At 38.8% G+C, this 72089-nt stretch overlaps 1 protein-coding gene, 1 long non-coding RNA gene and 2 pseudogenes across 2 annotated transcripts; 3 read left to right on the top strand and 1 right to left on the bottom strand.

Annotated features, from left to right (window-relative positions):
• Nucleotides 1-15289: 15289 nt before the first annotated feature.
• Nucleotides 15290-17345, bottom strand: LOC139780868 (uncharacterized; annotated as a pseudogene).
• A 20538-nt stretch (nt 17346-37883) lies between these two features.
• Nucleotides 37884-39696, top strand: LOC139780866 (uncharacterized; annotated as a pseudogene).
• Nucleotides 39697-41006: 1310 nt separating this feature from the next.
• LOC139780865 (uncharacterized) lies at nt 41007-56027 on the top strand. The gene is made up of 5 exons (XM_071719577.1): nt 41007-42227; nt 42318-44521; nt 52699-52789; nt 53021-53251; nt 55788-56027. Exons 1-5 carry the CDS (start codon nt 41007-41009, stop codon nt 56025-56027), a joined length of 3987 nt encoding a protein of 1328 aa, XP_071575678.1.
• A 55-nt stretch (nt 56028-56082) lies between these two features.
• On the top strand, nt 56083-56627 carry LOC139780875 (uncharacterized). The gene is made up of 2 exons (XR_011720364.1): nt 56083-56229; nt 56304-56627. It is a non-coding gene; the product is annotated as an uncharacterized lncRNA (long non-coding RNA).
• The last annotated feature ends 15462 nt before the right edge of the window (nt 56628-72089 follow it).

The following is a 72089-nucleotide window of genomic DNA, read 5'->3' as shown; positions in this document are numbered from 1 at the left end:
GCGCGTCGGACAAAACGGTAGGTCAGTGTGCGCGTCGTGAAGATGTTGCGGATACTCCAAGTCGACTTCGAGAATGTAGCCTATCGTGGAATCCAACGCAACATCCATAACATTAAAATCGGTTACGTCGTCGACCCATTGAAAATCTGCGTATGGCAATGGTTGACACATTGCCCAGCCGTATAAGTTGTTTACGTCAAAATACATTAGGTACGATGACGGTTTCGATGGATCGTACAACTGCATGTACTTGTTGTTGGCCAGCGCGTATCTGTTTGAACATTGACTCAAACCGCCGCGTATGCCACGTTCGATAAACATGACCATGTCAATGTCGGTGAGCAGTTCGAAATTGATACGCGTATGCTTCAACATAGCGTCCCACGTGAAACCCGGTAGAGTATAATGATACGCCGGATCGAGTCCATAACTCGCGACGCAACTATCGCGAAAACTTTCAAAGATATCGGCCAACAGCAAGACATCGGTTTTGAGATATAAATCGCTGTAGTCACCGAGCGTTCGAATAGAGAACCGCTGCCAGACGTTGACGGCGTGCGCGTAATCGCTCTCGGATACGGTGTCACCTGTCAATGAATTATAAAACGAGTCGTGCGGTGGTAAACACGAGTCCTCCAACTTTTCGACGCAGTCAATGTACTCATATGGAAATATGCCTTTTCGTGTCAGCAAATCAAAATTTTCTGCGGATATTTTACAAAATTTCCGTTGCAATATTCGCAGTTTATCCTTGCTGAGATAAGATGCCAATTTGTCAAGACTAGCGGTGAGAAACTTGTATGAATCGATAAATCGCAATTTGACGCAAGTTTTCTTATCTTTATCTTCGGTACTTTTAACGTTTTTTGTAAACGAAATGTATTTCTCTTTCGTGATTGGGAGTAAGTCTACATGTCCTTCGTACGCTGTTGCTATTTTCGTTATAATAAAATGCGCGTCGTAGCCCGATAAATTATGAAAAACTGTGGGAATGCAGTGTGAATCTTTGTAGTTCAGATTACAGTTTGAGTGCGCGGGACCTCTGTACTGACCGGTCAGATGACAATGATCGCGTACTCGCACGTCGTCTGGCTCGAACGGTTTTTCACACACGTGACAGTGCGTTGCGCTATTAAACTTTTCCCACTCGTCTCGCGCGTGAAATCCGCCATAGGTACATTAGTGGACAAGATTGTCTTTACGTCGTGAGCTAAACGTCTTAGCTCCTCGGCGAACCACGCGACGCAATCCTTATCGCGACGAAACCGATACATTGATAACGAGTCGTCATACGAGCAACGCACGTAGTACCCTATGCTAAACACGCGATGATGTTGATATGTGTACTTGGACGTTTCCGGATCCGCTTCCATCTTCTCCAGGGTACATTCAAGGTCGGCGTATACGATAAACGGAACTTGTTCCTTCCTGCCGTGATTCTTGAAAGCCAACCACTTGTCGTTATCGCTCGGTAATTTGATCGCGCAGTCGTTCATCTCCCGACAGTCGACGGTGTGGGCTTCAAATTTCTCGCTCGTGTAGAAATAGTGCAAACATCTGTAAATAATGAAATTTATATATATGTATATATATATATATCTTTTACGTAAAATTATTTTTATTTTTATTAGGATGTATACTCACCGATCGCAAAAGTATTTCCGACCATGGTGCGTGCTCAATTGCGAGCTCACGAGGCGGGATAGGTTCTTGATCCACGCAAAATGTCCAACATTGTCGTCATGCACGTACAGCAGATTTACATGCCTGTCCATCTTTCGACCAGTAACCCGTATTGGCAAGATAGCAAGTTCCTTATTTTTTTTCTCGATGCTGTACACGTTGATGGAGATGTCGTTGTGATCTTTAAACTGTTTAATTTGATCCAACGTCATTGGAAACTTAATGTTTGTAAGATTTAGCACCGACGTGTAATGTGGATACGACGATTCCAGATCTGCATTTCTTTGGGCTGGATGCAGAGCAGCCACCACTGACCATGCGAAACATGCATTGTCCATTGATCGCACGTTTATCATCGCTCTCTTCATTTTAATTTCTCGCGGTATTTCCACAAAACACCCCGCGTGCAATGGATTATATTTGTTTATGTTAACTGTCAAATTAAGTATACGCGACAACGCCCATCCGCTATCACGTTCCTGGAATTCCTCCAGCGATGCTAGGGTAGGCTCGATGACGTGTCGCTTGTACCACTCACACAGATCGGACTCACGAAAGAGTTCATAGTTTCTCGTAGCGATACTTTTATTCGCGCGTTTGTCGCCCGCAACAAATTCACCATTAAACATTGTGTTTATTTTTACATTGTCATGTCGTTGCATGACGTTCCGCACACGATCAAGTACAATGTCTCTCGCATCTTTGAGAAATTGATGAGGGTCGATGTGTTTGGAATTTATTACCACACCGGTCAGTATACGACTTTCAAAGGCCGTATCTATCTCGCGCCATCTGAGTCCTGTCTCACTCGCACTGTATCCTGCACCCACATGCACGAAACGTTGACGTACAGAGTCTTTCAGACCTTCGAGTCGTGCGATACAACGACTGTTTGAGACCGATCGATAATCGTGGCCGTTTAATTCGGCTTTGTTCTTCCAACAATTCGATAAACTCATCGCATCGTTGCTCCCACGCGGCAAAGTCTTCCCTCGAATTTAAAAGGGCGGATTGCTCCAACAACTCTTGCTCCATGTTATTACACGATCCTCTTTCTGACACACTTTGTTGTACTCGCGACTTTCAATTCTCGACTACTGAGCGTATCCCCCAGATTCGTCATTTTATATTCTACTAATGATGCATCGTTTACTTTTTTATCATATCTAATTTCATCTCAGCATCCGTACATTTGCGCTTTCCGAAAAAATGTACGATTTGCAGTTTTACACGTGTGCAATGAAGTCACCGCGAGGCACGTATGTTCTTGAAAACGATATCGCGCCATTGACTTTCGGTGATTTGATCTGTATCAATGCAGCAGCCGTACATCGGTGCTATTTGCAAAATTTGCAGTTTTGCACGTGTCCGATGAAATCATCGCGAGACATGTATGTTCTTGAAAACAATAACACCCCATTGACTTATGCGAAATTGCAAAATTTGCAGTTTTGCACGTGTTCGATAAAATCATCGCGAGACACGTCGCGACATGTTCTTGAAAACAATAACGCTCCATTGACTTATGCAAAATTGCAAAATTTGCAGTTTTGCACGTGTTCGATAAAATCATCGCGAGACACGTATGCTCTTGAAAAAAAAAAATCATATTTGATGCCCGATGAGGTGATCTCATTACGAATGTTCTTGACAAAGATATCACATTTAACATATATGTGGTGGTGGTCACCATGCAGCAGCCGTACATTGGCGCTATTTGCAAGATTTGCAGTTTATTGTATGTATAAATGGTCTGCGAGGATTCTAGCGCGCAGTCGAGAGTTTGAAACGGCTTGTTGACACTGTGTGAAAAAATATGGACAACGTGGGAACAGACAAACGTTATTGTTCATCGATTGTGTATAATCTTCGCGGGCGAGAACTAGGGTTTCGAAACGTGCTCACTCGCACTAACAAGTGGTGCACTAAACATCATACGTTGCAGAGATGTTATATCTCTGATTGGTATGCACATGACTATCGTCTATTAACTCTCTGATTATCGCATGTCGTGGCACAATTGACGATTATCTCAAATCGCGATACAAGCCTGACAATGATCGGTCATCGGTATAAAGTACACTTATGGGAATGAGATAGAGATAGAGGTGTGGTGGTGGGTGCGGATCTGCAATTGAAGTAGCGTGCTCGCAGCAGCAGCCTTACATCGGCGCAATTTGCAAGATTCGCATTTTCATATGTATAAATTGTCTACGAGGATTCTGGCGCGCGCAGTCAAGAGTTTGATACGGTTCGAGTACGTCGCAAACAGCCTCCAGTTACGATGAACACTTACGGTGTGAACTACTACGTTCCGATTCAGGATGAAACGTGCGAGAAGCAGCACAATGAGTAAGTACCGCTAATTTTCGTATATACTTGTGCAAAAAAAAACTTTTATAAACATAATTGTATTTTTTTTCAGTTTTGATAAACCCCGCTACACGCCTCGTATTTTGGGAAGGAGATTTGCCTTAACATTAGAGATGCGCACGAGACGAGATAAATCTCGATCTCGTCTCGATCTCGTCTCAAAATCGGGACGAGATTCAAGATCGAGATTACTTGTAACATTCGAGATTGATATCGAGATTCAGCATATCAAGATCTTGCCGAGATCAAGATTATTTAAAAATCTCGTCGAGATTTCGATAAAATATTTTATTATTTTACCGATCGACGACACACATAGCGCCGTGACTGCTGCGCTAGTAAACGACGCCACATACACATACACAGCACCCTCTGTCGGTACCTCTCTTCTCCCGATTGCCAATGCGCGATGCGCGGTTCAACCACGATGCGTGAATGTTTATGTTGAAAGAAAATGTAGACGACGGCAACAGAATAAATAAACGATCTTCGCGGTTCGCGGGTGATATTATATCATAATAACTCAATTTTACTATAACTTGTCCAGTACTTTATATTTTAATTCTTTTACTGTTCGTACTTCCGATTTATTTTGTTTTTTTAATAACAATTTTGTTAATATTAGAGGTGAAAGAAAAAGCTAACCTAGAAATACTCTGCAACTATGTCTAAACGTCAGCATTCTGCTGATTCTGCAAATCCATCAGGTAAGAAATAATACGATATAGTGAAAGTAAATATAATAGGAGCTTTTCTACAAGCGACACAAGTTGATACAAGTGTCGTTTTGTCTTTGTTACTCATTGCCAGAGAAGAAAGATAGAATGACGTTTGTGTCATTTTGTGTCGCTTGTAGAAAAGCTCCCATTATATGTATAATAAAGCTAGGAGCAGGTTTGTTTTTTCTTGTTTGGTTTTTTAATATATGGTATGTGGTAGGTGTTAAGGATCGAACACATCTGTAATCGCCAGTAATCGGGCCGCGAGGCTGACTGCTACGTGCCTGCTGTCAGTCTCGTGGCACGGATTCGATCCGCACGGGGTTGTCGATCACGCCGTCCCGCGTGGTCGATCACGCGTCGACGCCCTACGTACAGGTGCGCGCATGCCGGCATTGTCGAGAATCGGAGCACGGCGCAACTCCTGACACGCGCAGTGTCTTTGTTCGCGAAAATTGTGCTCACAGCGCAACTCCGTCAATCGTCTGATCAATCAGAGAGCGCCGCGTTCCGGATCTCGCCTTCGTTTCCGGCCCTCGAGAACCCTCGCAAACTTTGTGCGTGGTTTCGCCACTGATTCGTGCGCGGCATCGCCGCCCAACCCTCCTCGCAAAGTGCGTGAGTGTTAAAAGACTTTGCTCTCTCTACGAGAGTTATCATCGAGCTCACCAAGGAGCTCGGATATCTGTCGTCGTGTCGCGGTCGCGTTCGGAGTCTGCCTCGCGGACAAGTTTCCTCCGTTCGTCTGCAAGATTTCCGTCGTAAGAGCATTAAGTCGATGCTCGGCAAGATATCCGTTACGCGTTTGCGGCAGACGACTGACGCCTCAAGATTTCCGAGCAATCCGAACCACGACAGTGTCTGTGAAATTGACTAAGAGTTTCCGGTGCTTAATCACAGTAACGATTGTCGTTCTCTCATCCGCAGCCCTCCCCTCGTTTCGCACTCTTTCTGAATGATTCCGGCATTAATCGCGCTCTGCTAAATTCCGGACGACGGGACGAGCACGAAACAGTAGGAAAATTGCTAAATAAAATATACATGACTGACAAATTATAGCTCTTATTCTGCAATTTTTCTACACCTATAAAATACATTATTTGTTAAATTATAATTGTATTCAATAACGTAGCAATTTACATTATGTTTATAACATATAGATTTTTTTATTTTACATATAAAAATGTGAAATGATTAATAGTCCAAATATTTGCTTTTATATTTAATTTTTATATTTTTTACTACTTTTATATTTAATTTTTATCTCCTTTGAAGTGCAATTAAATGAACACCCTGTTTATTCTATGGTAGATACATAGTATAGAAGATATATCTGACTTTTAGAAAAATTATCTACTTAAATTGTATTTCTTTCATGTACACTGAAAAAAAAATTTAGATCCAAGAAAATATTTATTTACATAGTACCAATGACTTATTTACTTAATATAATCACATTGTTGGCGAATCTTCGATCCGGGCGTAACTCCGGTTCGCCAATTGGAGTAAGATGCCGAGTCGACCCCGACAGGGATCCGACGTGCAGGAAATGAACACACGGAACTTTTGTTATAGAGCAAGCACAACATATATTTGAGTAGTCAGTTTAATATTGTACAGTTATGGTGAACGCACTCGTAAAGTGTGAGCGCGACACTCGGCGCGCACGTGATGTGAGGATGGTTTGGCGCGCTGATCATCCGCGACGCGAATATGTTCGGCTGATCGCGGAGGCGATGGCAATTCGGAAGCGCACTTTTAGCTTGCACTTATCGAAACGCTCCTGAGGCGTTATGATGCAGTCGCACTAGTTCGTAACACCGGGCGCGAGACTGTTCACAATTTGTCGAAGCGATCGAGACGATCGAACGTACAATGGCGAGGCGCGGCGCGACTTATACGCGATGTTTCACCGCTCGCGGTAGCGAGGGTGGATTGCTGCGGACGCACGATCGGCGCGAGACACTCAGCGATGCTCGGAACGAGCAAGTGAGCCGTATGCACGACGGAATTTGCCCGCGTGAAACGGAAAATAGAACGGACGCACGGCGGTGTACCACCTCGTGTTCCGGAGTACGTGATACTACTACTCGTCCCGGAGCTCTCGCGTTTCGAGAGCTTTCGGGCCCGTGACGGGCATCGACCAATCAGCCGCGTTTTCGTGATCATGCGATCACGGCATGACGGATCGATACTCGTCGGGAAAACTTCGCGGTCAGGGTTGACGCGGGGAGCGGCGCGAAATCCCTTCGTTCTGAGGGCGTCTGACGGATGGCGTCACCGTACGGTATTGACCGCGATCGCGACAGAAATTACGGAACACACATATTTATTTAGAATTAGATATTTTTACTTAATTTAATTAAAGATATCTAATTCTAAATAAATATGTGTTTATATTAAGTAAATAAGTTATTGGTACTATGTAATAAATATTTTCTTGGATCTAAATTTTGACAGTGTATGTTATTCAAATTAAAAAACTAGTTATATTTGACAAATTAAATTAGACATTAACAGTGAAAGTAAAAGACTAGACGATTTCTAAATTTAAATAATATAGCGGTGAGTTATAATTACATATTTATTAAATCAATATTTCAGACTCTGACAGTGACGGTGGAGAGCCTTCTATATCCTCTTCTTCATCTACATCACAAAGAACAAAACTTTCCGTACATTATAATGTGGATGTAGATGATAAAAAAGAAAAGTTTGGAATATGCAAGTTATGCAAAGAGCAAAAAATAAAGAAAATCGTAAAAATGAAACATTCGAACACTACGGGATTGAAAAGGCATTTAAAAATTGCTCACAGAAAAGAATTTGATAAATTGTACGGACTCACTCCACAATCAAAAAATCAGCAACTTTTACATTTTCCGCAGGTAATTTTAGTAAAATATAAATAAATGTATATGCGCATGAGACGTGTTGTATATACAAATAATTAAAAAATCTTAAAACATATTAGGAAAATTGTTCTAAATTAACATGCATGATTTGGTAAAGTGAGTGACACGTGAAAAGAGTACAGTTATTGTTAGATATTTTTTTCCAAATATCATTTATGGTTAATTTTGTTAAAAAATGTTTTGTTTTTATGCAAATTATTGCACATTTGATTCAACAAAATTGTCATGTTTTTATCTCGTTTTCGCTTTACGAAATTTAATTTACACATAAAAAATTCTTATTTACACAAAAATTACTCATAAAGTTACTCTTTTTGAAAATCAACCAATTTAACTTAAGAGCATGTATATAAGAAAAATGTTTTTAGCTTTCAAAGTTGCATACTAAAACTCCCTTTACCGTATATAAACTTTTTATTTTTATTTTATTTACGTTAACCTTAATAACTATTTTATAATTAAATTAAAATTTCCTTGCAGACTTAATATATCATTTTATTGAGATTTATAGATTAGGTTGCTTAGGTTGCTTTCTTTTTAATATCTATAACATCAATAAATAACATTTATTTTTAATTTCAGGTTCAGGCTTCATATAGCAATATTAGCTTCACAGAAAAAATAGTACAGTGGTTGGCAATAAAATATTTGCCGTTTAGTTTTTTTGATGATACTGCCACACAGAATTTTTTTGCTGCACTAAATCCTAATCTTAAGTATCCCAAACGCGATACTATGAAAAGGAGAGTACTGGAAATATTTGAAAAGAAGAAAGATGCAGTAATCAATATATTGAAAACTAATGAATCCAAGATTTCCTTCACGGTCGATGGTTGGACGTCCATTGCTGGGAAATCCTATTACGGTATTACTGCACATTTTGTGGATGCTAGCTGGAAACTACAGTCCATAGTTCTAGACTTTGTACCATCCAACGGAGCCCACACTGGCAAGGACATAGCAATGTTGTTCTACAATTCTTTGAAAAACTTCAATATTGAGTCGAAGATTCAAGGTAATAACACGTACAGTTGCAAACAACAAAATTAGATTTGTAACTTCTTGATTTTACATGCATTGATGCGTTTTTTACTTTCTCGAAACAAAGTACTATTTATAGATAATGTAACCATAGGTATCGTCTTGGATAATGTTGCTAGCAATACTATATTTATTCGAGAGCTACAGTTAATTTTACAAAGTGAAGGTATCAACTTCGACTGTGAAGATTGTCATTTTCGATGCTTTGCGCATATCTTAAATTTGGGAGTCCAGGATATACTGCGTGAATTGCGATTAGATGATCCGGAAGAGTGTGAAGAAAGTGATTCCGATTATTCCAAAGATGAAGATGTAGTTGCAACAAATAATGATGCTCTCAATAATCCTATTAAAAAAATTAGGGCTCTCTTTTTAAAATTAAAAAGATCTGAGCAAAGTACAAATATGCTGAAAAGTGCATGCACTATGACTGGTACCAAGTTTTTGTCGCCAAAAATCGATGTGTGCACACGCTGGAACTCAACTCATGACATGCTTAAAGTTGCATTATTGTTGAAGCCTGCACTGATTAGTCTGTTTCAAAGTAATACTGCTTTTCACATGTATTTACTATCCGAAGAAGAATGGTGTTTGTACTCAGAAGTTCAGAAATTTTTAAAACAATTTAAAACTGTATCTACTGTTCTTGGCGGTGACAGCTACGTATCTTTACCGTACGTTATAGTAGCATTCAATATGCTTTTAGATAAAATCGAGAATAAGATGCAAACTTTGAACCGCACTGATAAATTGTTCAATGCATACCAAGGTCGAGATAAATTACTTAAACATTATCAGAAATCTAACTGGATTTACTGTATTTGCCTCGTGCTAGATCCGAGGCACAAAATTGAAAGTTTTAATGCTACAACCTGGGGAAAAGAAATGAAAGATCAGAGTGTTAAAAAATTTGAAGACTTATATAAGAACAAATATTTTATTCCTTCAGAAAGCTCCCTAAACAATAATTTGCGTAATTCTTCGACTGATGATGACGATGACATTGATATGAGTGCAATATATGAGAAATCTGTTAGCGATTCAGATTGGAGAAACGAATTAACGAAATATTATAATACAAGAAGAGCAGACAAGGATGTTGATATATTGGCATGGTGGTCAACTCATTCACAAGAATATCCATGTTTAGCAAAAATGGCTCGGGACTTCCTAGGAACGCCAGCCACGTCTGTTCCAGCAGAACGATTATTTTCGAAAGCTGGATTAATCATACGCAAACACCGTAACTAGCTAACTGCTGAATCTGCCAGGTCACTAATATGCCTGAATTCGTGGTACATGTCAAACTTGCACTTATCCGAATAAAAATAAAAAGAAGGCCGCGAAAAAAACTGTAAGTACGATGCAGATGTAAAAACTGACTTATTATGTATTTTGTGCAGTCCGATGTAATTATGCAACTAACTTATTGAACTTAATTGAATTTAGCATAAGCTGCTAGCGAAAGACAAACAGGTCCAGGTTTCTAAAATAATCGACGACACGAGACACGAACGAGAAAGAACCACAAATTTTGTTGGTAGGCGATCCTTTGCAAATCGCTGCATTGCAGGTTTACATAAGGTTTCTAAAATAATCGACGACACGAGACACGAACGAGAAAGAACCACAAATTTTGTTGGTAGGCGATCCTTTGCAAATCGCTGCATTACAGGTTTACATAAAAACTCGATACATTTTTTGTGCTAGATTTCTCTCTCTAGATGTCTAGATAATTACCATAAAAAAATTAATATTCCTGAAATTCATTTATGTGAAATTTTAAATATAGAAAATTGACCTGGATGAAAGTTTCGATGATCCTGGCATCGATACGTTCGAAGGATTGAATATCAAAATCGAGGACATAGAATTTGGATGGAAGTACTAGTGCGAAGAAGAAGGATCGCGTGACGTACGCGACTTTGTATGTGTGAGAAAAGTCTTGAGCATTAAATGTTAATAATTTTGTTAACATTCATTTATGGATGTGATTTTAATACCAGAGCAAAATCAAATAAGCAAATGCAAATTACAAAAAAAATAGTGTCGAACGACGTTTGATTGCGTAAGCAACGCGATAATAGCTGAGAGCTAAAATTTAAGTTTCTCGTCAATTTCATAAATTCATCAGAAAGAAATACAGGGCATCCCGTAATTACCATGCCATCTCTCCTGAGTAGGACGGATTAAACTGAATAGAAAAGTCTTTACCGTTTTGCGAGTTTCTCAATAAGTAAAGAGAAATTAATTAATGATTTACTAATGATTAATTAATGATGAGTAAGTGTTTATTCACGCGATTCAGCGACAAGCAACATCTTAGTGTTACGCATTATTTGTTGTTGCCGTGCGCGTAGCAACCACAACCGTTGTATGACGCTGAGCTGTCTCTTCTCGTCGAATTGCGCAGATACACTTTGGGTGATACCATTTACTGACACAAGTCGACGCAAGTGTCCTTCTGTCTTTGTTACTCATTGAACGCCAAGAAAGATAGAGCGACGTTTGTGTCAACTTGTGTTACTAAATGGAAAGCACCCACTGCCTCGCAGATCTATATTTATTGATTCTTTATTAATCATTAAGAAACTCGCAAAATAATACAGAACTTTTCTATTAAGTTCAACTCGTTTTACCTACGAGAGAGAGAGAGAGAGATAGATAGCACGGTAATTACCAGACTCTGTATATATAACGCATTAACGATTTTTGTAATAATGAATAATTTGTTGATGTACGACAGTTTCTATGGTCATTAACAAAGTAATAATTAATCCGGCTTAATGGATAAAATATCTGATACAATAGATATGCTAAGATATGCTGAAAAATATTCTTAAGAATACTGCACATTGTGGTACTTTATACTTTCACATCGAATGTAATGACCTCAGCGAAATTATATGATCATCAGTTCATACTCCGAACGTAAACGAGCAAAGTATAATTTACTTAACAAAAGTATACATGAGAGATTAACATTTACACGATATCTGATTACGTTCTTGAACTAAAGGCAGTGCCTTACCTGAAAGTGTGAATGTGAAGAAAAATATATATTATATATTACATTTTATCCATCTATAGTTATCGAGCGTGTAATATTTCTATGTAATATTCTAAATTCTTTTCTTTATACCCAAAATTATGTATTGGACTGAGTTATTCGTGTTTTTTTTAAAACTATTTTGTCTATTAATTTCTTTGAAACAAATGAAATAGATTAATATATATAGATTATTTTTTATTCAATTTTATTAAAAGAGTAGTTATCGAAAAATTATGATCTAATTAGCAATTTGTAAGTTGTTTTATCGTGTAATTTTATTTCATTTTCAGTTTGAGTGAATCCGAGGCATTTTAATTTTTGTAATACGTGCAAATGATTATTATTATTATTATTTTATTTCTTTTCTTATAATTCCCAGATAAACAAGTCTGTCGAAAACAGATTTTGCAAAGTATCTGCTACAAATTTTGTCAGCAAAATGTCAGCAGAATAGAATGGCAAATTGATTGCAGAATCTGCCATTTCATACAATTTAAATATATTCCATTTAAATTAAATGTATATTCCATTTGGAGTATCGTTAGATACTGTTAGATTCTGCTTGGTTTCTGCTAGAAATTTGTTGTCAAGTTATGTCAGCAGACTGCTGGTAGAACATGCGCTTACTGTCAACACAGTTGATGGCAATCTGCCTTAATATCCTGTTCGAGTCTACTGGCAAACTGCTGGCTCATTGCTAACATTTTGCTTATTAACAATGACTGTAAATTTATATTATTTTTTTGTCATTAAATAAAACAGTATGAACCACAGCTTAATTGAGTATGTGTAAAAAAAATGCTATACACATAAATAGTCTGACAAACAAAGAGTTCCGTTGTGATTAATACTACTTCATTATGAAATACAATATAAGAATATAACAGCTAAACTAAAATATGTGATGACATACTTTATAACGATAGATGGATATAATATTTGTATCGTGTACAAGTGTTTCAAGAAGGTCGAGAAAAATTGTATTATGTTTTGTACCTTCATTTTTTCGAGAATTAAATTGTTTTTTCGTAAGTACCACAAAACATATTTGTGTGAAGTTTAAACAAACCTGGGCGAAAATGAAAGATTTGGTATGACGTTTGATTTAAACCTTAAGAAAAATTTAATTAAAGCTTGGAAAATTAAATCTCTAGATTAATCTTTCGGAAATTATTAAAATAATAAATTATCGCTAATCTCGTCAAGATATCGTCGAGATCGAGATCAAGATCGAGATCATATATTCTAGATTCTCGAAAATTTGAGATCGATATGCATGTTTTGAGATTTTTCGAGATCAAGATCGAGATCGCAGAAATCTCGTCTCGTATCGTCTCGTGCGCATCTCTACTTAACATCGACAGCATATAAATTTTTGGATGTTGGAATCAACGCGGGACCTATGTCCTCTGTGGATATACTTATTGGCGATAATCGAGGCAATCGGATAATTCTGCCTCATGCAACGTGGGTGACATTCATCGAAAAACGTGCAGATATTCAGCGACTCGTGCAGTCATCGGCGCCATCATCGCTAGCGTTTCGAGATCTAGAGCTCGTTAAAATACGTGACGCAGATATTGTAAAATTGACGTCGTGCGACACCAGCTTGTACATAAAACCGTCAACCGTATTCTTCTTGTTTGAACTAGAACATTGCGTCGAAAATGTGTATTTTCAACTATGTCAAAATGTTCATAGCGTAAGTGAAAAATTTAAACAATTTGTAACAATTTTACGTCAAAATTGTATCACCGATAAATGTAATGCAGTTACAATCTTGCATGAAGTTTATGATGAAACTTCGATTATTGATTGCGAACTGTTGGTGTATGCTGCAGATACTATTGTGTATAATGCGCTACATGATAAATAAATGCATATAATATGGTTAAGAAAGTTTTAATTATTTTTCCTTTTCATTTACCGTTCCCTGTCATTAAGCTGTCTTCGTTTATCGTTTAATTAAATGTAATATTAAAAATTAAATATTAAGATCTAAACGATTAAATATCGTTGGCGAAGAAAAGATATGCGATCGTGAGTAAGAACACGAACGGGGCCGGGAGCGCGCTAACGAGAAGACGCGCGCGAATGGGGCCGCGAGCGAGAACGCGCGAGGGAGAGAGAAACCGCGCGAACGAGAAGACGCGTGCTAATAGAGGGGGGGGGGGGGCGAAAGAACATCTACGAGGGGGAGATAACGCGAGCGGGAGCGTGCCGTGTGACATCACGCGGACCGGCGCGGCCGTTGCACGCGGACTCCGCGGCGCGGCGAAAACGCAAACGCGGTCACCCCTCCCCGCGGCGCGGCGAAAACGCGAACGCGGTCGCCCCTCCCCCGCGGCGCCCGAAATCGCGAACGCAGGTCCCCTCACCCCGCGGACCCCTCCCCGCGGTGCCCAAAAACGCGGTACCCCCCTCCCCCTCCCGCCCGCGGCGCGGCAAAATTGTGGTACCCTTTCCCCCTCCCCGCGGCGCCCGAAAACGCGGTACTCCCTCCCCCTCCCCGCCCGCGGTACCCGAAAACGCGGTACCCCCCACCCCGCCCGCGGTAACCCCTCCTCCCCGCCCGCGGTAATCCTCCCCCGCGGTATACCCCCCGACCTCCCGCAGTAACCCCCCCGCCCCTCACCCCCCCTCGGAGCTTCCTAGTTAGAACGCCCATACCTTACCTACTCGCACGCACGCACACACAGATGAATAAACTTAGAAATTTTTAGTTAGCGCTAAAATTGTTACAATATTGTTTAAAGAATTATAAGTACATTCAGGATGAAAGTATTTTCATTTTACAATTTTATTAAATAACGCACTCAACAGATATTTTTTTAAATAAGAAATGCAAAAATAAATAAATTTTTGAAAAAATTATTCGTTGCGGTTAAATACACATAAATGTTCTTATTATAAAACTTTGCACACATATAGAAGGGGGGGGGGTAAAAAGATGAATTTAGAAATTTTTTGTTGCTGCCAAAAAATGGTTCTAAAGGGTGAAATCACCCTTCATATGTAGAGCGGCTTTTTGTTTTTCTCGATATATTTCGGAAAGTATTCAAGATATCAAAAAATGTTTCAAATAAAAGTTTTATGGTAAAAACATCTTTATTCAACCACATTAATAAAATTTAAAAAAAAAATTTTTTTTTAAATTTTAAATCAAAATTTTGTTTAAAAAATTATTTTTAAAAAATATTATTAATGTTGTCGAATAGAGGAGATTTTACTGTAAAACTTTTATAAGAAACATTTTTTGATATCTCAAATATTTTTCGAGATATATCGAGAAAAGCAAAAAACCGCTCTACATATGAGCAGTGGTTTCACCTCTTAAAACCGTTTTTGGGCGGCTACAAAAAATATCTAAATTCATCTTTTTACTCCCCCTACATACGTGGAAAGTTTCATTAAAATCAGAATTTTCCAGTTCGCGAGGTTCCCGTGTCAGTGTAAATCACTTAATTTTTCTGGCACGAGTGAAGCAACATCAATATCAAGAGATTCTACACCATCTCCTGCACCACAAACGCTACCCTTCAATATAAGAATGGATCGCTCAAGAATAAAGAACAAAAGTAACACATACTTAGGGCATTCACTTCCAGCTCTGAGCGATAGTCTTCAAAAGCGTGTGACTAATGCAGAACCATCTCAGCAAAGGGGTTGGAATCTTAATGATTTAACACCTGATATAAGTTTTGGTTTGTTAGTAGCAACGGAATTGGAAAGAATGTCTGAATCCGAAAAATCGAGACGAAAGCAAGCGATTATAGAAATCTTATGGAAACCGTTAGGTTAGGTTATAGCCACATAACTTTGTTTCTTATTTTATAATAATATAAGATCTTTTTTCTGATATTATAAAATATTTTTTTAAAATAATCTTATATTATTCTTATATTACTCTTATATTAATCTTACAATTAATCTTTTAGTTCATTTTTACCTGAAAAATACATGCCTGTATATTTTTTGTAATAACTAAAACATTTTATTCAGCAGAAAATGTTGTTTTCGTTCTGTGTTGCTGCCAAACGCTCCAACACAAAAAATTATTTTACTTTGTAGTCTTTGTACTGGCAGGAATGTATACAACAAATACAAATAAAAGTAATCAAATGCATTTTAATAACCTTATTTATTTATTAATGAATGACGGAGACCGAACTTATGTTAGCTGATATTTAACTCTATTTCTAGAATACACATTATTGTAACTCTTGAGCAAATCACTGTATTTTGATTTCTTTTCTTTAATAAGTACTAACAAACGTGTTGTAATTAATCAGAAATGCAAAATAAACATCATAGAAATGTATACAATAAAAAATTGCGAATAAAAGTAATTAATCTTTTAACAAATGCGAATAAAAGTAACTTCTTGGCACAATGAAAATCTGGACAGTTGAAACCTCTATTAATGTACTCGTATTGCCATAAAACTTCACCCTCAGGAGTTAGCAAATAATCTGCTATTTCATCTCGTTGCTTGTATGCCAGTGTGGTTGAACGATGAGCATTGGTTGCTCTAATACGTTCAATTTCTACTACGTTACTTGTAGAATATTCACTTCTCCAGGCTCCACTAATAATAGTGCCATCCTCTTGCTCAGTATCGACGAAATTGGGAGGACAATAAATTCTGTGTTCTGCTGGCCTCACATCGTTCACAGTTTTTAAAAAATTGTGGAGACATATCGTTGCTAATATGATCTTGTCGACATTTTCAGGATGTAGAGCAATAGATTTTCTTAAAATTCTTCAGCGTGAGACAAGAATCCCGAATGTATTCTCTATAACCCTCCTAGCTCGTGATAATCTATAATTAAAGATTTTCTTTTTTACATTTAAATTGCGACCTGGATATGGCCTCATCATATTTTGTGTTAGTTGAAATGCCTTATCTCCAACGAAGAAGCATGGCGTCCTTGTTCTACTTCCAGGCAAATTGGCTTCACCTTTTGGTAAATTCAGATTACCATTGTGTAGAGCTTTGCCAAACTCCGATCTTGAAAAAACTCCGCCATCACTGTTGCTGCCATATGCTCCAACATCTACTACTGTAAATTGTGATCACATGCCGCCATTAATATTATACTGAAAGTTTTCTTGTAGTTGAAGTACAAGCTCCCAGAATTTGGCGGAGCTTGTATTTGTACGTGCTTCCCGTCAACTGCACCACAACAGTTTGGTAGGTTCCAAGTTGTCCAAAATCCTTCACATATTTTGATCCAATCTTCTTCTGTAGGAGATGGCAAATATAAGGGCGCTAATACTCTTATAATTGCAGCACAAGTCTCCTTTATTACTTTTCGTGCCGTCGACTCCCCAATGCGATATGCTAAAGCGATTGAAAGGACTTGATCTCCTGTAACAAGGAATCTGATATAACACAAAAATACAAAAAAATTTAGTTGGTTAATTTAATACTTCCTTTACATAACATATTATCACTGAAATAAATACATACCTTAGAGTTAAAGCAAGGCGTTGTTCGGGTATCAATGCCAAAAATGGTGTCATCATTTCCAGCAGTTGATTAAAGATGCATGAAGACATTCTTGTGTAGCGGAAAAACATAAATGGATCATTTTTCATCTCTTGCAGTAAGTGATTAAAGTCTCCTTGATCAGGGCGTCTCACATTGATTGGTCGTACCCAATATTGTCGATTGACCCAACAAAAAGATATTCGTTTCTTTACAATGTATATACCAAGCATTAGAATTAGTAATGCATGTATGAATGTAAATTAGCTGCCGTCAGATTAAAAAGCAACTGCAATAAATTGCTAATGATAGAATTGATTATAATATTCGATATTGCAAACGTTCATTGGTATTACTGTCAAAACTTACCTGGCAAAGAGCTGAAAGAAGTGTCCTAATGTACGACCTTCTTTGACACTTGGTGATCTGTCAAGGGCTTTTTGTATTTCTTTTTGTATATCTGATTTTGAGATATGTATGATTCCTTATGCCAACTTCAAAATAGGCAACGATAGTCAGTATATCCGTACCATGTAGAAAGTTGTCTGCCAACGTTTTCTTGAAATACGACAGACGCTGCTCTTCTGCAGTTTATCTGTCTGTGCAATAATGTATTACATGAATTCATGTGATAGAATAAAAATTTGCAATACATTTCTAAACGTAAAAGGGATATGCTTACCAAGTTCCGTTAGCGCCAAAGCCGCCAAATAACCACTATGCGTACAGTACTGTGGCACGAGGGCACAAATTTTTACCCGATATCTCCGCCAAATAACCACTATGCGTACAGTACTGTGGCACGAGGGCATAAATTTTTACCCGATATCTTATTTTCAATGTTTCTTAAAAATAACCTCTGATCCCCTTGAAAGGGGGTCTGCGTAGAACATAACAAGTTTTCAGTCGCTTTTGATTAGTAGACGTAAAACGTAAAACGTAAGAATTTCATCCTTGTGGAATTTTTCGTCGTTATTAGAGATGCGCACGAGACGATACGAGACGAGATTTCTGCGATCTCGATCTTGATCTCGAAAAATCTCAAAACATGCATATCGATCTCAAATTTTCGAGAATCTAGAATATATGATCTCGATCTTGATCTCGATCTCGACGATATCTTGACGAGATTAGCGATAATTTATTATTTTAATAATTTCCGAAAGATTAATCTAGAGATTTAATTTTCCAAGCTTTAATTAAATTTTTCTTAAGGTTTAAATCAAACGTCATACCAAATCTTTCATTTTCGCCCAGGTTTGTTTAAACTTCACACAAATATGTTTTGTGGTACTTACGAAAAAACAATTTAATTCTCGAAAAAATGAAGGTACAAAACATAATACAATTTTTCTCGACCTTCTTGAAACACTTGTACACGATACAAATATTATATCCATCTATCGTTATAAAGTATGTCATCACATATTTTAGTTTAGCTGTTATATTCTTATATTGTATTTCATAATGAAGTAGTATTAATCACAACGGAACTCTTTGTTTGTCAGACTATTTATGTGTATAGCATTTTTTTTACACATACTCAATTAAGCTGTGGTTCATACTGTTTTATTTAATGACAAAAAAATAATATAAATTTACAGTCATTGTTAATAAGCAAAATGTTAGCAATGAGCCAGCAGTTTGCCAGTAGACTCGAACAGGATATTAAGGCAGATTGCCATCAACTGTGTTGACAGTAAGCGCATGTTCTACCAGCAGTCTGCTGACATAACTTGACAACAAATTTCTAGCAGAAACCAAGCAGAATCTAACAGTATCTAACGATACTCCAAATGGAATATACATTTAATTTAAATGGAATATATTTAAATTGTATGAAATGGCAGATTCTGCAATCAATTTGCCATTCTATTCTGCTGACATTTTGCTGACAAAATTTGTAGCAGATACTTTGCAAAATCTGTTTTCGACAGACTTGTTTATCTGGGAATTATAAGAAAAGAAATAAAATAATAATAATAATAATCATTTGCACGTATTACAAAAATTAAAATGCCTCGGATTCACTCAAACTGAAAATGAAATAAAATTACACGATAAAACAACTTACAAATTGCTAATTAGATCATAATTTTTCGATAACTACTCTTTTAATAAAATTGAATAAAAAATAATCTATATATATTAATCTATTTCATTTGTTTCAAAGAAATTAATAGACAAAATAGTTTTAAAAAAAACACGAATAACTCAGTCCAATACATAATTTTGGGTATAAAGAAAAGAATTTAGAATATTACATAGAAATATTACACGCTCGATAACTATAGATGGATAAAATGTAATATATAATATATATTTTTCTTCACATTCACACTTTCAGGTAAGGCACTGCCTTTAGTTCAAGAACGTAATCAGATATCGTGTAAATGTTAATCTCTCATGTATACTTTTGTTAAGTAAATTATACTTTGCTCGTTTACGTTCGGAGTATGAACTGATGATCATATAATTTCGCTGAGGTCATTACATTCGATGTGAAAGTATAAAGTACCACAATGTGCAGTATTCTTAAGAATATTTTTCAGCATATCTTAGCATATCTATTGTATCAGATATTTTATCCATTAAGCCGGATTAATTATTACTTTGTTAATGACCATAGAAACTGTCGTACATCAACAAATTATTCATTATTACAAAAATCGTTAATGCGTTATATATACAGAGTCTGGTAATTACCGTGCTATCTATCTCTCTCTCTCTCTCGTAGGTAAAACGAGTTGAACTTAATAGAAAAGTTCTGTATTATTTTGCGAGTTTCTTAATGATTAATAAAGAATCAATAAATATAGATCTGCGAGGCAGTGGGTGCTTTCCATTTAGTAACACAAGTTGACACAAACGTCGCTCTATCTTTCTTGGCGTTCAATGAGTAACAAAGACAGAAGGACACTTGCGTCGACTTGTGTCAGTAAATGGTATCACCCAAAGTGTATCTGCGCAATTCGACGAGAAGAGACAGCTCAGCGTCATACAACGGTTGTGGTTGCTACGCGCACGGCAACAACAAATAATGCGTAACACTAAGATGTTGCTTGTCGCTGAATCGCGTGAATAAACACTTACTCATCATTAATTAATCATTAGTAAATCATTAATTAATTTCTCTTTACTTATTGAGAAACTCGCAAAACGGTAAAGACTTTTCTATTCAGTTTAATCCGTCCTACTCAGGAGAGATGGCATGGTAATTACGGGATGCCCTGTATTTCTTTCTGATGAATTTATGAAATTGACGAGAAACTTAAATTTTAGCTCTCAGCTATTATCGCGTTGCTTACGCAATCAAACGTCGTTCGACACTATTTTTTTTGTAATTTGCATTTGCTTATTTGATTTTGCTCTGGTATTAAAATCACATCCATAAATGAATGTTAACAAAATTATTAACATTTAATGCTCAAGACTTTTCTCACACATACAAAGTCGCGTACGTCACGCGATCCTTCTTCTTCGCACTAGTACTTCCATCCAAATTCTATGTCCTCGATTTTGATATTCAATCCTTCGAACGTATCGATGCCAGGATCATCGAAACTTTCATCCAGGTCAATTTTCTATATTTAAAATTTCACATAAATGAATTTCAGGAATATTAATTTTTTTATGGTAATTATCTAGACATCTAGAGAGAGAAATCTAGCACAAAAAATGTATCGAGTTTTTATGTAAACCTGTAATGCAGCGATTTGCAAAGGATCGCCTACCAACAAAATTTGTGGTTCTTTCTCGTTCGTGTCTCGTGTCGTCGATTATTTTAGAAACCTTATGTAAACCTGCAATGCAGCGATTTGCAAAGGATCGCCTACCAACAAAATTTGTGGTTCTTTCTCGTTCGTGTCTCGTGTCGTCGATTATTTTAGAAACCTGGACCTGTTTGTCTTTCGCTAGCAGCTTATGCTAAATTCAATTAAGTTCAATAAGTTAGTTGCATAATTACATCGGACTGCACAAAATACATAATAAGTCAGTTTTTACATCTGCATCGTACTTACAGTTTCTTTCGCGGCCTTCTTTTTATTTTTATTCGGATAAGTGCAAGTTTGACATGTACCACGAATTCAGGCATATTAGTGACCTGGCAGATTCAGCAGTTAGCTAGTTACGGTGTTTGCGTATGATTAATCCAGCTTTCGAAAATAATCGTTCTGCTGGAACAGACGTGGCTGGCGTTCCTAGGAAGTCCCGAGCCATTTTTGCTAAACATGGATATTCTTGTGAATGAGTTGACCACCATGCCAATATATCAACATCCTTGTCTGCTCTTCTTGTATTATAATATTTCGTTAATTCGTTTCTCCAATCTGAATCGCTAACAGATTTCTCATATATTGCACTCATATCAATGTCATCGTCATCATCAGTCGAAGAATTACGCAAATTATTGTTTAGGGAGCTTTCTGAAGGAATAAAATATTTGTTCTTATATAAGTCTTCAAATTTTTTAACACTCTGATCTTTCATTTCTTTTCCCCAGGTTGTAGCATTAAAACTTTCAATTTTGTGCCTCGGATCTAGCACGAGGCAAATACAGTAAATCCAGTTAGATTTCTGATAATGTTTAAGTAATTTATCTCGACCTTGGTATGCATTGAACAATTTATCAGTGCGGTTCAAAGTTTGCATCTTATTCTCGATTTTATCTAAAAGCATATTGAATGCTACTATAACGTACGGTAAAGATACGTAGCTGTCACCGCCAAGAACAGTAGATACAGTTTTAAATTGTTTTAAAAATTTCTGAACTTCTGAGTACAAACACCATTCTTCTTCGGATAGTAAATACATGTGAAAAGCAGTATTACTTTGAAACAGACTAATCAGTGCAGGCTTCAACAATAATGCAACTTTAAGCATGTCATGAGTTGAGTTCCAGCGTGTGCACACATCGATTTTTGGCGACAAAAACTTGGTACCAGTCATAGTGCATGCACTTTTCAGCATATTTGTACTTTGCTCAGATCTTTTTAATTTTAAAAAGAGAGCCCTAATTTTTTTAATAGGATTATTGAGAGCATCATTATTTGTTGCAACTACATCTTCATCTTTGGAATAATCGGAATCACTTTCTTCACACTCTTCCGGATCATCTAATCGCAATTCACGCAGTATATCCTGGACTCCCAAATTTAAGATATGCGCAAAGCATCGAAAATGACAATCTTCACAGTCGAAGTTGATACCTTCACTTTGTAAAATTAACTGTAGCTCTCGAATAAATATAGTATTGCTAGCAACATTATCCAAGACGATACCTATGGTTACATTATCTATAAATAGTACTTTGTTTCGAGAAAGTAAAAAACGCATCAATGCATGTAAAATCAAGAAGTTACAAATCTAATTTTGTTGTTTGCAACTGTACGTGTTATTACCTTGAATCTTCGACTCAATATTGAAGTTTTTCAAAGAATTGTAGAACAACATTGCTATGTCCTTGCCAGTGTGGGCTCCGTTGGATGGTACAAAGTCTAGAACTATGGACTGTAGTTTCCAGCTAGCATCCACAAAATGTGCAGTAATACCGTAATAGGATTTCCCAGCAATGGACGTCCAACCATCGACCGTGAAGGAAATCTTGGATTCATTAGTTTTCAATATATTGATTACTGCATCTTTCTTCTTTTCAAATATTTCCAGTACTCTCCTTTTCATAGTATCGCGTTTGGGATACTTAAGATTAGGATTTAGTGCAGCAAAAAAATTCTGTGTGGCAGTATCATCAAAAAAACTAAACGGCAAATATTTTATTGCCAACCACTGTACTATTTTTTCTGTGAAGCTAATATTGCTATATGAAGCCTGAACCTGAAATTAAAAATAAATGTTATTTATTGATGTTATAGATATTAAAAAGAAAGCAACCTAAGCAACCTAATCTATAAATCTCAATAAAATGATATATTAAGTCTGCAAGGAAATTTTAATTTAATTATAAAATAGTTATTAAGGTTAACGTAAATAAAATAAAAATAAAAAGTTTATATACGGTAAAGGGAGTTTTAGTATGCAACTTTGAAAGCTAAAAACATTTTTCTTATATACATGCTCTTAAGTTAAATTGGTTGATTTTCAAAAAGAGTAACTTTATGAGTAATTTTTGTGTAAATGAGAAATTTTTATGTGTAAATTAAATTTCGTAAAGCGAAAACGAGATAAAAACATGACAATTTTGTTGAATCAAATGTGCAATAATTTGCATAAAAACAAAACATTTTTTAACAAAATTAACCATAAATGGTATTTGGAAAAAAATATCTAACAATAACTGTACTCTTTTCACGTGTCACTCACTTTACCAAATCATGCATGTTAATTTAGAACAATTTTCCTAATATGTTTTAAGATTTTTTAATTATTTGTATATACAACACGTCTCATGCGCATATACATTTATTTATATTTTACTAAAATTACCTGCGGAAAATGTAAAAGTTGCTGATTTTTTGATTGTGGAGTGAGTCCGTACAATTTATCAAATTCTTTTCTGTGAGCAATTTTTAAATGCCTTTTCAATCCCGTAGTGTTCGAATGTTTCATTTTTACGATTTTCTTTATTTTTTGCTCTTTGCATAACTTGCATATTCCAAACTTTTCTTTTTTATCATCTACATCCACATTATAATGTACGGAAAGTTTTGTTCTTTGTGATGTAGATGAAGAAGAGGATATAGAAGGCTCTCCACCGTCACTGTCAGAGTCTGAAATATTGATTTAATAAATATGTAATTATAACTCACCGCTATATTATTTAAATTTAGAAATCGTCTAGTCTTTTACTTTCACTGTTAATGTCTAATTTAATTTGTCAAATATAACTAGTTTTTTAATTTGAATAACATACACTGTCAAAATTTAGATCCAAGAAAATATTTATTACATAGTACCAATAACTTATTTACTTAATATAAACACATATTTATTTAGAATTAGATATCTTTAATTAAATTAAGTAAAAATATCTAATTCTAAATAAATATGTGTGTTCCGTAATTTCTGTCGCGATCGCGGTCAATACCGTACGGTGACGCCATCCGTCAGACGCCCTCAGAACGAAGGGATTTCGCGCCGCTCCCCGCGTCAACCCTGACCGCGAAGTTTTCCCGACGAGTATCGATCCGTCATGCCGTGATCGCATGATCACGAAAACGCGGCTGATTGGTCGATGCCCGTCACGGGCCCGAAAGCTCTCGAAACGCGAGAGCTCCGGGACGAGTAGTAGTATCACGTACTCCGGAACACGAGGTGGTACACCGCCGTGCGTCCGTTCTATTTTCCGTTTCACGCGGGCAAATTCCGTCGTGCATACGGCTCACTTGCTCGTTCCGAGCATCGCTGAGTGTCTCGCGCCGATCGTGCGTCCGCAGCAATCCACCCTCGCTACCGCGAGCGGTGAAACATCGCGTATAAGTCGCGCCGCGCCTCGCCATTGTACGTTCGATCGTCTCGATCGCTTCGACAAATTGTGAACAGTCTCGCGCCCGGTGTTACGAACTAGTGCGACTGCATCATAACGCCTCAGGAGCGTTTCGATAAGTGCAAGCTAAAAGTGCGCTTCCGAATTGCCATCGCCTCCGCGATCAGCCGAACATATTCGCGTCGCGGATGATCAGCGCGCCAAACCATCCTCACATCACGTGCGCGCCGAGTGTCGCGCTCACACTTTACGAGTGCGTTCACCATAACTGTACAATATTAAACTGACTACTCAAATATATGTTGTGCTTGCTCTATAACAAAAGTTCCGTGTGTTCATTTCCTGCACGTCGGATCCCTGTCGGGGTCGACTCGGCATCTTACTCCAATTGGCGAACCGGAGTTACGCCCGGATCGAAGATTCGCCAACAATGTGATTATATTAAGTAAATAAGTCATTGGTACTATGTAAATAAATATTTTCTTGGATCTAAATTTTTTTTTCAGTGTACATGAAAGAAATACAATTTAAGTAGATAATTTTTCTAAAAGTCAGATATATCTTCTATACTATGTATCTACCATAGAATAAACAGGGTGTTCATTTAATTGCACTTCAAAGGAGATAAAAATTAAATATAAAAGTAGTAAAAAATATAAAAATTAAATATAAAAGCAAATATTTGGACTATTAATCATTTCACATTTTTATATGTAAAATAAAAAAATCTATATGTTATAAACATAATGTAAATTGCTACGTTATTGAATACAATTATAATTTAACAAATAATGTATTTTATAGGTGTAGAAAAATTGCAGAATAAGAGCTATAATTTGTCAGTCATGTATATTTTATTTAGCAATTTTCCTACTGTTTCGTGCTCGTCCCGTCGTCCGGAATTTAGCAGAGCGCGATTAATGCCGGAATCATTCAGAAAGAGTGCGAAACGAGGGGAGGGCTGCGGATGAGAGAACGACAATCGTTACTGTGATTAAGCACCGGAAACTCTTAGTCAATTTCACAGACACTGTCGTGGTTCGGATTGCTCGGAAATCTTGAGGCGTCAGTCGTCTGCCGCAAACGCGTAACGGATATCTTGCCGAGCATCGACTTAATGCTCTTACGACGGAAATCTTGCAGACGAACGGAGGAAACTTGTCCGCGAGGCAGACTCCGAACGCGACCGCGACACGACGACAGATATCCGAGCTCCTTGGTGAGCTCGATGATAACTCTCGTAGAGAGAGCAAAGTCTTTTAACACTCACGCACTTTGCGAGGAGGGTTGGGCGGCGATGCCGCGCACGAATCAGTGGCGAAACCACGCACAAAGTTTGCGAGGGTTCTCGAGGGCCGGAAACGAAGGCGAGATCCGGAACGCGGCGCTCTCTGATTGATCAGACGATTGACGGAGTTGCGCTGTGAGCACAATTTTCGCGAACAAAGACACTGCGCGTGTCAGGAGTTGCGCCGTGCTCCGATTCTCGACAATGCCGGCATGCGCGCACCTGTACGTAGGGCGTCGACGCGTGATCGACCACGCGGGACGGCGTGATCGACAACCCCGTGCGGATCGAATCCGTGCCACGAGACTGACAGCAGGCACGTAGCAGTCAGCCTCGCGGCCCGATTACTGGCGATTACAGATGTGTTCGATCCTTAACACCTACCACATACCATATATTAAAAAACCAAACAAGAAAAAACAAACCTGCTCCTAGCTTTATTATACATATAATGGGAGCTTTTCTACAAGCGACACAAAATGACACAAACGTCATTCTATCTTTCTTCTCTGGCAATGAGTAACAAAGACAAAACGACACTTGTATCAACTTGTGTCGCTTGTAGAAAAGCTCCTATTATATTTACTTTCACTATATCGTATTATTTCTTACCTGATGGATTTGCAGAATCAGCAGAATGCTGACGTTTAGACATAGTTGCAGAGTATTTCTAGGTTAGCTTTTTCTTTCACCTCTAATATTAACAAAATTGTTATTAAAAAAACAAAATAAATCGGAAGTACGAACAGTAAAAGAATTAAAATATAAAGTACTGGACAAGTTATAGTAAAATTGAGTTATTATGATATAATATCACCCGCGAACCGCGAAGATCGTTTATTTATTCTGTTGCCGTCGTCTACATTTTCTTTCAACATAAACATTCACGCATCGTGGTTGAACCGCGCATCGCGCATTGGCAATCGGGAGAAGAGAGGTACCGACAGAGGGTGCTGTGTATGTGTATGTAGCGTCGTTTACTAGCGCAGCAGTCACGGCGCTATGTGTGTCGTCGATCGGTAAAATAATAAAATATTTTATCGAAATCTCGACGAGATTTTTAAATAATCTTGATCTCGGCAAGATCTTGATATGCTGAATCTCGATATCAATCTCGAATGTTACAAGTAATCTCGATCTTGAATCTCGTCCCGATTTTGAGACGAGATCGAGACGAGATCGAGATTTATCTCGTCTCGTGCGCATCTCTAGTCGTTATGTTTTAAGTCCTACGTTTTAATATGGCTGCCTTTCTCAACTGTGATTTGTCAATTTGTTCACTGCTTACGTCTTACTGCTCATGTATTTTTAGTGCCATGGCCTTAAGTTTTCTCTGTGCCTTGAGCTTACTGCTTACGGCTTACTTCTTACGTCTTATGCTTACGTATTTTTATGTGTCCGGGCCTTAATTACGCGAAAGGATACTGGCGATGTGCCGCGTAGCGGGCGCGAGCCGAACTCTCTCGCCGCGCGAGCCCGCGCTTAAAATATCAGTAAAATAATATACTATTCTGATAAATTTAGCATATCCTGAAAATATTCGATAAATAGACCGAATATTACTAATAAATTTCGAATATTCTTAAAATATCAGTAAAATAATATACCGCAAAATACATTGTAGAGATATTATCAGTAGGGGAGACCGGGTCTCCCCTATATCTTGTATATCTGAAAGTACATTGAGTATCAATTCAGTATATACGAATGATATCATGTGCTGTGTGGGTCGAAGCACAATATTAGAATAGATTTGGCACACAATTTCTAGATTTCTACATTTAAAATTTTTTAATTTTACAGCTAGAACATCCCGACAATCACGCTGTTCATCGCAATCGCAATCCGAAAAACAGGACCGTTCACTTCATTCCAATTATTCTCGGAATATTACATCGCCAATACAATCGCCAATAACAAAAAAAATTACCTATAATACTTACAATATAGTATGTTACATTTTTTTACATATTTAAATAATTTCAAGTTTACTGTTTGGAAAGTAGATGCTAATCGTTGTGGATAATTGAAATATTGAATTGTTTTTACCCTCTTTTTAACCATAATTGACTTACATCAAAATATTGATTGAGAGTTTTACTACATTTGTTATTTTTTTCAAGTACTTTACAATCGCAAGCAATTAAAAAGAATGTTAAAGATCTTTCACACTCAACCGATTTCAGTTACATACGGTGTAATAACGTTTGTTCAGATTGTCATTAATTGTCATTAATTTTACAGCTAAAGCATCATCCCGATAATCACGCTATTCATCGCAATCGCAATCCGAAGAACAGGACCGTTCACCTCATTCCAATCTTTCTCGGAATATTAAATCGCCAACTGAAAACGAGTCAAATTCTGAAAACGAACCTAGTAATTTGGCGCAATGTGCTAAGACCAATAAAGTAAAGGAAACTGCACATAAACTTCCACTATCCACTGCGCAATACGGTAAGCAAATGGAAAGTAGGTCATAATTTTTATAATACGCTCGTACGTATATATTGTATTATATATCAGTAATTAATAATTTTATATGATTGCAGACGATGCTTCATTTAAAAAGTTTATTATAAAAGCTTTGACGGATATAAAATATAAAATAAACATTATTATTGCAAATTAAAATAATGAACGAGATGTATGTATAACCTGTAAAAGGAATGAAGCAAACGAAAAAAATGAAGAGGAAGAGAATCCATTTACCTCTATGTTTCCTATAAAAAACGATGGAGAGTTACAAACATTAGAGAGATTCTTACTGGACGAACAAAATCAGGCAATGTTGGTAAGATATTTGTTAATTTTAATCCTATTTATGTTTTGGTGATGGACAAGTGTATTTTTAGTGACATTACAATTTTGCACAGGTAAAACAATTACGGAAACTAGGCGGCCAAAGTGTAAAACATACTGTACAAAACATCTTAAGAAAATGCTTTGTATTTGAATTAGCGCAAACATTCAGTTGGCTTGGAAGAAGAAACAAAAAAAGTTTTCCGAACTGCGCTTTTGTACAATTATAATAGGTAAATTCTAAACTCTATAATATACTTCTTATTATTGAAACAGAATAATTAGTTTATAAATATTAATTAACTGGTGATAAATTTAATGTTTTTTATCTGATAATGAAAAAAAACTTTTGTGTGATTGAATCTCTTTATTGAATAATATTTTGAGAGTGAGATACATTTATTCCCGAAGGATTGAAACAAAAACTCGACAAGCTACTTTGCGCATTTAAAAATTGGATTACTAAAATCGGCACACTAAGATCCAAAACTTGTTATTTTATTTTTCAGATGTAGTTCAAAAACATTATCCCGATGCTACAAATACATTTATTTGCACTTTCATTAAAGAGTGGCTGCGTCGCGCGCCTGAGAAATGTGGTAAAGAAGCAGCAGCTGGGCTTCGTGCAAATATCGAGGATGAAGGCTAGTCTTATCGTAAGCAATAAATATATTATATATATGGGACGATCCACGTCACTTTTACCCCCCATCTGTCCAAAATTGGTATGGACGGATTTTAATGACCAAGGGCGGAAAATGTTTGTCTTGAAAAGAGCTTTCGAAAGGCGTGTGGCATATATGCGCAATTCAACATGGCGTCATAGTTATGGCTGCTTAAAGGGATAAATTCAAAATTTCAGATCCAACATGGGCAGATAAAACGGTGAAAAGTAACTAAATTCATGTGAAACTCAGTATTTGGGAAATTTTGGGGTCGCTGATTACGAATCTGAACGTAAAATTGTGAAATTCAAAATGGCGGATCCAATATTGCGGATGCAAATATGAGAAACGGACGAAAATTCCAGTAAATGATCTGAAAACTCTTACTGGAAGGTTTTTTGGGTCGCTGATCACGAAATTGTAGCTAATTTGTTAAAAAACAACAGACAAACCGTGTTAATTGAAATTCTACTCTTAGCGTTACCCAGAGATGACGGCGTGGACGTGGTAGAAATTCATCTCCTTTGGAGTGCTTTATTTTCGTGAGTTCCCCTTGCCTCTCACGCTTCGGGGTGCTTTATTTTCGTGAGTTCCCCTGGCCTCTCACGCTTCGGGGTGCTTTATTTTCGTGAGTTCCCCTGGCCTCTCACGCTTCGGGGTGCTTTATTTTCGTGACTATCGAAAGGAGTGGAGAACATTCCTTCCGCATATGTATTTCTTGCAAATCTTACCATACGTTATATTTCACGAGTTTCACGAATACGTTAAACGTTATAGCACAAGTACAGAGCGAATAATAAAGAAATATAACGCAACGCAAAATAGGTTGTCAACATGTCACAAAGGACAAAATTCTCCATTGGAGAGAGTTCTTATTTCTGCCGCGACGGTACGTCGCCACCGTCAACGCAGAATTCTCGGCTTAGGGACCAGGAGCCTTAATAACAAGAAGTGTTATGAAAAAGAGCTTGAGGAAATGCTGGATGAACTAAAAGTAATTTGGGTAACGCTAAGAGTAGAATTTCAATTAACACGGTTTGTCTGTTGTTTTTTAACAAATTAGCTACAATTTCGTGATCAGCGACCCAAAAAACCTTCCAGTAAGAGTTTTCAGATCATTTACTGGAATTTTCGTCCGTTTCTCATATTTGCATCCGCAATATTGAATCCGCCATTTTGAATTTCACAATTTTACGTTCAGATTCCTAATTGGCGACCCCAAAATTTCCCAAATACTGAGTTTTACATGAATTTAGTTACTTTTCACCGTTTTATCTGCCCATGTTAGATCTGAAATTTTGAATTTATCCCTTTAAGCAGCCATAACTATGACGCCATGTTGAATTGCGCATATATGCTACACGCCTTTCGAAAGCTCTTTTCAAGACAAACATTTTTCGCCCTTGGTCATTAAAATCCGTCCATACCAATTTTGGACAGATGGGGGGTAAAAGTGACGTGGATCATCCCATATATATATATATATACATACACATATATATACATATATAAAAGAAAGATATTTAATTTGGTTAGTACTCAATAAGTTTTATTAGATAAATATATAGTTTCAATGGCCAGTGCTTTTGTTGTCTCACATCAAACCAATTTTGTTGGAATAACTTTGTACAATTAAAGGGATCCTATAGTGAAGGCCGAACTTCTTCGATGTCGATAATGTCGAACATTTTTAATTCCGTTCTAATTCGTTTTCTATCATTTTCTATATTACCGGCCTATATCTGCCCTTGTCTAACGAGAGGCATCTGTCCTTGTTTCGATTGCTGCGCCATCTCTCGCTACACGCCATACTGCTCTTCTTGTCATTCCGCATGTATATTTGCATGTATAAAAGTTAAAACAATGACACTTTTTTTCTAGATTTCTATCGTAGTTGTAATTGCACGATATTGTTCTTCAATGTTTTCCCTAGAGGGCTAGATTCTCATTTTGTATATATAAACTGCAGTATTTTTGTATAACCAAATATTGTCGTCAGTGACAGCTCTATGTGACAGCCCAAATTTTTAATTTTTTTTTGTTTTGGAAGTTAAAACCGATCTAGCCCTCTACATTTTTGTGCGTACTTTAATTCTGGACCAAATTTTTGCAATTCCGTAAAGCCAATTAAAAGTGGTTTTGTTTTAACTAAATGTCGGTAATTACTGCTACTATAGGATCCCCTTAAGGCCTCCTGAGCTCTTTCTGATATATTATGGCGAGAAATGACATGCTGAGAATTCTTGCGTGCCATTTCCAAATAAAAAGATTTGCATAAAATAACACTTTAGATAGATTTAGATAGATTATTTCAGCACACTTCAAAAATACTTTGAAAACTACCCTTTGACAGTTAATAAACAGCCGTAAAATAAATGTAATACGAAGTTTAGTCATGCGCCTGCGCATTCGTATTACATTCATTTTACGGCTGTTTATTTACTGTCAAGGGAATGGGGTAGTTTTCGAAGTATTTTTAAAGTGTGCAAGTGATCTAAAGTGTTATTTTATGCAAATATTTTTTTATTTGGAAATGGCACTCAAGAATTTTCAGAGTGTCGGTTATCACCTCTGACGACACGATCTCACAAGATGTCACAAAGAGCCCAGGAGTTTTAAACAGTATTATTTTATTACTTCATTAATGTATTAATTTTGTAGTTTTATTAATGTTCTTGGATCGATTCTCAACAAAAAGCATCGATATAACATACATATATGTTACTTTCTGATTTGCTGGGGTACTTTATTTTTTAGCGCATTTATTCATATTGATATGGTCAATTGTTGAAGTCTAATAATTTTTTTTTATTATATATTTAAATAATTATTTTATGTATCCTGTTAATTGCGTACTAGTATTAGAGTTTTGCGGTACAAAAGTGTATTACACATTATGCGTAACATATTATATATGTAATGTACGATATTATATACTGATGATAATACAAGCCAGTTTAAGAACAGCATTTGTATTTATTTAATTTGTTTAAACCTGCAGTTTAAGTCCGCTCAAAGATGAACTTTTTTAAAAGAAATTTGTAAATAAAATGTTAAAAGTTCAAAAATCGTCCTACATAGGCTGCATTCCGATATTCACTGCCAATACTGAAAATCTATAGTTTACGTTATGTAGACTATAGATTTTCAGTACTGGTGGTGAATATCGGAATGCAGCCATATTCTGATGCCACATGCCCTACGGATATCTTAAAGACTTGAGCAGAATGACTGACTTTTATAACTGTAAGACAATGTTTTATGCTTTAAATCTTTATCTTTAGTAACGTATAATATTGTTTTGTGTTTCAAGTCTTAAATGTGTGTACGAAGTGTCAACATTTGTAAGACTTGAGACGTAAGACAGTATTGTGCGTTATACTAAAGACAAAGACTTAAAGCATAAAACATTGTCTTAAAATTATAAGTCAGTCATTCTGCTCGGGCTCTAAGACGGACATCTATTATATATGTACTGTATTTTGTCCATTAGATGTCCATTGGACATCCGAAGGACATCCGAAGGACATCCAATTGATCTAACACGGATGTCCATGAGAGATTGGTATTTGTCTACCGGATGTTCGTAGGACGTCCTGTGAACGTAAATAGGTCGGACATTAGGACATAATATGCACGTCCCATGGACAGCCACGAATACGGACGAATACGGACATTCCACGGATATCCGTGTCGGACCAATCGGACGTCTTTCGGACGTTCAATCGACGTCCATGTGCTATGTGGGTTGTACTATTAAAAAAAATAAATTTTATAATTTGTACTTTAAAGAAAAATAAATTATAGAACATGCATCTGTAACAATTTAATGTAATATCTTTCACAAACTTATGTCAATGAATATTTCTATAACAAAGTGCCACTGCAAGCAAACACAAAGTAACAGTAATATAACTGTTTGTTATACATATCTATATAAAAGTCTTTATATATCTATATAAAGACTTATTTCTTACTCCTAAAAGGTGAGTAACGCAAGTAGTCCATTATTGATTTATCAATAATTCTTTCATTGGCATCTGGGTGTACGAATAACACTGCATCTGAGGGGAAAAAACAGGCAATATTGAATTTTTTTAACGTAGTCATAACATATTTTCAGCCCTGAATAAAAAATCTTCTAGTCGTTTTGTAAAAGAAAAGAAATATCTATATCAGGCTATTTCTATAGTACTTCAATAAATTAAAATTGTGAAGCAATCATACCTTTGACAGCTTTACACATGTTTGTAGGAGAAAAAGCAAGTTTTGGGTCGTTCCCCTTTTGTCTTCTCCCCATGTAACTATAGAGACTGCCAACTGCGCGTGTGAGCAATTTTTTCATAATACGGTCAACACATCCTTCAACTAATGTTCCACCTTTGGTAAAAAGTCTTTTAGTCTGCAAACATTCAACACTTTCTTCAATCCCAAAAATTTATTGTAAAAGAATATCTTATGTTCTGCTGTGTAAAAACCAATGAATGGACTTCAAATCTGTACTTACAAGGTATTCCATTTGTGCTGTAAATAAAGCTAAACATTCCTCCATTCTTTCTGCTTCATTGATATTTTCAAGGGGTATTTGTGGCATTCCTTCAGGATGAGATAAGGTTATTCCTTTATTCCTGAGTCGCTGCACTACTTCCTCCAATAATATTCCATGGTTATGTTGAGTTTCCTTCATAATCTTTACCATATAAACCAGATTTTTTACCATATCTGCAATGACAACAATAATTGAAAATTAGTATCCATACACTGCTTCTGTTGCAAATAAAAGAGACTAAAGTTTAGGATTTTACCCATGCCAGTGGCCTTTTTTGGTGTTACAACTTGATTATCATGATCAGAATCTGTATAATTGTTATCGCTGCTTCTACTATGAGCACATTCATCACCATGTTTATTCCTCTGTGAGTTCCCAACATTACTGTCTTCTATGTCAAATTCACTCATGCTAGAATCAGTAATATTACTATGGGTAAGAGATGGAGTTGAGACGTCTACATTTAAGTCACTAACAGATTGACTAGGGACTGGAGACTGAGATGCACTCATATGGGTTTCTGCAATAACATTATCTAAGAACAAACAAAACAGACGTACTGAATTATACAAACTATATAGTGCAAACACATAAAAAGGAATAGAGTATACAAATAAATGGAAAATAATATATTCGAAAAACTTTACAGATCTTTGAATAAAAAATAAATAATAGGTATTCACTTAAACATACAATTCTTACAAAACTTACTTTGTTCCAACAGTAAAGGTGAAGCAGTGTGTGCTCTAGAATTCTGGTCCAAGGGAGATTTCTCCCTAGCTTCATGACAAGAAGTACTCTGCTTTAAAGATGAAGCAGTGTGTGCTCTAGAATTCTGGTCCAAGGGAGATTTATCCCTAGCTTCATGACAAGAAGTACTGTGCTTTGAAGATAAAGCAGTGCGTGCTCTAGAATTCTGGTCCAAAATCCGCTGCTTTGAAGGTAAAAGTGGTGTAATAGAATAAGTTCTTGCTTTTTGATGTGTCAAAGGTGCAATAGCTGGAGATTTCTCTCTAGCTTCACGACAGGAAGTACTCTGCTTAGAAGGTGAAGCAGAAGGTGCTTTGACTGATTTACGAAATATCTCTGTGAAGATATGTTTTGGAGACTTGTTCAATTTCATGCTTGTATCGTATTCCTGAAGAAATAGCCCTGAAAAACGTAATTATTACAGCGGCATAATATGGATGCCATAAATATAATGTAATGAATTCATTAAAAACTTACTTTTCTTTAGTCTTGATGCAGAAGCAAGCTCTGCTCTAACTCCTTGTTTCTTGACTACCGTAAAGATATTTTTACATAACTTGTCTTTTTTAAGTGGTTGGATATTTTCTTTTCGTGAGTTGGATATTTTCTTTGACATCTTTTCTACACTTTCCCTCTTTTTTTCTACCGAGTATGCCTGGCTTTTGGTCTTGGAGCGCGCTTGGCCCATACTTGATTCGCTTTCACTGCTTGGAAATGAAATAACAGGAGGCGCCTTAACAGATGTCTTTTTTGGTTGAGAATCATCTTCATTGTCTTCATACAATTGAAATTTTCGTTTGATATGGCGACCCCTTGAGGATTTCAACGTTTGTTCGTTGTTTGATTCCAAGTCTGATGTGAGCTCAGATTTAGTGAGTCCTTCCCGAGCATCTTTGTATGTATCTGTACACAGAATGTTAATTGTTGGTTTATACTAAACAAAATACTTTAAAGAGCCAAAATACTCAAAGTATTAAACACAAACATTAGTTATACATACCGTACTCATGAAGAACTCGTAAAAAGGTATATGTCATATAACCTGCACCGGGCTCTTCCTTTGATATTAAAGCTTTCTGAATTGCGACATCGTTTTTTAGATGACAAGGCCACCAGCATTCGTTATCTGGCAAAAGCCATGTTTTCAATACAATGGCTGTTTGTGGTTTTTCACCTTTATGTTCAGGTGGAAATTCTGCCACAGCATACAAAAAATCTAAAAATGGACAATAAAAATTACAAGAAATTTAGTTTTAAAAAATCTAATTATATCGTTTGTGCACACAACTTAACTATTGCCGACAATAAAAACGGCAGATCAAAATCCAAAAATCTGCATCACAAAACGACACCTACCTAATGTACGAATCATGTCGACAGTACTTAATATTTTTGTCATTAATTAGAGATGCACGTTTTTTCATTCGAGATGGATATAATTTTAATAAGCAGATCTACGTAAATTAAAATCATGGCACTACTAACGTCATTCAATAATTCAATAAGAATTTCATAAATTAAAAATTATCCAATATCATTTTCTCAATTTATAGATACGTTCTGGAGTATAATTTATTTTAAATAATTTATGCTTTTTAATGTCAATAACAGAGAGCACTTAAATAATTATTAGGAACAGAAAACATCGCACAAATTAAAAGCAGTATAAATATAAAAATTACTTTTTTCAACTCTATTATTTATGCTCAGGATAGTTCAGGACGTAAAACTGGCCCACGCAAAAGTTTCAAAAATATCCCACAAGTGTCCTCAAGCAGAAACGACACCAAGAAGAAGTAAAAAAAAGAAGAACAAATAAAGAAGACCCAACATCTCTGCAAAGGACATTCTAAGCACCTTATAAGTAACCAAACAACGTAGAGTTGAAAAAACTCGTGTAATATTAACAGCATACTGCTTTTAAAACGTATGAAGCAATCTGAGAGCAATAAATTCATTTCCAAATGGAAGAACTATACACTTCCCACAAACTGTCTCCAGTGAAACAGGAACATTTTGATGACTGAAACTATCAAATTTCCAGATGCCCACCTTGCTAGATTTAATTGGATTCTCAAAGAAATCATGAATATCATTACATACGTCAGCAATCAAGACAATTCTGTTCTCAGATTTAAGAATTTTTTTCACTTGTGCAACATTCCCATTTGAGTAAAAAAATGAGTCTTTTAAATTGGTGGATAAAGTGAAATTTTTGTTAGACACGGTCTTATATTCATTTGTGGATGAATTGTAGCCTGAAGGCAACCATGGCGTGAGTGGAAGTTGTTGAAGATCATACAACCAGTCCATTTCAGCCAGTCGTCGAGCAAGCTGCTGGAGAACTTTTGCACCAGACCGAATTAAACGTTTGATCACTCCCAGATAATTCTCAAATGGAAACCCCGAAAAATTTTCTATTACACCATAACGACGAACATCTTCACATAAATGCAGAAGGCTGTGAATGTTGTACGACACAAATCCAGGTCCAAAAACCGTTCGATGCGCACAATGTTTAACAAAAGCTGCAAAAAGTTTTTCTGCAAAGTCAACATAAGCTTGCTTCTTCACAAGTTGTTCACAAGAAACTATCCTTACAGCCACATGCAACAAAAGAAAAAGATCATACAACTCCTGTGAAAGTACTTGTTTAAGAGCAACTACCTCTGTATATAGTAGGAACAATCGATGTTCAGTCGCTTTCCATCGGGCAGCATAGTGTAGAGAACGAGATTTGCCGAGCAAACTCTCTTGGGATAAAAGTATGAAACTCTTCCAGGAGACCAGAAATTTTGTTTGTGTCTGATGCTCTCAATTTTACTCCTGATTTAGCTTTTAGTGTAAGATAGCTAAGAAATCTTTTCGTCACTCTTTCCCACACCAAGTGCATAGAACACAAAGGAAATTGCGTAATAAACTTAATAGATAATTCAGTAAGTGGAGACACACCAGTATGATGGCTTTCGTCCGTTTTAAGATTAAAAGATTCATCTGTTCTCGCAGTTGAACATTTGGGATCATAACAAACTTTCACATCATCATGCTCATTGTCTTGTATGCATCTCTCACATCCATTATAGCCCGTGTTAGACTTGATACACTTTAAGTATGCACGAGCTGGTGCGTCACAAATAAAGCAATGAACAAAAACTTTGAACACTTGATTACTGTATTTAAGGGGGTAGCTTGGTGTAGCGGCTTCAAAAAATCGAATTTTTTTGCTTAAATCGATAGTATTCTATCTCTAGAATACGCTCTCTAAACCCTAAGCATGAATTTAGATTTTAGCGGGCTGAAATGAGTGTTTAATGTATATTCCGACTACCGACGCCGTTCGACTAGAAACACAGTTCGACCGTTAGCGTTTGCGCACGTGTTTTCTGTTTTTTGTGCCGAGTTTTTTCAATTCGAACATGTCTACGTATCCGAAAAGAACCAAAGAAGAGCAGTCTCGATCAAGGCCAAGGAAAAAAAAATTTCAAGGAAATCAGTTCTGGGCAAAGGGAAGCTGACAGAAAATATGATTAAAAAACTGACAAAATACTACGGCTTGGCGATAATGAGAAACAGATTCGGTAGAAAAAATGCAGCGAGACATGATGGCAACATATTTGCACAGCATATCCACAGACGAGAATCCAAAACACGACAACAGTCCCGCAGGAGAAGATAGCTGGTGTAAGTTTCGTCGTGCACAAAGCCTTGGACAACAGTATACCCACCCAGCACCTCTACACCCGGACGTAGCTAAAAGTATATTACCAATATACCAAGATTTGTCAAAGAAAGAGCTGCTCGAAAGGTGTTTGGGTGGGCATACCCAAAATGCGAACGAGAGTTTCAAATCTACTGTTTGGCGGTTTGCTCCAAAACACCTCCACTGCGGCCGGAAGATCATAGATATTGCTGCTTACATAGCAGCTGGAATATTTAACGAAGGCTATCTGTCAGTGCTAAACATAATGTCAGACTTGGAAATAGTTATTGGGACAGCATGCAGAGATTATGCCGACTAAATTAATAATAGCCGCACGACCTCGCAGAATCGTCGAAGTAAAAGCATTGCTCGCGAACTAAAAAATATACATAAACAACGGCTGTTGGAGCAAAACGAGCTGTATGAAAAAAAAAAATTTTTTCTGATCTGGGGGTCTGACCATGTTTACTATATGTTTTTGGGGTCGCTGAATCCGAATCCGAGATCTATTTAACCCCATCACATCAGGATTTTGCCATAACTTTAAAAAACCCATAATTTAAGCTATTAAACGCATATAACCCTAAGAATGAAGTTGTAATCTGAAAACCCAAGCTCTTAAACCCCTATAACCCCATAACCCTATAACCCACTTAACCAAAAATCTATCAACTCCAATAACCACGTTTGTCAGACATTTAACTTCATATGTACGCGTATCTGTCAGGTCTCCAAAAATGCTCTAATTCTATGCACATTCATTCATGAGTCTTTGTAAATATGAAAAATATATATCAGTGATAAATCTCCATATTTTGGTACGTGGTTCTAGAAGATATTTTCTGTTAAAGAATTCAAAGCTCAGGTTCTATGCAGAGCGATTATATCTTGCGTGCGTCTGCATCCAGGGCACCTCCACGTGGTGACGGTGGGCAACGGAGCAATCCGGCAAAGTCCCTGGATGCCCTGGATGCCGTCATGGCAGGCGCACTCAAGCGTATTACGAGACAGGGACTCGGAATCCCAGAATCGGCGGCTGGTCAGGGTGAGAAAGCGGGCCCGCAGTCGTCGTTATCCACCGACCGCAGCTCTACATTAGTTGGCGAACACTTGGTCAAGACAAGAAGCGTAAAAGAAATCTTTTGCATAGGTCTTTTGAAGAGAAAAGAACTCGATACAGCTCGAAAAAAGAGAACAATTAAAATAAATATAATCCTGATGTGATGGGGTTAAATAGACCTCGGATTCGGATTCAGCGACCCCAAAAACATAAAGTAAACATGGTCAGACCCCCAGATCAGAAAAAAAATTTTTTTGTGTGGTTGTGTAATAAATTCTTTTATTGGATGTCGGATCGTCGTACGACGAACATCGGACGCAGTGTGAATTCTCCATAAGAAGAAACACTAGACTTACCTGGCATAATGATGCAATATGTTTATTCTTACAACAATAAGTACCGAGCCTGATGCGTATGTGTCCAACATCTGTGCGGTAGTGAGTCCTAATCAGCTCACTTGGCTAACGGACTGACGCCATATTGAATTTTGGCTACGTAGTTCCACTTTAACGAAAGTGAATTATTAGATAGCGCTCGAAGTGTTGCAGCAAAATGTTCGTTCAACGTTTAAATCATAACTCTCTGATAGAATTTATTTTCAGATTGTTAGCTGACTGTTTGGAATCAAACAGCAAACATATTTAACACAAAACTAACATTCGGCGAACATAAGCATGCTGCCTGGGTATGAGCGTTCAAAAGTAAAAATAAGGTGTTATTTCAGTACTATTGTAGGACAGTGGAATACAATGTATTATTCTGCAGAATCATATAACTTATTCTTTTTATTAATACAAAATATATATTTATGTAAAAAAATATGTACATGTATGTACTGAAATAACACCTGCTACATACATGTACATATTTTTTCACATAAATACATATTTTGTATTATGTATTATTATTTTAATAATTGTATTTAACATGAATTATATTGGTCTCGGAAATTTTGTCACAATTAGTACAATTAGAACGTATGCGTGTTATCAGATAGTGTTAATCGTAAAAACATTTAAAACAAAATTTAAAAGAGGCATCTTCATAACTTTCATCTTCATCAATTTCATTGAAAGTAATGACATCTCTTCGTCTTTAATTATTTGTCTTCTTGCTATTACAAAATGTGAATAATTTTAATAAAGTAATTTAAATCGACCGTAACTGGCAATATATAACGTCTTTCCGATATGAACATAGAAAAACTGTGAGCCAACTTGGTTTGTCGGATTCACACAGCACTTTTTCGGATCAAATCGAGACATTATTAATTTCGACCACGGGTTTTGGTCAGTTGATGTAATTTCTAAATTAAATAGTTTAAATTTTTATTGCGAAAAAATATTACCCCAGCCAGGGCTTGAACCTGGAACCTCCCGTATACCGTGCGGGTGTCGTGCCAATTCGACCACTGGGGCTGTGGTAATATTTATCGCAATATTACCACAGCCCCAGTGGTCAAATTGGCACGACAATGTCGGAGTCCCTGGTTCAGCGGCTGCGCCTGCCGCGCTCGCGCACTCGGGTGTCCATCTTCGGCATCGGCGGCTCACAATCTGGGTCCACCCGGGGCAAAGTGTCGCTAAACGTCACTTCGGAGACCACCGGAGCCACGCTCACCGCCGTTGCGTTCGTGCTTCCGCGTCTCACGCTCTATCAAGGCTCCACGAACAAGTGCCGCACCACGTGGCCTCATCTACAAGGACTCCCGCTGGCCAATCCGCGTTACGCCGCCAACGACCCCGTCGAGTTGCTGTTGGGCGCTGAGGTGTGCTCGACCATCCTGGAAGATGGTCTCCGCCGAGGCGAACCGCAAACGCCAATAGCTCAGAAGACCATCTTGGAATGGATTTTGTCAGGGGGCTGCGGTGCAACCTCCCTCGTTGGTCACCTCAGCTCATTCCAAGGTACCGCCGACCATGACTTGGCCGAGCTGGTACGCCGCTTCTGGGAGCAGGAGAGCGAACCTCCCGCTTCCGTCACGCTCACTCCCGAGGAAGAGGAGTGCGAGCAACACTTCGTGCGCACCCATGAACGCACACCCTCTGGCCGGTACGTCGTCCGACTGCCGTTCGCCTCGACGCCCAAGGGTCTCGCCGAGACCCGCAAGCCTGCTGAGCGACTGCTCACGGCCATGGAACGCAAGTGCGCCCGAGATTCCCGGTTCGGAGAGCTTTACCACGCTTTCATGCGGGAGTACGAGGACCTCGGGCATATGGAGGCCGTCGCACCGTCGGACGAGAACGCAACGCGCAGCGTGTGCTACTTGCCGCACCACGGAGTGCTCAAGGAGGCGAGCACTACCACCAAGCTCCGAGTGGTGTTCAACGGCTCACAACGCACCGGCTCCGGCGACTCGCTCAACGACCACCTCTTCGCAGGCGCTAATCTCCTGCCGGCACTTGCTGACGTGCTCTTGCGTTGGCGTCGGCACCGCTACGTGATGATCACCGACATCGGGAAGATGTATCGCCAGATTATCGTCCACCCGGAAGATCGCGACCACCAACGGATCCTGTGGAGAAGTGCCGTCGACTTGCTAGTGCGCGTTCTCCGCCTGACGACGGTCACGTACGGCCTCAAGTGTTCGCCGTGGGTCGCGATTCAAACGCTCTTGCAACTCGCCGCGGACGAAAGGTCTTGTTATCCGCGCGGCGCGATCGCCCTCGAAGAGGACAGATACGTGGACGATGTCGTAACCGGAGAGGACACAATCGACGACGCGATCGCAGTGTAAACCGAACTACGCGAGCTCTGCACGGCGGGCGGGTTTCCGTTACGTAAGTGGGCCGCGAACTCCGAGGACATTCTCGTCGGTATCTCGCGGGAACATCGTCTTCAACGCGCACTGCACGTGTGGGAGAACGACAGTCACTCCACTCTCGGCCTCCGATGGCACCCAAAGGAAGACGAATTTTTCTTCGCGATTCGTACGCGCGCGATCACCGAATTCACGAAGAGGCGCGTCCTCTCGGAGACCGCGCGATTGTTTGATCCGCTCGGATGGCTCACCCCCGTCGTGATCAGAGCCAAGATTTTCATCCAGTCCGCTTGGTTGAAGCGACTGGAATGGAACGCCCCTCTTCCGTCGGCTGATGCTCAGCTGTGGGCGCATTTCCTGGGGGAGCTCCCGCTGCTCGAGGGCCTTCGCGTGAGACGCTGGCTCAACTGCGGAGCCACGGAGTCTCAGGTCGAGATCCATGGCTTCGCTGACGCTTCCGAGCGAGGTTACGCCGCTGCCGTCTACCTCCGCGTCACGAGAGTCGGCTCCACCACGCTGCACTTGCTCTTGGCTAAGAGCAAGGTTGCCCCTATTCAGCAGGTGTCCCTCGCTCGACTCGAATTGTCCGCGGCCGCACTGCTCACTAAATTAACGCGACACGCTCGCGACACTTTACGCTTGCCCGCAGCACCGATCTTCCTCTGGTCCGACGCCCGAGTGACACTTCACTGGATCAAGGGCCACGCATCCCGGTGGAAGACGTTCGTGGTCAACCGGGTATCGCTCATCCAGCGGACACTTCCCGAGGCTCAGTGGCGACACGTTCCCGGACGAGACAACCCGGCCGACTGCGCTTCTCGAGGGATCGCGCCCAGCGAGCTGATCGGCCATCCGTTATGGTGGACGGGCCCACCGTGGCTGCAGGAGGACCGAACGCAGTGGCCAGCCGAGAGCGACGAGATCCCTGACGCTGAGCTGCCTGAGCAGAAGGCCGTCGTGCAGTCCGCCGTCGGAAGAATCGAAACGGAGCCCGACACGCTCCTTCGATTCTCGTCACTGCACCGACTGTTGCGAGTCACTGCGTGGTGCCTACGATGGCGACGCACCACCTCCCGCACCAACGATCACGATCCGGACGATCGGGCACGGGCCCTCACTCCGGAGGAACTCGACGCGGCACACTTTCGTTGGATTCGGGTGGTGCAATCACTGCACTACCCGGAGGAGATTACGGCCGTCACGGCCGGCCGCACTGTGCCGCACCGCAGTCAACTTGCGAGGCTGAGTCCCTTCCTTGACGACAACGGCGTGCTCAGAGTCGGAGGGCGACTTAAGCACGCTCTTATTCCGGACGACGAGCGACATCCAATCATCGCTTTCACGGATTCCTGGCTCACTTGTCTGCTCGTGGAGTCCTGCCACCGACGAACACTCCACGGCGGAGTGCAGCTGACGCTCGGAACACTCCGCCTCCGCCACTGGATTCCGCGAGGCCGAGCTGTCGTAAGACAGCTATTGCATCGGTGCGTCACCTGCACCCGATGGCGAGCCGCAACTCCGCAACCACCGATGGGCAATCTTCCAAGGGCGCGGGTCATGCCGACGCGCCCATTCCAACGGACCGGTGTAGATTATGCCGGCCCGATTTACATCCGCACGACCAAGGGGCGAGGACACCGAGCGCACAAGGCCTTCATTGCCGTCTTCGTGTGTCTCGTCACCAAAGCAGTGCACCTCGAGGTAGTCTCCGACTACACGACGGAGGCATTCTTGGCCGCCTTCCGTCGCTTCACGGCACGCCGAGGGCTCTGCTCGGACATCTACTCCGACTGCGGCACCAACTTCATCGGGGCTGACCGGGCACTGCAGAATCTCTTCCGCGCGTCGTCATCCGACGGCCGGCGCATCGCTCACGACGTCTCCATCCATGGAATCCGGTGGCATTTCAATCCACCAGGCGCAACGCATTTCGGTGGACTATGGGAAGCGGCGGTGAAATCCACCAAGTTTCACCTGCGACGAGTCATCGGCGAGACGACCCTCACTTTCGAGGAAATGGCCACCTTCCTCGCCCAGGTTGAGGCCTGTCTAAATTCTCGGCCGCTCCAGGCCTTGTCCGATGATCCCGATGACGTCACGGCACTGACCCCGGAGCACTTCCTCATCGGCGCTCCGCTGCTAGCGGCTCCTGAGCCTTCACTGGGAGAGAGGCCGGACAACACTTTATCCCGATGGCAGCTAGTGCAGAGGATGCGCGATCATTTCTGGCAACGGTGGTCGCCCGAATGCATTCAGCACCTCGCTGCCCGATCAAAGTGGCTGTCAGCTGAGGCCACCCCGGCCGTCGCGGCGTCGGCTCGCTCTGCTTAATTCGGTCCGAGATCGCTCCGCCGAATCGATGGCCTCTCGCACGGATCGTCCGACTGCACCCTGGAGACGACGGCGTCGTCCGCGTGGTGACCGTCCGCACGGCCGCCTCCGAATTCGTCCGGCCACTCGTGAAACTGGTGATGCTTCCTGGGACCGCCGACACCACCACCACCGTCGAGGATACGAGAGCCACCGAAAAGCCCTCGCGTTCTCTCGTATAATCGCTCGCGCTTATCTCACTGTCCGTCTTCTCGCGTTATCTGTCTATCGTTTGTCACTTCGCATACTGTTGTCTGTTGTCCTTCCGCCAATGTGCGGCGTGCACTGCACTCAATCGGTGAGTTCGGCCGTCAGCCGTAACTTAACTCACACTCGCGTTACATCACTTCACTTTCACTGTCTCACGGCACCATGCATATACCGACGAAAAATATACATGGAAACATATATCGTGCGAAATATGTTTCTCGCTTGAGATCCTCGCGTGTTATGACAATGCGCAGCCGCGCGCCTCGCAACATGGCCACTCGCACTCGCGCCGGGATTGCGACCATCATTAATCGATCGCTAATCGATTCGTGCCGCGACTTCGATCGCCTCAGAGAGCGCACCGTCTCGTTTCGTCACCATATGACGAGGCGGGCGGGAATGTGTGAGATCGTGATAATTCGGTTGCATGTCAGCGCATGTCACGCTTTCTATAAAGTAATCGCCTAAATAATTTTGCTTCAAGGGAAAAACTATCGTCACATTGTAGCATGGATCTTTTGTCACATCGGAAAGTTCGCTAATTGTTAGCAATAACACAGCCACGGCCGACCGATCGCACAAATAAAGTCAAACAACAACGCTTTCACTAAGGAAAGATCCATGCTATAAACAAAGCAGTTGAAAACATGTAACAATCCCGCCGGATCGTCACGTGAAAACGGTGACGTCAGTACTATGACGTAGGGCTCCGATGGCCAATCACCTTCCCGAAACTAGTGGTAACCAGCCTGGAGGGAGTTTCGCCTCGGAGGTGATAAAGGGACCGCCGCTGCGCCGCGGAATCAATTTCGTTCGAAGATCACCGCTACTACACCGCTTTATACCGCTTTTCGCATAGATATTCGCACTCGCTTGCTTAACTGCGTTCTCGCCGCTTTCGCCGAGCTAAACTCTGTGCGCGCTACCGCTCACGGCATTGTGCCTGAAAAGAACCCTTGTAAATAATTGTAGATATTCTGTTAAATAGACTTATTTTCGTGAAACTGTGCACTTGCTGTTCTTTGGTGGTCGTCCCTTACCTCGCGCTATCTCGCGCTACCGCGCGCTCTCGAACAAATATAAAGTAATTAAAGAAGTAAAGAATAGAAAAAGCGTAAATGAGAGAAATGCTCTTGGTCAATTTGTACTGTTTTTTCTGGAAAAAGTTGTTATTTATTTAGAAAGATTATTTATTGATTGCAAACGAAAAATTACATTATATTTTACTTGTTTGGGATAAATTATTCTGAGTATATTATTCTAGTATACTTTTTACTTTACCAATAATAAATATATGTTGTGAAATATACAAGAAAAAAAATGTATTTTGCTATAATATGAATTATTCTATTATATACTTTTTTTTATAAATGAATAACGAACATATTGTTGCTCAACGGAAACCGCGAAAAATTAGTGGTTTCTTCCGTCACGAAAGAATGTAAAAAATTTTCTTTAGTATTATATTAAAATTATTCTATATAGGGTGTTTCAGAATTGGGACAAAAACGATTTTTGAAAAACATCATAATATGATAGTTTATATATAAATTGTATTGTAAATAATTTTTTTCGCTTAAAAAAACGTGAATTTATTAATAATTAAAGCGTTTTAAAACATGAATATTCAAACTATCCGATGATGCCCCGGAAACGCCCGAAGTTAACCGAAGGTGATGTGACGTCACGACGAGAAGTTTGAGACGGTGTTATACAGCGAAGTAAAGAGTTTATACTTTTATTCGAGTTTCTTGAGATAAAGTAAAAAATGGTTGATTCGGGCTTTGTAAAAGGTAATTCCAATAATTTACCAAAAGTAGACATGTTTATGGTATGTGAACATGTGAAAAATAATGACAACTTTAATGCTGCTGAGGTCCGCAATGCAAAAATGAACGTGTAAGTTATAGTTTTTAACATAAGAAAATATATTGAAATTTGATTATATTTATCTCTTACAATATTGTTAATATGCCTTACACATTTATTTGTTGTTATTTTAGTTCTTCTCGACAAAACTATGGAGATTCCGCAATAGGTTATGTTTGTGTAAAAAGAGAAAATTCAATATGTACAGTTAAAGCCAAAGTTTGTCCTGAACACCGAGTTCGAAATAAAGCATATTTTGTTATTGTAACAGTTAATGAAGAAAATAAATCAATTATTAATGTGGAATGTCAAGATTGTGCTGCTTCAAGTGGTAGGTTTGATCTATAAATCTATGATTTTGTATATAAGTTTACTTAATGTGTATTATAACAAGTATTAACAAAAAACGAAATAAATACGCTCGATGAAGCAAACAGCTAAACAAATAACAATGGCCAAATTTCGAGCAAAAATAGGTGTTAACATTTATATATTCAAAATACAATAGTACAATCGAATTAGTTTACGTTTCGACCATACTTGGTCTTCTTCAGAACCGCATATACCGGGTTTTTCAGACCACCCGTCCCACCCTTTTAAAACGTAGGGATGCACTTGTACGAAAAAATGGCTTAGACAAAATTTGCATGGTTTCGAGGGATCTATCTGGCGGTGACCTTGAATTTGACCTTGAGGTCGACCTTGGGCATAAATCGAGGTCAAAGTAGTGTTTTTCAAATTTCTAAATGAAATAATCAGCGCCGCCTGTATTCGCGTTACCCAAGGTGTACCACGAGGAGGTCACAAGGTCGGACTTACACCTCGTCGGGGTGCTTTTTTAAGGTGGTTCCCCTTGCCGTCACCTCGTCGGGGTGCTTTTTTAAGGTGGTTCCCCTTGCCGTCACCTCGTCGGGGTGCTTTTTTAAGGTGGTTCCCCTTGCCGTCACCTCGTCGGGGTGCTTTTTTAAGGTGGTTCCCCTTGCCGTTACCTCGTCGGGGTGCTTTTTTAAGGTGGTTCCCCTTGCCGTCACCTCGTCGGGGTGCTTTTTTAAGGTGGTTCCCCTTGCCGTCACCTTTGTGCGTACGCATGTTATTCAGTCTCGATGTTCGAAATGTCCACCACCTGCATCAATACAGGCTGTTACCCTGCGTTGGAAATCATCCGTCGCCCGACGAATTTCGGCAGTATCTAGAGACTGAATGGCTTGGCGAATTCTGTTCCTCATGTCTTCTGCAGTGGTAGGTCGTTCGCGGTATACGAGGTCTTTTATTCTTCCCCATAAATAATAGTCTAAAATTGTAAGGTCCGGTGATCGCGGTGGCCAATTATGTGGACCGTATTTGCCTATTCATCGGCCGGGAAATGTACGGTTCAGTTGATGACGAGCAATGACAGACGTGTGGGCGGGACATCCATCCTGTTGAAACCACATATTTATACGTAATTGAAGTGGAACATCTTCAAGTAAATGTGGAAGTTCGTTTTCGAGTAAATCGACGTATAGAAAACTGTTCAAGTTCTCTTGAAAGAAAAATGGTCCGACGATATGCGTATCAATAATTCCGCACCAAACATTCACTTTCCAGAGATGTTGATGATCCAATTCTCGATACCAATGTGGATTATCTTGTGCCCAATAACGAACATTATGTGTGTTCACTTCGCCGTCACTTTTAAAGGTGCACTCATCAGAAAATAAGATACTTCTATGGAAATTAGGTAATTGTTCAGTAATCCAATTACAGAATATCCGTCTTTCTCTATGATCGTTCAATGTCATGGCCTGGTGAAGTGACATCCGATATGGGTGGAATGAATGTTCTCGAAAAATTCGACTGATAGTGGAAATACTTACTCCACTATCTCTTTCTCGACGCATCAGAGAATCGTGCGGATTTACAAGGGCAGACGCAATTATATCAGGTGCTCTTACTGAACGAACTGGTCGATGAATTTGCCTTCCCTTATTGTGGTCCGGCTGAACGATACCTTTTACAATAATTCGACGTTGTAAACGACTGAAAACTTTGCGCGAATGTGGTGTACGATCGGGATATTCATTTTGCCACATTCTTTCAGCTGCTCGAAAACTTCCAGCTCTACCCAACACCGACAACATTAACGCAGCTTCTTCGTTCGAGTAAGGCATACTTACAAATTAATAATAATCCTCTAATTATTATGCCTAACTACTCGAGTACCGAGGTATAACGCGCAACCTTTCAAATTTTCGTTGTTAAACGATTAATTTTATGGTAGGTGATGTAAAAATTCTTTGTCGTGACGTTATTTGATAGCGCGTTCAGTACCTATAACGCGAACCTCAGAAACTCGTCCGAGTCTTCCCAGAAAAATCATTTGCACAAAATTGCTATCGTTCAGCGTCGGTAGAAACTACGAAAATTTGCTGTACTCAGAAGAAGACACAAAGTAATTGTCACGAAAAAGCACCCTTACATACCCTTCCTAAAAGTTAAAGCTTAGAATTGATAGTATTACGCAACTCGTCACAATTTACATTTTTTATAAGCAACACGGTTGTAAGCAGGTCACAAAGTTATCGTACGTCGGTTGTAAGCCAGTCGTCAACAATCACAAGGTGGTCGTAAGATTGTAATAAACGGTCGTAAGTTGGTCGTAAGCGGTCGTAGGGTGGTCGTAAGGCAGTCGTAAGCGATCGTAAGGTGGTCGTAAGCGGTCGTAAGAAGAATAAAATTAATTTTGTCTGATTTGTGCAAATTTTGTCTGACCCATTTTTTGTACAAGTGCATCCCTACGTTTTAAAAGGGTGGGACGGGTAGTCTTGAAAACTTGACCTCCACACGACCTCTGAGGATATTTTTGACCTTGACTTAATAACGTATTCGAATGTGAAATTTTCCGCTCTTTTCATTTCTGAACTCATAAATACAGGTTTACATTTGAAAAACACTACTTTGACCTCGATTTATGCCCAAGGTCGACCTCAAGGTCAAATTCAAGGTCACCGCCAGATAGATCCCTCGAAACCATGCAAATTTTGTCTAAGCCATTTTTTCGTACAAGTGCATCCCTACGTTTTAAAAGGGTGGGACGGGTGGTCTGAAAAACCCGGTACATAATTAAAGTCGAATTTACAAATAAAGGAATCGGGTACGATCCGGCGCTACGAATTTACAATCAAATCTACCCATGTCAGCAGAGAAATAGATCATATTGAATATATATTATCGGATGTTAGTCAAATTTAAAGCTGAGTCGATCGTTTGTTTGTTATGTTGCAATACTTATGTGTGTCCAAGTTGATGGTACAAGCGAGGCCATTGTCTCCAAACCCTCTTAGTGGCAACTGAATCAAATTTTGAAATTCAGTAGGAGCACGTGAATTTAATAATTAAGTTTGACTCGTAAAAATGGACTCACATAAGGGGTCAGTGCAACCAAACGCGAGAGTAATCTTTCCATCGTCAGATAGGAGCGTGTGTTCGTAACTAAAGATTGCGAACGACTGAGAAAATATCCGCGTCGCAAGGGCAGAGCAACCAAATCATTGTTATTAAAACACTTATGACAACATCCTCAACACATAAAAATAAGCCTCGTTTAATAATTCAGTGTCCTTGTTTTAATTTATGCCGTTAGGCTGCTCCTTGATGTGTATCATTTCTGCAGTCAGTCTCTTTTTATAGTTATGCTCCACTTCTAAGATACGAACATTGTCCCAGTCGAAAGAATGATCAGATCTGATAATATGCTCAGAGACTACCGAATGCTTGGACGCATCTAATTTGATATTAGCTTTATGTTCTTTTATTCTAGTGCGTAGCTGCCTCTTAGTCTGACCGACGTAAGAGGCATCACAATCCTTGCAACAGATTTTATAAATTACATTATTCTTATTGAAATAAGCGTTCTTATCTTTCTGGACCTTTATAATGTTATTAAGTTTGTTGAGAATACGGTATCCCACGGAATTTTCTGATTTGATAACCGTTGAGGTGATAATTTCAGAAGTAGATTTTAAATATGTCAAAATGATAAAACTTTTAATACGTTGTGAACGTTCAGAGTCATTCTTCTTTATAGACTGAAGTTTCCTCAGTCTCCTATTGATATGCGAGAATAAAAAATCGATGGGATACCCATTTCCAAGTAACACATTTATAACAAATATTAAGTTTTTGTTATAAAAACTAGGATGAGACAATATCATCGCTCTGTCAACCAAACTAAAAATAGTTCCTATTTTGTGTTGAATAGGATGATTCGAATGGAAGGACAATAGCCTCCCAGAAAAAGTTTCTTTATGAAACCAATCTGTTATAATTGTGTCATTTTTAACAATTAACATCAAGTCCAGAAAGCTAAGTTGGCTGTTAACTTCATACTCAATTGTGAATTTAAGTCTGTCGTGATAATTATTAAAGTGATCTAAAACCTCCTGAATGCAATACCGAGGAATCATCATAACAATATCATCCACATAGCGCCTATAAAACGACGGCCGGATACTCAATGCGCCCAGAACCCTTTCCTCCAAATCCTCCATGACAATGTCAGCCACTGTAGGAGACAAAGGGGAGCCCATTGGGGAACCAAACGTCTGCTTGTAAATGACATTGTTAAATGTGAAAAAGGTAGAAGACAAAACAAATTTTACAGCAGCGATAAACTCAGCACGAGTTAAGCTCGTTTTGGTTTTTATATACTTCCACCTCTTCTTTATACCCTCCACGACCAACTCCGAAGGAACGTTAGTAAATAATGAAACAACGTCTAATGAGACGAGAATCTCAGACCCTCGTAATTTCATCATCGACAGATCGGTGCACAGATCAAAACTATTGTTTACGTGGCTCTTTGGTTTCGGTATACTGTTAGCTAGAATTTCCTGTAAATACGATGCAAGATTATATAAGGCCGTGTTAACGGATGAAACTATTATTCTAAAAGGAACATTCTTTTTGTGTATTTTTGGAAGACCGTAAGCTTTGGGAAGTATGGAATCGCTGGAGTGTAGGAAAAGATATTGTTGCTTGGAGATATATTTTTTCTGCAACCAATCTTTAATCAAAGCATTTAATTCTCTTTCGACTCTGATTGATGGATTTCTTTTAATCACTTCATAGGTATCTTTGTCGCCAAGCATCGCCTCCATCCTTTGAATGTACTCCTTCTGGTCTAATGCTACAGTGACATTACCTTTATCAGCCCTTGTAAAGATAACATTCGGATTGTTTTTTTGGAATTGAATCATGGAATTATACTTCGCAATGAGACTACGTTCGATCGGTGTAGTGTGTGGTCTTTTTGATGACCTTAAAAGAAAGTTATTATCCTGTTCTCGTTTCCTTTATAATTGTTTACCTTTAAATATTTGGCAACCGATTATCTCACAACACACTAGAGCGTTTGAAAATTTTAAATATAAATTAACATCTTCACACAAAAAGAAACTTGAGTGGTTGTTGGAATCTGAGAAAATTAAATTCTATAGTAAAATTAAACTTATTGAGTTTTCGTGCAATGAAGCAGAGGGTGGAAAGGGGAAAATCAATAGCATAAAATTTGAACTTTCCGATTCTGGTTCGGACACCAATATTTGTATTAAGCCGCTTCAATTTTTGAATGCTTCTACTACTCCGCTAAATGAAGTTAATAACAAATGATTCATGAATCTGTCTCATGTTAATATTCCCACTGAAGTTTCATCATTGTTACAGCTTGGTGACAAATTTAGTTTACCGTTTTCTATTAATAAAAAAAAGCCATACATGAGGTTATTAAGGATTTGGAGAGTAATGGAAGTAAACATACGATTGACAACCAAATTAGAATTCGTAATGTGGCGATTCCTCAGTTCTATAGACTCTTACAAAAAAGACCACACACTACACCGATCGAACGTAGTCTCATTGCGAAGTATAATTCCACGATTCAATTCCAAAAAAACAATCCGGATGTTATCTTTACAAGGGCTGATAAAGGTAATGTCACTGTAGCATTAGACCAGAAGGAGTACATTCAAAGGATGGAGGCGATGCTTGGCGACAAAGATACCTATGAAGTGATTAAAAGAAATTCATCAATCAGAGTCGAAAGAGAATTAAATGCTTTGATTAAAGATTGGTTGCAGAAAAAATATATCTCCAAGCAACAATATCTTTTCCTACACTCCAGCGATTCCATACTTCCCAAAGCTTACGGTCTTCCAAAAATACACAAAAAGAATGTTCCTTTTAGAATAATAGTTTCATCCGTTAACACGGCCTTATATAATCTTGCATCGTATTTACAGGAAATTCTAGCTGACAGTATACCGAAACCAAAGAGCCACGTAAACAATAGTTTTGATCTGTGCACCGATCTGTCGATGATGAGATTACGAGGGTCTGAGATTCTCGTCTCATTAGACGTTGTTTCATTATTTACTAACGTTCCTTCGGAGTTGGTCGTGGAGGGTATAAAGAAGAGGTGGAAGTATATAAAAACCAAAACGAGCTCAACTCGTGCTGAGTTTATCGTTGCTGTAAAATTTGTTTTGTCTTCTACCTTTTTTACATTTAACAATGTCATTTACAAGCAGACGTTTGGTTCCCCAATGGGCTCCCCTTTGTCTCCTACAGTGGCTGACATTGTCATGGAGGATTTGGAGGAAAGGGTTCTGGGCGCATTGAGTATCCGGCCGTCGTTTTATAGGCGCTATGTGGATGATATTGTTATGATGATTCCTCGGTATTGCATTTAGGGGGTTTTAGATCACTTTAATAATTATCACGACAGACTTAAATTCACAATTGAGTATGAAGTTAACGGCCAACTTAGCTTTCTGGACTTGATGTTAATTGTTAAAAATGACACTGTTACGTCCTGTGGACCTCGCGATTTCATTCTTTCATAAAAACCTTTCGCAAGATGTTTTTCCTACAGAATTGTTTTTGGGATGACGAAAACCGAATAATATTTGTCGATCGGCGGGCAAGTTACTGATAATAATGAATCACCATTCTTTCCAACAGCAAAATCAAACAATGAGTATATTAATTGTGAAACCTGCGCCGCCGGTCAACGGCCGGTCAATAGCCGATCAGGCCGTCATTCCCGGGGAAAATTCGGAAAAACACTTCACGCTAGACGAAAACAGATAAGAACGAGACGATAGAAATTCCGAAATCTAGTGTCTCGATCAACGAGAAATTGTGAAACCCGCGCCGCCGAAAATTCGTGAAAAACACTTCACGCTAGACGAAAACAGATAAGGACGAGACGATAGAAATTTCGAGATCTAGCGTCTCGATCCGTGAGAAAAACGTGTTTTTCAATCGATGACTAACTAGAGTCATCATCGGAAAACATGTCACCCACCAAAAGGTTGAGACATATTCCTTGATAACCCATCCCTGAAAATCATATATAAACCGCGACAGCGGGACACCAACCATTCCGAAATTCTAAACAGTAGAGTCCGCGTCCAACGGGATTTATAATACAATCGCTTCTGGTCTCGACTCGCGCCGTCAACTTTATATTTATTATAACTAAATTCTGTGCGCGTTAAGTCTCAACACGAAATCACCATGCCGATGAAAACCACCACCGATCTGCAGAGCCACGAGATCTTGAAACTCCGTCAAGAAGAGAAAACGCTAAAGGCCAGCAAGTATTAAGTTCTTCAAATTTTCTCTCACCTTTACCCTTTTCCCCTACAAAAAGTCTATCGAATCCTCGGATTTCATTTCTCAAATTTTGTTTCAACTCTACCGCAGATTTGTAATATATATGTATATATATATATATATATATATATATATATATATAATTAAATAATTATGTACATTTAACCACGACATATTTGCTTATTTTATTTTTATTGCGGTCCGACATACAGCCCACATTTAATTTACTATAAATGTTTTCAATTCCCTGTTTAATTTGCATGATCCTCGATATGTATATACATTACACCATTTAATTTCTCTTTTTTCTTTTACACATAAATTTATTATTAATAATGATCCTGTAATAATATGAGCAGGCTGTCAAGTTAATTTAGATTCTTTTCCCTCTAAATCCTGTTCGATGACCTCCGCACCTTTGTAACACCCGCGCCCTTCACACACACACACACATACACCTCACACTCGTATATATGTGTATATAATGATTTGCCTATTTCTCTGTTATATTCCGCTTAAATTTTACTAGATTTTTTCCTTATTAATAAATGTTTAAATGATTTTGTTATGAATAAACGTATATTAATTGTAAAATGAATAACAGTCATTTCTTAGAATAAGACCTCCTCCTCAGCTCCCTCCCTCTCTCAAAGATCGCACAAGGTCCGATCCCCGGTAAAAGGGATAATATCCTTGACCGAAAACAGGACCACGAGTGCACGAAACTCTCAGTAGGCGTAATAGCGTCCCTTCTGGACGTTGACCCATGACTGGAGTTTCCCGAAACGTGCACTCGTCTCGAGGCACGCGCCTTTTCCAGCGTGCACCCGAGATACGATAAGATCTCGTTACGTCTTCCTATCTCCCCTCCTCTAGATAGCTTTTTCCTTGCTATCTACAAATTCCGGAGTTTGACGTAACAACACAATTATAACAGATTGGTTTCATAAAGAAACTTTTTCTGGGAGGCTATTGTCCTTCCATTCGAATCATCCTATTCAACACAAAATAGGAACTATTTTTAGTTTGGTTGACAGAGCGATGATATTGTCTCATCCTAGTTTTTATAACAAAAACTTAATATTTGTTATAAATGTGTTACTTGGAAATGGGTATCCCATCGATTTTTTATTCTCGCATATCAATAGGAGACTGAGGAAACTTCAGTCTATAAAGAAGAATGACTCTGAACGTTCACAACGTATTAAAAGTTTTATCGTTTTGACATATTTAAAATCTACTTCTGAAATTATCACCTCAACGGTTATCAAATCAGAAAATTCCGTGGGATACCGTATTCTCAACAAACTTAATAACATTATAAAGGTCCAGAAAGATAAGAACGCTTATTTCAATAAGAATAATGTAATTTATAAAATCTGTTGCAAGGATTGTGATGCCTCTTACGTCGGTCAGACTAAGAGGCAGCTACGCACTAGAATAAAAGAACATAAAGCTAATATCAAATTAGATGCGTCCAAGCATTCGGTAGTCTCTGAGCATATTATCAGATCTGATCATTCTTTCGACTGGGACAATGTTCGTATCTTAGAAGTGGAGCATAACTATAAAAAGAGACTGACTGCAGAAATGATACACATCAAGGAGCAGCCTAACGGCATAAATTAAAACAAGGACACAGAATTATTAAACGAGGCTTATTTTTATGTGTTGAGGATGTTGTCATAAGTGTTTTAATAACAATGATTTGGTTGCTCTGCCCTTGCGACGCGGATATTTTCTCAGTCGTTCGCAATCTTTAGTTACGAACACACGCTCCTATCTGACGATGGAAAGATTACTCTCGCGTTTGGTTGCACTGACCCCTTATGTGAGTCCATTTTTACGAGTCAAACTTAATTATTAAATTCACGTGCTCCTACTGAATTTCAAAATTTGATTCAGTTGCCACTAAGAGGGTTTGGAGACAATGGCCTCGCTTGTACCATCAACTTGGACACACATAAGTATTGCAACGTAACAAACAAACGATCGACTCAGCTTTAAATTTGACTAACATCCGATAATATATATTCAATATGATCTATTTCTCTGCTGACATGGGTAGATTTGATTGTAAATTCGTAGCGCCGGATCGTACCCGATTCCTTTATTTGTAAATTCGACTTTAATTATGTATATGCGGTTCTGAAGAAGACCAAGTATGGTCGAAACGTAAACTAATTCGATTGTACTATTGTATTTTGAATATATAAATGTTAACACCTATTTTTGCTTGAAATTTGGCCATTGTTATTTGTATAACAAGTATTAATTAACTTATATAATTTATTTTACTATAGGCGGTTGCAAGCACGCAATAGCTTTTGTGATGTAGATTCACAGGCGTTCTGAAGATCCATCTCCTACAGGTGTACAATGCTACTGGAAAAAACCTGTATTAGCAAATATTGGAACAGCGAGACAATTTATCGAAGCCAAAGATTTTCCTTCTTTTACAAAATCAACCATTATAGAATGTAATGATATTAAGGTTACACGTCTTTCGGATATAACATAATGGTGCCTTGATAACTGACTATCTAAGTTTTTCTTTTTAGCGATGTCAAGGATAGTCATCAGAAAAGGAGGACACTCATTAGATGGTACGTCTTGGGGCTCGGACGAAGTAGTAGATGTCTCCCCCAAATCTTTGGCTTCGATAAATTGTCTCGCTGTTCCAACATTTGCTAATACAGGTTTTTTCCAGTAGCATTGTACATCTGTAGGAGATGGATCTTTAGAACGCCTGTGAATCCACATCACAAAAGCTATTGCGTGCTTGCAACTGCCTATAGTAAAATAAATTATATAAGTTAATTAATATTTGTTATAATACATATTAAGTAAACTTATATACAAAATCATACATTTATAGATCAAACCTACCACTTGAAGCAGCACAATCTTGACATTCCACATTAATAATTGATTTATTTTCTTCATTAACTGTTACAATAACAAAATATGCTTTATTTCGAACTCGGTGTTCAGGACAAACTTTGGCTTTAACTGTACATATTGAATTTTCTCTTTTTACACAAACATAACCTATTGCGGAATCTCCATAGTTTTGTCGAGAAAAACTAAAATAACAACAAATAAATGTGTAAGGCATATTAACAATATTGTAAAAGATAAATATAATCAAATTTTAATATATTTTCTTATGTTAAAAACTATAACTTACACGTTCATTTTTGCATTGCGGACCTCAGCAGCATTAAAGTTGTCATTATTTTTCACATATTCACATACCATAAACATGTCTACTTTTGTTAAATTATTAGAATTACCTTTAAAAGCCCGAATTAACCATTTTTTACTTTATATTGATATGATATATCATCTTAAAACAATATTATTTAACACTGACACTGTTTCTCTTATGGAGATGTCATCGAGTTTTGTCGTGGTGACGTCACAAGTCCCGCGAGCCAATGAGATGGCGTTTCGTTTATGTTCAAATTTCAAATGTAACGCTTTTTAAAACATTATTTATAAAAATTTGGACTAACATAAAAATATATTTATAGCAATTTTATATTTTTTACATTATATACAATATTATATATTTTTTTCAAAGCATTTTAATTTTTTGTTTTGTACCCAATTGCACGGCACTATTAAAAAAAAATATTTTCTAGATCAAAATAAACAAAAAAGTTTATGAAAACATGTCCCAAACTTATTTATTAGTAAGATATTAAAGTATGTTTTACTGTTAAACATAATCTTTACTCTTTAATATCTTACTAACAAGTTTGGGACATAAGTTTATATAAACTTTTTTGTTCATTTTGACCTAGAAAATATTTACCTAAAGTAGTGCCGTGCAATTCTGAAACACCAAGTATAATGTTATATTATTATACATATATACATATAATACAATATTAAAAATTTTATATAATATTAAAATTATTATATAATATTATATTATTATACATATATGTAATATAATATTAAGGAAAACAATTTTTTTGCATTTTTTCTTAACGGAAGAAACCACCAATTTCTTGCGACTTTCTTTGAGCAATAATATTTTCGTTGTTCATTTATTTAAAAAATATATAGGGGCATTATTTATGAAGTGATCCACCCCAAATTTTCAAAGTTTTCCGATCATGCTGAAATTTGCACAAATTGTAGTCCTATATGAACTAAAATCATTGCCCAAATTTTTTTACCCCTGTCCAACGGGTTGTCTACTTACAGGGGCTTGGATTTTTATCATTTGGGCCGTCGCGTCGAACTTCAAACGCCGATAAATGCCAGTAAACTACTCCGATTTTAAAAAACAAGGTGTGATTTTGAAAGGTCTTTTTATGCCCTTTAATGCTATAAAATCAATTTTTTTCTTAAGTCAAAATTTACTTAAGATTTTTGAAGGTAAAGATAAAAAATCGTTTTTTCTCAAATTTGGGCACCTTCGATTTTCTTCTAAAAAATCTCAAAAAAGTAGGGGTCTTCCCCTTTAAAATGATTCCAGGCTCAAGATGGGCAGACTTTTAGTTTTCGAGATATGGTCCGTTTTAGGACCGAGCGCATCACCCACGGTGCAGTGTGGGCGCTATTACAAGTGCCACAGATGAATATAGCATTAAATCTATTGAAAATCGTGTGATTCTTGGTAACTTAGTGACTTTTGTAAAAGAACGGCATAGCAATAGTTCATCTTGTCTGTCGCGGAAAGTTTTCTTCTTCAACACATAGACTTAGGAAAAGATAAACGAAGCGTAAGCCTGCGGGGGTGGGGTCGATAAGCGCGGCAAGAGGGTAACGTAAACATTCGGACGCTCGACAGTACATGGACGTGATTGTCGCGTAGAGAGACAGACGGACCATAGAATAATAATATACGATTTGAGTAATAGACGGCATATTATTGTACATCCTGACATCCACGAGTATTTTTCTTTCAATTGCTTACTCTTTGATTATTTTCTTGTTATTTTGGCATTGACCTTTGGCTTTATCTCATATTTTAAGTTTCAATTTGGGTTGATTTTGGCTCTTATTTTGGCGCTTCTTCGGATTTTGATTTTAATTTTGTTTTTATGTTTTTTTATTTGTAGTAATATCAATTTTTAATTGATAAACAAATAAGAGACACGATAGTGACTCGCGCCTAAGGATACACGCTGGAAGGGACATGCGACATGTAATAGAGGAGCCAAGGTGCTAATGTATATGTAATTCTCGAGGGATTAGCTATAGCTATAGCTCGGGAGAGAAAGAGGCAGCCGATTGTATGTTGCGCTCTTCTACTGCTCCAACGCCGAGCGTACATGTACGTACATGGCTCCTTCCTTGTGTGCTCCACATCCACACTGTAGCAGCCTCGATCATATCAGCTGACAATCAGAACGAGAAGGAGAGAACGATATATTTTCTCTCGCTCACTCGGCGCGCCACGTGCCGCAGTCGCAGTGTTGCCGGACGCATCGGTAGCATGCGATAGCATGTGGATCGTCGAAAGGTTATGAGTGTTATGACTTATGACAGTTATGACTGAATGTCTCTTGTGCTTCATTGTGCGTCACTGACGCACGCATACACGTAAAAAGTGTTAGGAGTTGAGTAGTGAAGTAACAAGTGTGAGAGTGTGTGCGCGAAAGAAAACGGCAGCGATGTGATCCTTTGGCTGTCAGCTGAGATGCTATACTTGCAACTGAGACCGACGCCCAAAGGCCAGTCGGCCTCCTTGACACCACTCGATTCGGCATTAACCGATACCACATCGATGCAGATGTCGACCAAACGGGAGGAGAATCCAGCTAGGGAGACGATGCGGACGAAGGCCGAGAAGAAGATGACAGACCCTCGTATCCACACATCCACTCCTATTCCCGATGATAATCTTGAAAGCGACAAAGAAAACGCTAGTTCAGACGTGGACACGACTATTCCGATAGATGACAGCGACCATGAGGAAGCGTTGCAGCAGCTGATCCAGTCCAGCCAGCAGATCCAGGGTGATGACGTAACGACAGCTGATTCCCAGCGTGAGTGAAAGGTTGGTCCAGTTCCTGAAAAAAAAATAAAAGACATTGTTAGCAAAAATGAACGAAAGCGATGTCTATAACGAGTTTTTAATCATTTATATGATTCTGACATTAACATTGTTAATGAACTTTATTTTATTGACGCATATTATTTTATCGAGTAAAGATAGAGGTTATAGAGACCTTAATATTAATGTAGCTCTACCGAATGAGCAGATGTGAGTTTTATTTTGATATTACATATTCTTGATAATTATGACAACTCTTCCAAACGAGTTATGCGTGATTATATAATCAATAAGTTTAGATAGTACTGACATGCCCAAGTGCATTTATAACGTTTATGTATTATTTTAAATTAGGGATATCTGATTCGTATCAGTTATAAGCCAGTAGGCAGAGATTAGTATTAGTGAGTCAAAACGAATCCAGATACGCGACAAATATAATAGTTTTGCTAGTGGAAACGTAATCAGCTGATTACGATAAACTTTTATAATTTGATTAAAAATCATTTAATTATGACCTGTATAAGTTAAAAGTGTCTCAGAGAACACGTGCATACGTTTTATTCACAGTAAATACTCGTAATTTACATTTTCACCATTTTGGGTAAACTTTCGTAATTGTCAGCCGAATTACATATTAACGTGCTAGAACACTTAGTAATGGTCCACTGAACAAGCCTATATGATTTATTTGCGGAAAAACACCGTATTTCATTTTTTGACACCCTCGGGCCTAACTCTTCAATTATCATCCTATTTAGATGTTTAAGGTCTCAAACGTTTAGTTTTGATCTAAAGAACCCAGATATGATGTTAAAAATGAAAATTTATAATTAGAACAAAAAATCACCTGTTCAGGTGAGATTCGTCATTAATGATGCGAATTGAGTGCGACTAGTCTCAAACGTCTTGTTATCGTCTACAGAGACTGCCCATGCAATAAAATTGTCAAATTTTGCAATAGTTTAGATTTTCACCCCTTAGGGGTAACTTCTTTGTTTATGGTCCGAATGACTTTTTATTAGTCTTAAAATGTTTGTAGTGACTCCTAGAAGCGAGCCATATAATAATATTTCAATAATTATCATTATTTCACAATGTTGATAAAATTTGCGAAAACTGAGAATAAGCCTAATGATGGAATTTTAACCATGGAAATGAGTCAGATTGATCTCAAATAACAATATTCTGAGGTGCTTTTCTCAAATTTTGCATTATTTCAGAAATTGACACTTCAAGGTCAATTGTTTAAATAAATAATTTTTTAAAGTTTTAACGTTATAATATCATTTGTTGGGACCAAATAAAGATGTCCATAATGAAAAAACATTAATTTTCTTAAAATTACAAAAGTTGATAAATTATGGCGAACTTTTGTAATTCACGTAAATTACCGACTTTATGGTCGAAACCTGTTTATTTACCGTAGGAGGAATAAGGAAAATCCTCATTTAATCAAATCAAAGCAATTGTATTGATTTTACTGAAACTAACGAAATTCGTAATTATCGATAAATATATGTATATATTTGAATGCACAGAATATATTGTAATAAAATAAGAAAAATGTTCACCTAGTCAGAAATGCATAAAAATATATATATGAAGATTACATTGACAAAGGTCAGTTATATGAATAATTGAGATAGATAGATTATCTTTATTTAAGATGCATATCCTTTTGTGGTATGGTAATACAAGTGCCTTGAATGCATTTTGCAAGCGCCCGAAGCGTTTTATATTAATTATCCATTAATTCCTGAAAAGGGAAATTGATTATTTTAATATTGATATTGTTGCGGCCCCAAGTAGTATTACGAAATAGATTAAGAAATACTGTTTAAAGAAAAGAATTTAATAATAAAGAAGAAAGACCGAGAATAACAATAAGGAACGCGACCGCGAAAGTCCGACAGAATTACGCAAGCCGAATCAGAACGAGATGAGTTGCGCGATCGGCCCACATACGATCGAGCAACTCAGCGATAACGAAGGACAGGACGAGGATACAAAAGGAAGCGACAAAAGGAGACGAGAGGGCAATGTGAGTCAGGGAGCAGACCAGTAACGGGCATCAAACGCGAATAACGATTGTAACGCAGAGTGACTATTAAACGTTATCCTTTATTCAAAAAGTGCTATGTAATTCCATCGACCCCGTACCCTCCGTGGACCAAAAGAATCCAAGTGACCCCTCGCAAAAAGGGGGCACAACAAATGGTGGCAGCGGTGGGATCCATTGGCAGGAAGACGGGAACGACAGCTGAAAAAGAAAAACAAGTGAATCAGTGAGGCAGTGCAACATCCTCAACGGAGACACGGCAGCCAGATTCAAAAGCAGCGGACAACACGGTAGCGGCCGACGAGGGACAAGCAAGCAGCGTAACCCGAGACGGCACCGACCTACCTTAACGAGGGCTCACCGACTGATAAAGCGGCACGAGCACCGACCAGCAACATGCGACTAGCGACCGTAATGTAAGTCGATTAAGCAAATTATGTAAAACGCAATTACCGTAGATGTCGGAAAACGAAAATCCACCTGCGGAACTAAACCAATCGTGGCTCCATAGCGGGACGTCACGACGAGCGCGTAGAAATAGACCGTTAAGCCCCGTGCAAACGACCGAAGAAGTCGTAAGCGATAATCGCGAAACCGTGCGTAGAAATTTAGACGCGTACTACTCAAGCGAAAGCGAATCGGAACCGGAATTACACCCGAACAGCGTGATCGAACGCGAACAATTCGACGATTCCGTTGTAATTTTAGACGCGAGAGTAATAGGACAAAATAACTGCCCCGACGAAGATAGACTCCACCCCTCACACGCGCACACACAATCCGAAGACGCGGACAGTACGACCAGTAGGCTAACACACAGACGAGAGTTTTCATTAACCTCGTATGATAGCAGCGTATTTAATCCGCACGAGTATTATTCTGCCTCGAGAAACGTGAACGTACTCGAGATGGCGGAAGCAACTAATAGCAACCACGACGCGAATAACGTAAATGACAACGCGCCGATAACTCCAGAAGACGTAGACGCAGAAATCAACCGCCTTAATAGAGTGTTATCTCAGAGGAGAACACCGGCGAATAATCGTAACCGAATTCCCGGATTACAACCGGACGATAGAGATGCCATTCTCGACGAGATATTAAATGGAATCCGCAACTTACAAGACCGCGTAAATCAACTAGAAACGGCGAATCCTGAACGCCGCGAATTTGTCGCGAGACGCGAGCCAAGTAACCTCCCGTTCGAAGTAACGTACGGACGAACGTCATACGATATCCGGAACCAAGCGGAACGCGCTATCGGATATCTACGCTTAAAAGAGGCACGAGATATGATACCCGAGTTCGACGGATCCTCGAGTAAGTTACAAGAATTCTTAAGCGCCGCGTCATATGCAATAAAAAACATAAATCCTATGGAAGAAGGAACGCTATTAGAAGCAGTATTATGCACAAAGCTAAAAGGAAGAGCGATGATAGATTTTCAAACGCGAGAAATAAGAGATTTCGCACAACTAAAGAAAGAATTAGAAGTTTGCTATCTGAGCCGCAAAAGCACAACACACTTACAACTAGAGTTCAATACACTCAAGCAAAAACCCGGAGAAAATGCAAGAGCATTCGGATTAAGAGCAGATAAACTAGCAATGGAGCTATACGACTCCATGATAGAGGGAAGAAATCACACGATAGAAAGCAAGCGAACTATATTAGAAACGATTCAACAACAGGCATTACAGAATTTCCAATTAGGATTGAGAGACGAGATCAAGTTACTTGTCCGAGCTCAACATTTCGCAACCTTGCAAGAAGCGATTGCCGGAGCAAGCGCCGAAGAAAAAGTAAACGGGCCAAGCGGAATTCCGCCGCGTCCCAAAAATAATTATGCGTACTCGCCGCAACCGCGCGATAACCGAGCGATAGTACAATGCCAAAAATGCGGAAAATACGGGCATCACGGAAGGGAATGTCGTACCAGTAGATACGCGAACCGTTTCCCCTTACCGAAACCCGATAGGACACCCCGCGTAAACGCGATAGATAAAGTCTGCAATTATTGTAAGAAAGCAGGACACATGCGCGAAGAATGTTGGCTGTTAAATGGTCGACCAAATAAAGAAAGAACAAACCACCACAAACCTAATAATCCGAGAGGACAAAACAAAAACTTTCATCCGAAAACGAACGGACCGAGAAAAAAAGACAGCAATTCAGCCGCGAATAGCGATGAAGAAGACAAAGAGGACACAAAGCACCGCCGACCGGCATTAGAGTATCAGGTGTCACACATGACGAACAAGCCGCGGAAGCATGCAGGACTGGACTTAATCACTCTGCCCATGCGAGAAGCGAAGCGCGAAAAAATAAATTTACTGTTTGATACCGGAGCGGCCGTATCAATAATAAAAGTAAAACATTTGAAAGGCGAAACAATGATAGAAGAGGATAAAATGGCCCTTACCGGAGTAACAGGTCACAAAGCCCATACGATTGGAAAATTTACAGCGACCATAGATTTGAAAGATAGAAAGATCAAGCACACGATATATGTCGTCAAGGATGATTTTCCGATTGAATACGACGGGATACTAGGCGTAGATTTTATAAAGAAGCATCAAGCGTCATATAGTTACGAGTCAAGCTCAATACGCATAGGGAAAAGCATATTAAAATTATATCCGTATAAGAAAATGGTTTTAAAACCGCGAAGCGAGACAATAGTACAAGTCGCGACCGATAAAAATTCACTAGGAATAATACAGGCAGAAGAGACAATGCCAGGAGTGTTCATAGGAAATTGCCTAGTGATGCCAGAAAACTTTCTATGTCCAGCAAGCATATTGAATACGACTGAGAAGACAGTCGAAATGCTAATGCCGCAAGTGACATTAGAGGAGTTAGAGCAAGAAGAAGCAGAAGAGATAGAAGTAAACCAAGTAAACAAGGCAGAAGAAACAGTGCCGCGTAGCGAAAGAGTCGAAAAATTGATACGCACGCAACACTTAAATGAAGAAGAAAAGAAAGCCATTATGGAAATTTGCAGAGATTACAGCGATGTATTGCATGTGGAAGGAGAGCCACTGACATGCACTGATATCGTCGCGCATAAGATTACCACGAAGGCGGGCAGCGTACTGGTCAACGTCCGACCGTACCGCTTGCCAGAAAAGCACAAGGAAGAAGTAAATAGACAAGTGAAAGAGATGTTAAAAAACGGAATAATTAGACCTAGCACGAGCCCGTGGAATGCGCCGTTGCTAGTAGTACCGAAGAAAAGAGACGCATCAGGAAAATTAAAACTGAGAGTGGTAATAGATTTTCGGTTTGTAAACGATCTAACGGAGGGAGATTCCTTCCCGTTGCCAAACATAACCGATATCCTTGACCAACTGGGAAAAGCAAAATATTTTACCACGCTAGACCTCGCCTCGGGATATCATCAAATCCCGATGGAAGAAGAAGATAAAGAAAAAACAGCGTTCTCTACACAATACGGACATTACGAGCATAATCGAATGCCTTTTGGACTGAAAAATGCCCCAGCGACATTTCAACGAGCAATAATAGCCGTTCTAGCAGGACTAGTAGGATTACAATGCTTAGTATATCTAGACGATATAATAGTATACGGAGCAAGTTTACAAGAGCACAATAAAAGGTTAGTAGAAGTACTAAAAAGACTGAGAAAGTACAATTTGAAATTACAGCCCGATAAATGCGAATTCCTTCGGAAAGAAGTGACGTATCTCGGACATGTAATAACAGAAAACGGAATCTCGCCAGATCCTTCAAAACTAGAAGCAGTAAAAAGCTTCCCGACACCAACAAAGGTAAAAGACATCCAGGCTTTCGTAGGATTAGCCGGATATTACCGAAGATTTATTAAAGATTTCTCAGCAATCGCCAAGCCACTCACAAAAATGACCAGAAAGAATATCAAATTCGAGTGGAACGCAGAACAACAAAACGCATTTAAAATACTTAAAGAAAAATTAACTACAGCACCGGTATTAAAATACCCGGACTTCTCCCAAGAATTTGTAGTGACGACCGACGCGTCAGACTACGCAATCGGAGCCATACTGTCACAGGGAAAGATAGGTCAAGATCAACCCGTGGCGTATGCGAGCAGAGTACTGTCAAAGGCCGAGCAAAATTACAACACTACTGAGAAAGAATTATTAGCGATAGTATGGGCGGTGAAACACTTCCGACCATACGTTTATGGAACAAAATTTACTATAGTGACAGACCATAAATCATTGGTTTGGCTATTTAACGTAAAAGACCCCGGATCCCGATTAATCCGATGGAGGTTAAAATTAGAGGAATACGACTACACTATCGTACACAAGGCCGGTCAAGAGAATAGAAACGCCGATGCGCTGAGTCGAAATGTGCCGACAGATATCAACAAGATAGAGAAGGAAGAGAACAACGAAGAGGAGAGCGAAAGAAAATACACAGAAGAAGAGAAGCAACGTATATTATACGAATACCATGATGCACCTGTAGGAGGACATCAAGGTGTGGAACGCACCATAAACCGAATAAGGTTGACGCATAATTGGAGAGGATTAACTCGAGACGTCGAAGAGTACATTAATAAATGCGAATTGTGTCAGAAGAACAAATTATCGCGGAAAAATAAAGCACCCTTAGTAATCACAGACACCGCAGACAGACCATTCGAAAAATGTGCTCTAGATATAGTAGGACCACTGACGGTGACCGAAAACGGAAATAAATATATCCTCACGTTTCAGGATAATTTATCAAAATTCAGTAAAGCGATACCCGTACCTAATCAAGAAGCGAATACAATCGCGAAAGAATTTGTCACAAAGATCATCTTTGAATACGGTATCCCCGACAAAGTACTGACAGACCGAGGAACGAATTTCCTTAGCGAGATATTTAAAAGCACGTGTAAATTACTGAAGATCGAAAAAATTCAAACAACGGCGTACCATCCTGAGAGCAATGGAGCATTAGAACGCTCTCATAGGACGTTAGCAGAATACTTGAGACATTATATTAACGCGGACCAGACAGACTGGGACGAATGGACGCCATACGCAATGTTCGCGTACAACACGACGCCACACACGGCGACCGGGTTTACACCCTTTGAATTAATATACGGGCACCGAGCGACACTACCGACGGCACTGTCGCAACCACCAAAACCAACGTACACTTATGACGATTACGCGCAAGAGCTGAAAGAAAAATTAAGAGCGACACAAAGAGTTGCAAAGGAACATTTGCGGAACGAAAAATCTAAGGCCAAGGAGACGTATGATAAGAAGACAAAAGAAATCAATTTCCGAGTGGGAGACAAAGTTCTCTTGCACGACGAAACGGTGCGTAGAGGGAGATCGAAAAAATTAGAATCCCCGTGGATAGGACCGTACGAAGTAATTGAAAAACACTCAGACGTCAATTACACGATCAAAAAGGGACGGAAAACCACGCGAGTACACGTAAACCGACTAAAGCCCTTTATAGAACAGTAAAAAGCGCAAAAGAGCAAGCAATAGAAAGTAGGCGATAGAAAGTAGAAGATATTAAAAAATAAGATAAATAAGATAATAAGTACTTACCGAACATCAAGCACGGCGAACCATCCGCACCACCCGTCGACCGGTGGCCACATCCACCGAGACTTCCAAGGGCATGATGGGCACCCATGTGCCCGGAGGTGTTAATAACACTTCCGCGTAGGAGGGAGGGGGCGACGTCGGCCCCGAACCTAAATTCGCAGCCACCCGCGCACTAGGCGCACGAGGCGCGGCACTCACGCTCACGGCGCCCGCACGAGCGGCGCGTAGCCAATACGTGCGCCAACACGCATCACACGTTGATGGAGCAAAATAGAGGTCACACCGTATGCACCTCATTTTAGATGGTACCACAAATCAGCGCAACGAATAATGTGCTCAGATCTAAGCGTCAAGAGCGACTAAACGCGCAACAAAAAGAATGCAAGGAGACAGTAGAATAAAGCCAAGAGAAAAATTCAGAGAAAAGTAACATGAGTCCTTATCTTACAGGACGCTGATCGTCGTCCAGCACTTCGCGAAAAAAGCGAAACCCGAGACAGCACCATCGTACGAGATACGACAATTCAGCAGCGAGCCGGGAATATACTTCGAGAGAACCGGACTATTACAACAGGTAGAAGCCACCTGGAAATTAGCGATCAAAATAGACATATCAGCCCTAGGAAACAGATATCACCAACTACAAGCGTTCCTACAGCAAACCGAAGCATTGTGCGAAACGATACTCGCAATGGACACGCAGCAGAGGTGCAAAAATATTCTCCATACGATAGAGAAAGATAATGAAAAATTAACGCAATTACTAACGCGATTACAGTCAATATATAGAACAACCGATAATAAACGTGGTTTAATAGATGCGATCGGCACGATCAGCAAAACGCTGTTCGGCACTATGGATGCCGACGACGCAAAGCACATACAGGAGCAGCTTGAACTGATACAAAATCAGCAACAGACTCTACGGCACACCGCAAAAAATCAATTAAAGGTGATAAATGCCACAATAGGCCACATGGAGGCCTTAGAAAAATCGTTATATCATAACGAGCAACTGCTGACGAACGTCACGACACGGATACAGGTGGACACAGCACTGTACGCCAAAAGAGAAAAAGTAGACGAACAGTTATTAGTACTAACCACAATTACTGAAGACCTAATAGAAGACGTGAAAGACACGATAGATTACCTCACATATTCGCGAGAAGGAATCATACTCACTCGCTTGTTACCGATAGAAAAAATAATAACGGAATTAAAAGAGGCGACGTCACAATTGACGCGAGGATCTCATTTCCCATTTAAAGTTAGACTGGAGAATTGGAACGACATACAAAACTACGTAGAAATTAACGCGTATTACGATAACCCGAACATTTATACGATAATCAAATTTCCCGTGGTAGCATACCCCGTGTACGAAATAATAAAAACGACACCACTACCTATCCACAACCACGCGAATATTTTTACATTTCTAAGAATTACTCATAACATATTAGCGATAGATAGAGAGAATCATAATTATATAACGCTAGGGGAACGCGAGTTAAATGATTGTAAACGAAACGGAATGAAATATGTATGTAACCGAAACTACCCGGTATACTTCATAAAAGCCGACGCACCATGCGAGGTGCAAGTTTATGTAAAAACGCCAGGATATGTAAATACCTGCGAGAAACGTCAGATACTATCCAATGTAACCCTATGGATAACATTAAGCGAACCACAAACGTGGCTATTCTCAACGCCAAAAAAGCAAAAGCTAACGATTCAATGTAACGATCAGGCGGAACAGAAAGTAGAAATCGAACGAACAGGAAAACTAATTATAAACGAAAATTGTAAACTAACCACACCCGACATTATTATAAAAACAAAAAGACAAACTATGAAACAAATAGAAATGCACTTAGCAGATTTTAACCTAACACTAACAAACGAAAATAAAAATACTAACGGACAAGCGAAAAAAGAAATTAGATTAGAACCTGTAATCAGAAATCCGAACGAATTAATGGAATTAAGCCTAGACATAAGCGACATAAATAAAGAGTTGGAAAAACCCCAAGACACCCTAATAAAAAATCCCTACATCATATACCCCGTAGGCTCGACACTCACGATAATAATAATACTAAGCGTAATAGGAATAAGTATCTATATAATAAAAAGAAACAAGAAACGAGCAAGAGCCCAACCGCACATACAGGGCGACCCAGCGATATTATACTAGAAAATAAGAAAAATGTAAACCATAAAGAAGATAAACCACCCTAATAGAAAGAGGAGTAGGATATAAGCAACAAAACATTGTCACGAAAACTACAGACCGTAGTTTCCTTCTCTCAAAGGGGGAGGGATGTTGCGGCCCCAAGTAGTATTACGAAATAGATTAAGAAATACTGTTTAAAGAAAAGAATTTAATAATAAAGAAGAAAGACCGAGAATAACAATAAGGAACGCGACCGCGAAAGTCCGACAGAATTACGCAAGCCGAATCAGAACGAGATGAGTTGCGCGATCGGCCCACATACGATCGAGCAACTCAGCGATAACGAAGGACAGGACGAGGATACAAAAGGAAGCGACAAAAGGAGACGAGAGGGCAATGTGAGTCAGGGAGCAGACCAGTAACGGGCATCAAACGCGAATAACGATTGTAACGCAGAGTGACTATTAAACGTTATCCTTTATTCAAAAAGTGCTATGTAATTCCATCGACCCCGTACCCTCCGTGGACCAAAAGAATCCAAGTGACCCCTCGCAAAAAGGGGGCACAACAATATACTTTACCTGGATACTTACCGAATGAATCCTGTTGATACTGGATGATTCTGAAAATAAAAGGGATGATCCTGAAAATAAAAGGGATGATGAAAGAATGATTACGCGATATTAGCTACATAATGTTAATGAGCAGGGAAAACCGTATTCTATGTAAAGAGTGCATGATATTGCGTGATGAGAGATTTGCAAACGGGATTCATCATATTATTATTAATTTTGCATTAAATATTATTTGCAAAAGGGAAAGTCGAAAACATGCAGTCGCATAGTCAAAATATTATTTCATCGTAGTAAACGTCGGCAGTTGCCTTTGACGTAACATGATACCTTTGTTTACTTCTCGAGGAAGTTCCGAGAAACTTGTCCGAACGAGTCGACTGCATGAGAGAGTGAGATAACAACAGTATAGAACTGGCTGCTCATGGGCCCAAGTGGAGATGGTGGGAATGAACAGCCAGCTAGAGTATATAAGGGAGAAAAATTTCAGCTCGAGGTTCTTTTCCCAGTTAGGGTGAAAGACCCAATTACTGACAGTGTCCATATTACTGTCAATCAAAATTAAAATACTTTTTAAAATATGAAAACTATATCTTATATTATTTTATTAATTTTTAATAAAATCTTCAAGAAATCTGGTTATTATTATAACAATAAACTGAAACTAAAAGCCAATCCACTAATTAAAAAAAATACTTAAAGTCCGAGAAACTCATTTTTCTGCTGAGTTACGTCCATTTTTATTAGTAGAGTAGATGAAAGTGTAGCTGCAAAGATTATCGATTATAGGCAAAATTTGAATAGTAAGTCTCACGGTAACACATTTTTCTGATAAAATAATGTTGAAATTAAAGAAAAAAAATATATATATGGAATAAATTATTAATTTTTATAATATAATTATTCATGTCAGTAATATGTTCACTTTTTCGTGTTTTTCCTAATACTGTCAACAGTATTATGGACATAAATCATGAAATGAACATAATACTGGCAGCTTGGTGAATGACAGAATAACCTCTAAACTTCTATGTCGACTTTGTTTTGATGGATAAGAGCGTAAACACGGATCATCGGAATACCTATCATTCTCACATATTAGATACCTATTATTCTCTTAAAATTTGCTTGACACACCTGGTGAGGTTGTCATGTAAGTATACTTAGGTATATACTTAGGTGAAACGAATATTCCCTCCGTTGTGCAAACCTTCGGCCGGCAGCAGTCGGGAATAAAAAGTTTGGTTAGAAAAACTACCAGTAATGTGTTCATCTGGTTGCCAGAATTAGGA

Source organism: Temnothorax nylanderi, unplaced genomic scaffold, assembly GCF_030848795.1.
Source record: "Temnothorax nylanderi isolate EJ_2023f unplaced genomic scaffold, tnyl_v1.0 TNYL_tig0302_pilon, whole genome shotgun sequence".
NCBI classification, from domain to species: Eukaryota; Metazoa; Arthropoda; class Insecta; order Hymenoptera; family Formicidae; genus Temnothorax; species Temnothorax nylanderi.
Note: the sequence above shows the minus strand (reverse complement) of the source record. Positions and strands in the feature narration are given on the sequence as shown.

What these genes read in the sequence shown, in the direction of transcription:
- LOC139780865 (XM_071719577.1), top strand. Translation starts at nt 41,007, where the DNA reads ATGTCGGAGTCCCTGGTTCAGCGGCTGCGCCTGCCGCGCTCGCGCACT. An exon ending in AGGATGCGCGATCATTTCTG is followed by an intron (nt 44,522 to 52,698) that starts GCAACGGTGGTC and finishes TATCTTTACAAG; the next exon opens with GGCTGATAAAGGTAATGTCA. An exon ending in GCGACAAAGATACCTATGAA is followed by an intron (nt 52,790 to 53,020) that starts GTGATTAAAAGA and finishes TCGTATTTACAG; the next exon opens with GAAATTCTAGCTGACAGTAT.